Source organism: Notolepis coatsorum, assembly GCF_963971535.1.
Source record: "Notolepis coatsorum genome assembly, chromosome: 9".
Lineage (NCBI taxonomy): Eukaryota > Metazoa > Chordata > Actinopteri > Aulopiformes > Paralepididae > Notolepis > Notolepis coatsorum.
Window position 1 is genome coordinate 143857471 of NC_140173.1, and position 60948 is coordinate 143918418.

Consider the following 60948-nt stretch of genomic DNA (forward strand, 5'->3'; position numbering starts at 1 on the left):
TCTAAGCTCCCGCACAACTTACTTACTCTCTCTCCGGAGCGCAAGTTGCGCTGATCTGTTGTTGTCGCTCCTATCGGGATTGATTGAGGGTTTGTTTGTGTATGTGTGTAGGGAAGGGGTGGGGTGGTGTATGTGACAAGAGATTAGTGGGGGAGGGCACTGAGGTACAGTATAGTGTTGACTCCCCTCACTCCTTTTTGGAAAAACGCCCATACATACTATTACATAAAGATGTGTAAAACACTCTCTTTTTTATATTGTTATTGACTTTGGACATGTTCTATGTAAGACTTCAGGCTATGGCCCCAGCAGTGTTTTCAACAAATAACTATAAAGTATAGATATGCAGGCATCTGTTTGCAAAATAATAACTTTTATTTCAGTGTGTTCAAACCTCTGTAACTCTATGACAATTGCACTGTTTCTTTTCAAAAGAGGCCAGACTTGTACATCTGCTACAAATGGTTCCAGAATAGTGTCAAATTTACGTTCAGTATATGCATTTGACTGACGTTTTATGCAAAATGTGCAGGACTGTCAAGAGATTAAGTTGTAGCATGAGGACTAAACTGAGGGACCCAGAAACTCTCGCAAGAGTCAGAGTACGAGATTAGCAGATCATAATCCATGTACTCCTAGTCTCCTACCTTTCACCTAGACGAGTCTCAGGCAGGCCAACGTTTCTGACTTTGGGAGAGAATGGCTGTTCACATATTGACTTTATATTGATATTAAACCTTCCTTGGCTGATGGATACCATAACATTTTGGAATTCAGGGTGTTCCCCTTTAAGACCAAGACCATGGCTTCACCAAGCTATCCAGGTGATGCAACATTGCAATGTCATCGTTACAAAAACGGTTCCTTTTGTCGGGCAATCCACCTGCCAGAGGGAGGAGCGCGGGGAACAACGCTGAGTCATTACATCACATGTTCTCCACATGACCATGTCACAGTTCACCTGGTTCTTAGACTAGTCCCAGGCAGGCCAAAGACAAAACATGATCTATCTGCCATCTATTGAATGGAATTAGAACCATATAGTTGCTTCTGTATTACTGAGAAAATAGATAGACCTGTCTCCACAACCGGCTGAGTTGGTTGCCATTGTCAAGGCTTTTGTGTTCTGTTGTGTTGCTAGGCTGCACCCTACACTGACTGGCCTATACAAAGGTATAGGTGTGTAAATGTCTATATGACCTTTAACAAAGTGAAGATTACGACAGTAATGATGACATTGCAATGTTGCAATGCACAGGTGGGGTTGGGTGGGGCGGGGGAAACTGTACATTGGAGGTGGTTGGGTGGGTGGGGTGGTTGGGTAGGCGGGGTGGGGGGGGGGGTAACTGTACATTGGATTATCGACAAAACCTTACTTGGTCCCAAGAAGAGGGTCTCGTGTATTATTGGGTTAGGAGTCGGACATTTTACTGTACATTGGAGGGGGTTGGGTTACAGGGGCCAGTTTCGAATTGCAGTCTCCCGAAGGTGCTCTTTGAGAGTGGTTTTGAAAGTGGGTAGCGATTCACATTCCTTTACAGCTGTGGGTAGGGCGTTCCACATTGATGTGGCATAATTGCGAAAACGTGTTTAGTCCCTTGTTTGAGCCGAATCTGGGTTTAACATGATTTGTGGAGCTCCCTCTGGTGTTGTGATCGTGGTATTCACTGACCTTTGGGAAGTATTTTGACATGTACATGGGTACCTTAGTGGTGTACTGTAGTGTATCTTGTAGACCAGGCCCATTGCAAGTTGCTGTACTCTGTCGTCTACTCTAAGCCATCCTAGGTTGTCAAAGTGGGCAGGGGTGAGGTGGGTTCTAGGGGTAAGGTCAAGCAGTAGTCTGACCAGTTTGTTTTGGGATGTTTGTAATTTAGTTTTTAGCGCCTTTGAGGTGCTTTGGTACCATGAGGTGCAAGCATAGTCGTAGTACCCTTGAATGAGTGCTCCTGCCAGAGTCTTCAGTACTTGTGGACCCAGATCGATCAGCTTGTCAACCAGTCTGGTGGGGACTATGATGTGGAAAGCTGAACTATAGTCAAGGCAGACAAACTAGACAAATCTCATGTGGGTATAAAAAGTCTGTAGGTAGGTGGGTTGGATGGCGGGAGTGGGTGGTCTCTCCTATGGTGTTCTAAGCTGCTGAGCTTCGCCTAATTGTATGGATGTATATACAGTATATATATACACACACGTTTTTTCCTTTTCTTTTTATATTATTTATACTATACTGCTTTATTGATTAATTTAATTTGATTTAAATGTCTTGACATTATTGTTATTGAAGTACTGTCCTGTGATGTCTTGTGTATTATTATTATATTACTACTGTATTGTGTTGTGTCTTGTTACATGTGGAAATAAGAAAATAAAAAATGTGATCACAAAAAAAAAAAGTCTGTAGCTAGGTCTACAAAATGAGTCTCCCTTTCATTGTCTATGGAGCAGCTCCAGACTTTATACCCGATGACAGCAGGTTTGAGACTGACTTCTCTGCTTTCTGACTTTGGGAGAGAGTGCATGGCTGTTCACTCATGTTGACTTTATATTGATATTAAACTTTCCTTGGCCATGGATATCACATATCATTCGTTTTATTCGTACAGTATGGCTGCGTGTTCATCGAGCTATCCAAGTGATGTAACATTGCAATGTCATCGTTGCAAAAGGGTTCCCTTTGTTGGGACTTCTGAGACGCTTACTTATCATCTATCCACCCACCTGCCAGAGGGAGGGGCACGGGGAACAATGGCGAGTCGTCACATGACGAGCAAATTTTTACGTCAAATGTGTATACTCTCTTTTCTGGACTCTTTTTGTATCACAAACAGTACTGTATTTGCAAATCTGGTATGTCATAAATGTATAGATGTAGCAGTAGCCTACTGTCTATCTGTATGTCACGTATGTCATATGTCCTGATGAATTGAAAATGGGGGACCCTGATGTAAACAAGACGAAAGTCTTTCTCTGGTCTGCATCCCCTTAACAATTGTGTGTATTGAGCCGTACTGTATTGTACCCATTCTGCAATCTGTTAATAACGTTTTCAATCAATCAATCAATCAATCAATCAATCAATTCTCAAACCCACAGTTCAAGCTTCACTGTAATTTCCAACATGGCCACTCACATTGTATTTAATTTAATTGAATTTCAAACCTTTATTCATACTCAACTGAGGTTCCCCCCTCATTTACAGTTATGTTGAGTTTACATACAGAGATAATGGACGTTAATGTTGTTTTTAAGAGTACATTTGAATGTATATCAGCCATTGTAAACTGTCTCTGTGGGTTGTAGTTAATGCAAGAGAAATTGCAAGAAAAGTTTAGTGTGAGGCTGTGAACATCTATGTTGTCCCGGCTTTCGTACAGCACTACCTGTATCATGTCATGTATGTCATATATGATGAATTGAAAATGGGGGACCCATATGTAAACAACTAACAAGACGAAAGTCTTTATCTGGTCTGCATCCCCTTAACAATTATGTGTATTGAGCTGTACTGTATATTGTACCCATTCTGCAATATGTTAAATAAAGTTTTCATTCATTCATACTGTAGTGTTCATTATTCATAGGTCGCAGATGGGGCGTTTCGCACTCAACTCCCCCCCCCCCCCCCCCCCCCCCCCCCCCCCCGCGCGCTCACAAACGAACGCATCATGAACATGACGTGCTCCGCATGACAGCGTCACGTCACGTGTGTTCACACCAGACATTAATGTGTGACTATAAAGCTGGGAACGAGGTTACTGAGAGCATAGATATATCTATGAGAGAGCTAGCAGGGTCTCCTCGCGCAGTCGCACTGTAGCAGAGCTGGCAGCAGGGTCTCCTCGCGCAGTCGCACTGTGACAGAGCTGGCAGCAGGGTCTCCTCGCGCAGTCGCACTGTAGCAGAGCTGGCAGCAGGATCTCCTCGCGCAGTCGCACTGTAGCAGAGCTGGCAGCAGGGTCTCCTCGCGCAGTCGCACTGTAGCAGAGCTGGCAGCAGGGTCTCCTCGCGCCGCAGTCCACACTCGGTCGGTACCCGTGCTGGTGGTGACTGTCTACACACACCGCCGAACTCTCGGGAAAGAATTTGATAACAAACACCGAAGTATCGACTCACTTCGTTCCCCTAAAAGGATAAAGTAATTTCAACACGGGGAAATATAAGACACTTGCCTGGCTGTCTCTTGTTCTTTTTATGTATAAAGGTTTTTTTGTTTTAACTAGCTAACTTGGCTAAGCTAACGTCCAGGCCAAGCAAGCAAGTGCAACAATATAGCCCCAGCCAGCTAGTAAGAGACCGTCACCACGCCGCCGGGTCAGCCCGCACGTCGGTCCTCATCATGGGCTTGCTGTCACAAGGCTCCCCGCTGAGCTGGGAAGAGACCAAGCGGTACGCCGACCATGTGAGGAAACATGGCATCCTGCAGTTCCTCAACATCTATAATAAGGTGAAGGAGCGCCAGAAGGACGTGTTGAAATGGGGCGATGAGGTAAGGAATCATCATGGATTTTTTTTTCTTTCTTCAAATTATTATTACCATATTTCTTTTGTGTGTCACTGAGATAATATCCATGATGGACCGTGGTGGTGCTTGTGCAGGTGCATGATGCATGATGCAATGATGCATCAGTACTGTCTATCTGTATGTCATAAATGTCATATATTTCCTGATGAATTGAAAATGGGGGGACCCTGATGTAAACAAGACGAAAGTCTTTCTCTGGTCTGCATCCCCATAACAATTGTGTGTGTATTGAGCTGTACTGTACTACTGTACCCTATTCTGCAATCTGTTAATACAGTTTTCAATCAATCAATTCAATCATGATCACTATTTAAAAGGGCGTTATAACTACTACATCTGCACTTTTTTTGTGTGTAATCATCAGTGCAATTGATACTCCACGATTATTTCTATTTCATTCATTAGGTTGTGATGCTTTTTTATTAGTATTTTAAACATTTATTTTGTATTTTTTATTTTGTATACGAAGTGGCGTATGTCACATAAGTTTACTATCATCATCAGACTATCCAGCCATAAATCTGGTGGTTTAACACAAGAACTCTGCTGCTAACTCATTTACTTATCTGTTCATAGTTTTGCAAACCAAAATAGACTTGGGGATCACATGACAGTTTGATTCCGGAAGAGTTTTGCCTATGCTCTCTACTACGAGGACTTTATGAACAGCCAATGTACAGTTTCTTCCCCTTCGGATGTATATATTTTCTTATTTTGTATGATCTCTTTTTACTACACAGTTCTGTATGTCTTGTATGTATGTCATAAATGTCCTATTGAATTGAAAATGGGGGACCCCGATGTAAACAAGACTAAAGTATTTGTCTGGTCTGCATCCTCTTAGCAGTTGTTGTGTATTGAGCCGTACTGTATTGTACCCATTCTGCAATCTGTTAATAAAGTTTTCAATCAATCAATCTGGGTTTATCCAATTGTTACCGGTAATTCAATTGGATAAAGGTTTGATGATGATTTTTTTTTAAATTGAAATATGAGAGAGAAACCTAATCGCACCAAGAGCACAATTACTACAATTTCCATCATACATTTCAAGACCGGTCTTTAACACATTAACTGCCACGCTTCTATCCATCAATGTATGATCACTGCCACCAGTCTAAGCCTATGGAGATGTTCACCTTCTTTGCAGGGCTATAACTTTTTAAATTGTATTGCTAAATTGACATTACTATGGCCCATTCAACATCGATTATCTATCGTTCAGGATGTAGGAACGTTATACTTTTTCATTCATAGATTCATACGAAAATACCGTCTAGAATATAAATATGTTTTTATCGTTTTCTGCAGTAATTCCTAGAACGTGAGTTATAGGCATAAACGCATATATAGATTATCAACTGCCGTTTGTTGCCGATACACGTTATATTAAAAATTTCAACTGTACATGATCCTAAACGTTATGACTGATCATGCGCGGATGAACGGGGGGGGGGGGGGGTCGTTTATAATTCCGTGATCGTCATTAAATGCTTTATGTAGTATGGGTGATATATTGATCAGAGCAGTTTGCATGAATAATAATAAACACTCACGCTGAAAATGACGTCAGCGTCCTCTTACCGTTCGCCGATGAGACTGGAGGAAAAAGATCCCACTTATTTGACGGTGATCTCCTAGATCCATTTCCGGTTTGTACTTTGTATAATCATAATTAACGCCCAAATCATATCGATTATTGAGTTATGGCAGCGATCCATGTATACGATGTGTGTCTAGAGTCCCGCAACAATATGTGAGTGCCGGACGCATTTGCCCGGTGTACCGGCAGTATTGAAGCGTTGCAGAGTTGTGCAGGCTCCCATTGCATCAGACCAGGCTCCGTGAGGGCATTCTGAATACCATGGCGAAAAAATGAAATATGATCTCAATAACGTCGTACGCCGTGGAATGGCAGAATTAGCATGACCTTGAAACACGTTGTACGACGGTTTTGGCGCAGGATGTGTTAATGAAGATTGCATTGCTGGGAAGATAATGTTCCCAAATCGAAATTGTCCAAACAAGACAGAATACACAATATGCATTTCAAACTCATCATTTCCCGACTCAAGATTGTTATCCGACAATGTGTTTTTTGTGTTTTTGGACGTCAATGTTCATACCAGCGTCAGAGGTGTTGTGACAATGCTTATGGGTATTGTAGTAGATGTCATGGAAATGAGTAAACATTATGATATAAAACATTGACCTTTTATTGGTAAGGTTGAAATAGCCTAATGCCCTAATCTATCCCTCCATCAATGATCATGAACTTACATGATGTGCTTTGGCCGTGATCAGGGAACAAATGTAACCTTTTGGCATTGCCTGGAGTTGCCTTTTGGGCATGTAGCACACAGCATATGATTCTCTGTCAGATGTGTTTGGATATATGGAAATACTTCGCTTGGTTTAGGACAGGTGAGGCACAGCAAGCACCTAGGTAGAGCGAGGGCATGACTCAGAAACCCTCGGTTCGTGTTTGTGCATTTACAAACTGCCAACAACATGTCGCCCACTTTGCATAGCATTCATAGACTATTGATACGGAAGAAATATGCCGTTCTATGAGCGGAGACTGAGAGACTTCCTGCAGACAGAGTAGAGGTCATGTAATTATTACAAATGGTAACTAACTGACTCTTTGGACTGACAATACGCATTAAAGTATTGGGTATATTGCTGTGCATTGTTTATTGCTGCTGCCATGCTCTTTAAGATGCGTTCTAAAAATAAATGTCCCTAATTCAGAAAGTTTGCTCCTAATTTCTTTACACGCCAAGGTGGCAGAGTTAGAGTAGCCTCCATAATTTACCGGCCAAGGAGGGAATCTACGGGAATCACCAGTTTCATCACGATACGATACGATATTGATTCTTTGGACAATGATATGATATTTTCCGATATCATGTAGCCGGTGTGATCTTACTGCGTTGTGTATTTGTCGATTCGACCCCTGTTAAGGGATCGCCCTGAGTGGGAGTTGAACCCCGATCTCCCGCGTTGCGGGCGGCATCACAGACCACTGTACCAAGAGGTGAATTCACTTCTTGCTACTGGGTCTGGATGCCTCTGGGGAGTGAGTTTACTTGCAGTACCGCTTAACGTCCACAGCCACTTCACTTACTGTACCTCGTGACTGTGGATAGACTGTGGTACCTCCGTTACACTCACCCCCCTAAACTCACTCCACCCAGGGCATCCGGGTCTAGCGGCACCACATGTAGCCGGTGTGATCTTGTCTGCGTTGTGTTAAGTCGATTCAACCCCTGTTAAGGGATCGCCCTGAGTGGGAGTTGAACCCCGGACGCCCGCATCGCGGGCGGCATCACAGACCACTAAGCAAGAAGTGAATTCACTTCTTGCTACTGGGTCTGGATGCCTCTGGGGAGTGAGTTTACTTGCAGTACCGCTTAACGTCCACAGCCACTTCACTTACTGTACCTCGTGACTGTGGATAGACTGCGGTACCTCCGTTACAATCAGAAAGTTTGCCACGATACGATACGATTCGATTCAGGTGGGATCAGAGGAAACGCTACAGGCTGCACTTGAATGTACAGACTGGGGTGTGTTCCGAGATAACACGGATAACATTAACGACTACACGGAGACAGTGCTGGACTTGTTTGTACTTTGGTGGAAGAAACAATCCCCACTACCACAATTAGAGTTTACCAAAACCAAAAGCCCTGGGTAGACAAATCCGTCCGTGAGGCTCTGAAAGCGTGCACCTCAGCCTACAACGCCGGGCTTGTGGCAGGCAACATGAATGACCACAAGGTGGCGATATGCAACGTGAGGAGGGCAGTGAAAGAAGAAAAGAGGCGCTACAGGGATAAAATTGAACTCCAATATGAACAGGCTGACTCTAGAGCTATGTGGCAGGGCCTCAGAACGATGACAGATTACAAAGGCACCTCTCTCAAGCTGAACAGTGACATCTCCTTAGCAAATGATCTCAATACCTTCTATGCGAGGTTTGAGGCTGGGAATAACAACACCAGCCTACAATCCACTGCAATTGAGGGGGGGACACTGCTGATGGAGACTCAGTGTTCAGGGTAACAGAACATGAGGTGAGGAGGACCTTTAAGAAAGTAAATCTTTTAAGAGAGTGAAGGCAGCAGGACCGGACGGCATCCCCGGCCGCGTCCTAAAAGTCTGTGCCGACCAACTGGCCCCGGTATTCACTCACATATTTAACCTGTCCTTGGAACAGGCTGTCATCCCCACCTGTCTGAAGAAGTCCACTATTATCCCTGTACCCAAAAAATCCAAGCCTGCTTGCCTCAACGACTACCGCCCTGTAGCTCTCACTTCCATAGCCATGAAGTGCTTTGAGAAGCTAGTAAAGGGCTACATCTGCTCCTCCCTCCCCATCAACCTGGACCCCCTGCAATTTGCATACCGCTCCAACAGGTCCACGGAGGACGCCATAGCCCATGTGCTGCACACAGCAGCATCACACCTGGACCAGAGGCAGGGGAACTGTGAGAATGCTGTTCATCGACTACAGCTCAGCATTCACATAGTCCCCTCCAAACTCATAGCCAAGCTCCTCCTACACATTCTGTGCAATAGCACATACCACCAAAGTCACTGGCCCACTGTGTGCGTGTGTGTGTACTGTATCTGCGTGTGCAAAGGGGAATGGGACACAGACATTTGAACTATTAAGTGATTAATGCCTACTGTGGCAAAGTTGTAGCCAACAACTAGGCCTAATAAGAAAGGCAGTGACATTGAACAAAAAGGAGACACTCGCATTACCACCAGGGCCATCAGTAGAGGGGACTGTAAGGTGCCTTTTCGGTATACTACCTTTGCTAAAACTGTGTTCTCTGTTAAAGGTGGTAACTACTGGAATAGCCTACCAGTTGTGATTAGAGAGTGCCCCACATACTCCATGTTCAAGACCCATCTTAACAGTCACTTAACTTTAGCTTTTGCCCCTTTTATGCATACAATGCCTATGTATTGGCTAGTGTTGCTCTTCTAGAAAAATAATCCTTTCAGGGTTGCCTATTGAAATACTGTACACCTCCAGTACAGAAACATTGTTTATGAGTTTGCGTGTTCTGCCAATTACGTCACACCGCTTGCACCCACCTCTGCTGTTGATAACGCTAGCCAAGTTAGCGCATACACACATACACACACACACAGTGGGCCATTGACTTTGGTGTAGGGGTGTAACAATGCATCGATCCTAAGGGGAAAATTCAACTGCATCGATTTGAAAATGTTAGAATCGATTATCGCAATTTTAATGTGTACACAGTAGTGTTATGTTATTATCATGTCCGTTACAGCCAACACAACGACATACGCTACTGCATCAACGTTATGATTAACAAAGCAAGGCATTAGTTTTGTTGCATTAACGTTATATTACTATTGCTATCGATAAATCTAGGTGTTCTAAAATCTATTGCTATTGGTAAGACTAGAATAAGTTATTACATTAATTGAATGTTACTGTCCCGGGAAAGTCTCGCATATCGCAATGGCGGACTTTCAGGAAGTAAAAAGGCAAATGAGAGCTTCCGATTGGTCATTTCCTTTATTTCCCTTGAAACCAGTCATGTCACTCTACTGTGATTGGACCGTTGGCTTGAGTGCAATGTGGGACTTGTAGTTTTCTAACGATTTATCAGCAGAGGAAAAAAAAAGCACGACTGAGGCTGTAATCTTCACTCGCACTGCGAGCAATATGGTCGCACTGTAGAGCCCTGACACACACGCACGCACGCACGCACGCACGCAGAATAGGCACACTAGCCTTGCTCTAGTGACGCTCTAGAGACGCTACTGCTGTGTGCTGTTGATCCGAGCCGAGCGGACATATACGACACTCCATGGGATTTTCAAAATAAGAGTATCTCAATATGAATCGATCTTTTTACGTTGCATCGATCCTATTTGATCATTGATAATGATAATAGATCGATATATCGTCCCACCCCTAGAATCTACACACCATTTGACATTTACCGGGACCAGTTTCTAATTGCAGCCACCCGTAGGTGCTCTTTGAGAGCGGTTTTGAAGGAGGGTAGGGGATTCACATTCCTTTACGGCTGTGGGTAGGGCGTTCCACATTATTGTGGCATAGTTGCAAAACTAGTTTAACTTTAGCCCCTTGTTTGAGCCGAATCTGGGTTGAACATGATTTGTGGAACTCCCTCTGGTGTTATGGTCGTGGACTTCACTGACCTTTAGGAAGTATTTAAACAAGGTACATGGGTATCTTTGTGTGTGTGTGTGTATCTATGTCCACACTCTGGGATGAGGAAACCCCTCTCCGCAAGTACTGTAACAGCAACACTGGAGTTATACAACACTTGAACATGGCGAGCGGTGTCGGAGCAGCAGTTTGAGGACACACCACCTTCTTACAAATCTGTGGTGTGTGGGGTACTAGGGCTGCAACTAATGACTATTTTGGTAGTCGTCTAATCTGTCGATTATTTTTTCGATTAGTCGACTAATCGGAAAAGAATTATATTAAAAAAATTATATTATATATATATATATTTTTTTTTGCACTACCTATCTTTGTGAAAGTGGCTTCTCAGCTCTGGTCCAGCTGAAGACAGAGCAGAGGAACAGATTGGACATTGAGCATGACCTCAGAGTTGCTTTGTCTACCATCACCCCAGACTTTGAGACTCTTGTCAGGAGCAAACAACATCCCCAGTTAACCCATTAGTTCCCCCAAACTTACTGTCGGTCTGTTATGTTAAGCTAATAAGTCTTCAGCTGGACCAGAGCTGAGAAGCCACTTTCACAAAGATAGGTAGTGCAAAAAAAAAAAAAAAAAAATTATAATACATTTAAAAAAAAATTAACGACTAATCGACGCAACAATTCCTCGTTGACGATTTTTTTATAATCGACATCGTCGATTATGTCGACTAATCGTTGCAGCCCCCTTTTGGCGTTAGAATACAATGAAGGGGGAACAAAAATTACACCTGCGTAAATGGAAACGCTTACAATATGAGCGCACATTCTTTTTTCCTTTTATACTAGAGGTCCAGATGAACACTGTTCCCATGGCCACGTAAACCTGTGAGGTGTTTAGGCAAATGGACACAACATCGTCATTTATAGATCTGTTTTATATATATATAGACCAAGGCCTTGAAGAGGAGACCAGGACAGTGCTCAAATATTATAACTAGTCTGAAGTGACATTAGAACTCGTCTGAAGCTGATATTAGAACTGGTCTGAAGCTGATATTAGAACTGGTCTGAAGCTGATATTAGAACTGGTCTGAAGCTGATATTAGAACTGGTCTGAAGCTGATATTAGAACTGATCTGAAGCTGATATTAGAACTGGTCCGAAGCTGATATTAGAACTGGTCTGACCATTTTGGAAAATTTGAACGTCGGGAACAACGTGACCTTTCGATGAGCGTTGGAATTTCCCCGAACGACACTTCCCAAAAGCCTCTATGGGGTTTCAAGCACATTACTTCTGTATGAATCTTTTTAATATTTCTTATTATTCGGGGTAATAAACACAACACTTAACGTTATTGACATATATTGAAGCGCAGTTAGTTTATCTTCCCTATTTTTAGCATGTAGCAACAATTAGATTTGAAATTAGTTTCAAAACGGTTCCACCCTGATAAAAATAAAAAAGCTACTGTACATACAGTAGATTTCATTATCTGTTCTTATGCAGGCCTGGTGATACTAAATCCAAATTGAACTCAGGCATTTGAAATATAAGATTTGGCACAATCCATAAATGTGCGAATTGGCTATAATAAGGTAATTTATAAGCCTGCTATTCTATAATAATATTTCAAATAGCATTGGTCCGGATGGGAGAATTCAGTACTGTATCTACAAAACCTTCTGTTTAATCATCTTCCCTTTATTCATTTCCTTAGATTTGTTGTACACATGATCTCAAGAAGGTACTGAACGAGTGGCAGTTTTTCATGTCTGGTCATTATTAGGGATGGGTACAGAATTCGGTACTTTTGAGGCACCGAACCGAAACACGTCGGTACTACCGAGTATCGAATCAAGTGAGAAACCGAATTAAAAAAAAATAATAATAATTTTATTATTTTTTTTTAACTTTTCTTTTCATGTCAACGTTCACACGCACAATATATGCTTACCTAGGATTTGACTTGATTCAACAACAAAGCAGTCGGAGCAATGACGAGCCGAAAACTGTCAATTGTAGTTATTTGAAGTTTGGATTATTTTTTTTGCGACTGAGGTAGGTAAATAAAATTTCTTGAGACTAAAGTACCGAAAAAAGGTACAGTTGGGTACCGGTATCGATTCACAGGTACCGGTATCGGTTCAAATGTGAAAGGTACCCATCCCTAGTCATTATTAGCATGGTGTTATTCACTGTCAAAGATGCAAAGAAAAATCATAATTCATATTCTCCTTTGTTTCATCACAATTTAAGCAAGCCTAGTAATAGACACAATATTTCTGACACTGGGAATACATTCACTGAGGTCCATAGATGTCCCTAGTAGGGATGGGTATTTTTCACATTTGAACCGATACGGTACCGGTACCTGTGAATCGATACCGGTACCCAACGGTACCTTTTTTCGGTACTTTAGTCTCAAGAAATTTAATTTACCTACCTCAGTCGTGAAAAAAAAAAATCCAAACTTCAAATAACTACAATTTCGACAGTTTTCAGGCTTGCCATTGCTCCGACTGCTTTGTTGTTGAATCAAGTCTAATCCTAGGTAAGCATATATTGTGCGTGTGAATGTTGACATGAAAAGAAAAAAGGGGAAAAAAAAAGTAGTAGAAGTGGAGCAATATTCCATTTACTTAGGTATGTATTTTAGGCGGATTTTCAGAAAATAGTGCTCCGGGCTTAAGAGGTTAATAGAGCTGAAGGTATATATTTCTCTTAAACTAACTTAGCCTTTCGTTTTTGTCATCCGTTTCTGATGCATATGATATGACAGGAATAGTATATCAGAGGAGTCACATATTCAATTCATATTGCTGTGGATGATAATGCATTTTGCTTAGCTATTACCTAAGAAAGGAGACTGTTGCTAAGCAGCAGCAGCGGCACCAGGAGCAGCTGTAATGCTGTGTCACCTTGTTTGACTGGTGACCGGGAATATTATGTTTGCGAGAAGGTCGGCTGTCTTCTTCCTGGCCATGTGGATTATCTTGGGGCGTGAACACAGGGTTCCAGTTCTCATTCAACCTCCCAGAAAGTACTCCGGATACAATATGGAGAAATCCTGAGAAGTCACGCCTGCTGTGTTCAGTAAACACACGTTCCCTAAGCCTAATGCATGCAGAGAGACAAACTCCAAGGAAGATGTTAAATAAGCTAATTTTCCAAAATTTTGGAGTTTTCCTTTAAGTTGAATCAGGTGTGCTGGTGTGGTGGTGGAATTTAACAAATACATTGAACGGCTGGGGACGTGCTTCGAGGAGAGGATTGGGAAGCACTACACTAGTCTAGTCGATTTTGTGTTTTGAGCACAAAGTTCATCATAGATCTAGCCTCTTTATTTTGCTCTCAAAGTGCACCAGATTGATGCATTTAACTTTAAAATGTACAAAAAAAGGGTCGGAGGTTCACCCCCCATAGTCTCTGAAAATCCTGTGGGAAACACTGGCCCATCAACATAAAGTATGCATATGCTCAACCAGCACTAGACTTTATTATCAAAAAGGAAAAGTCACTGTTATTTAAAATAAATAAATCATGTGTACTAAATATATATTAACTTTTTAATTGCATGAAACATTATGAAGTATTCTCTTATGCCGCTTTTCACTGCATGGTACCTAATCGACTCAACACGCTTTTGCTTTTTGAGTGTCTTGGATGCCGTATGTGAAGTGACGTCACACAAGGAAGTAAATAGTCAACAGTAACACTGCGTTGAAAGGAGAAGCCCTGATGATATAATATTATAAACCAACAGCCAAAAAATGTGAAGTTATCTTTGAACCTCTGTTGTCAAGCCTCGTCAATATACCCCCCCCTTCCTTACTAATGGAACTGGTGTCGTGGAATCACTTCGCTGTGAGGGTTTCCACGGTTAGCTTGCGGCTAATGTAACGTTAGCCTGGCTTGCGAACAATACACACATGCCCCGAACCGTGGAGGTCGTACCGAATGGTGTACGGTTAGAATGCGAACCGAACTTCCACCCCTACCAAACACTATACAAAACTAAAATGATAAATGCAAAAATGAGGTAGAAGAGGTAGTGCAAATGTGTAAGAATAAATAGATAGATAAATAGAGGGGAAAAAATAAAAATAAATAGGGGGGGGAAAACATTAATTTGGAATAGTATTTCTAGCAAATGCTAGCCATTTCCGTCTAATGAAGACATGGGTATGGTTTTTGGATAAACAGAAAGGACTCTGCTAATGTGTAGATCCGTTGAGCTTCATGACCATGCGTCACCTTTAAACTGCATCATGATGATGTTCAGACGTGGATTTATCTTTTATCTTTTGAAGAAATGAAACTCGTCTGTCGGCTGAAAGTTGTGTAACCGGACTGTGCCTTGTGTGTGTGCCTGCCAGGCCAGAAGACCTCAGTGTGTTTCAGCTCAAGCTCAACACGCTTTGATTTCAAACGATGTGGAATGTTGTTGTTATAGATTAATCCCCCTTTCAGACGGGGGATTATGGGGTGCGTAGCGCAGTCAACGTCAAGGAAACATAATTGATGAATTGGAATGGATGTGACGGCATCCGAGTGTGAGCCTGGAAAATATAGGTTGCGCTACTACAGGCAACAAATTAACCGCACCGTGAAAATGTAAAAATTCCTACGAAATTAGGATTACGGGAGCAAAAAGGGTGGCGGGGGGGGGGGGGGGGGGGGGGCACGTAACGTACCGACATCGGTGGTATTAGTGGGGCGACAGTGGCTCAGGAGGAGGTAGTGCAGTAGTCAGTCTGGTCATTGGAAGGTTCCTCCCGGCAGCGAGTCGAAATGTCCTTTTGGCAAGACACTTAACCCCTGCCTAACTGCTCCTGATGAGCAGGGTGGCACCTTGCATGGTCGCCTCCGGCCGTCGGTGTGTGAGTGAATGGGTGAAAGCGAGGCAGAAGCTGTAAAGCGCTTTGGATGGTCCATTTATATTATACCATCATGAGCATTGTCACGTTAGAAGTGTTGGGGTTTCTCTTCTAAAACCAGGCCTCTGTTGCCATGTAATCAATCTCACCTGCTAGTTGATGTGTTTTCCAACCAACTGTCAAGTGGATGTCCTCAAGTTTATCAAGTTTCTTTATTAGTTGTCATACAGAAGTACAGAATACTTTTATACAAAATGCTTCTTTCTGTTACGCTCCAGACTGTGCTAGACAAAAATAGATAAGTATAAAATAAAATAAGTATAGCAGCAAGTATAAAATAGAAGTCACGTACGTAGGCACAAGTGTCCAGTATGTACATATGTACAATGTTCAATGCAGAGTAGAAGTAACTGAGTTACCATACAATATACTATACAATATACTATATAGTGCAAAGCAGAAATGGGATGAGCCGGTACAATTTAGGTACAATTTACAGTAAGGTGTAATGAGGTATGGGTTGTAGTGCAAATTCTTTACCAATAAATATAAAGTGTGTTTAGGCGTTCTAAAGTGTGTAAAGTGGGTGCTGCAGTGAGTTGTTTGTTTAAAGTGAGTGTGTGCGTGTGGATGTGTGTGCTGTGTGCATCTGATGGTTGTTGTATAGTGTTATTGTTCGTTGAGCATCCTGATGGCCTGGGGATAGAAGCTTCTTCTGAGTCTTTCTGTGCTACTGCTTGCCATGAGACTCCGGTATCGCTTGCCTGACCGCAGCAGTTCAAAGAGGCAGTTGTTTGGGTGGCTGGAGTCTTTGATAATTCTCTTAGCCTTACCCATGCACCTTGGCTATAGTCTTAACAAGTCTCGTCAGTCAGCAGTAACACGTTTCTCAGTTACAGTCCTTGTTGTGACTATATGTTGTTTTTGTTTCAGGTGGAGTATATGCTGGTCGAATGGGACGAGAAGAATGAAAAAGTTCGCCTTGTTCTGAATGGAGAAGACGTTTTGGACATTCTTCAAGGCAAAGGTGAAAATGTAAATCCCAAGTAAGTAAGTTTTGCACAAGTGATGTATGCGTCACAACGACGCTCACGCTAGGCATATGTCTGCTACAACAGAGCTGCTATTGGTACTACCAACTCTTTAGGGACATGGCTTATTTGCACATTTCCTCTACCACCACAGGTGGCTCGGGAGGTAAAGCAGTTGTCTGGTCATCTGGAGGTCCCCGATTCGATTCCTGCTCCTCCTGGGCAGCATGTCGATGTGTCCTTGAGCAATACACTTACTTTAACTCCTAACTGCTCCCATTGAGTAGGTTGGCACCTCGCATGGTTGCCTCCGCCATCGGTGTGTGAATGTCTGTGTGAATGGGTAAAATGTGAGGAACTAATTGTAAAATGCTTTGCAGTGCAACGCGGACGTCCCGGGTTCGACTCCCAGACCCGGAGACCTTTTGCCGCATCTTCCCCCCCATATCTTCTCCCAACCTTCCTCTCTGTTGAGCCTGTCCGAAATAAAGCAGTAAAATGCCAAAAAACAAATCTTAAAAAAAAAAAGATAAAATAATTGATCAATTAGATCTCAATTTACCTAATAAAAAGAAACGACAACAAAACTGAATAAAATATTAACACAAGAGCCAAAACTAGGACAAACAGGGATAGACATGAAGCAAATGCCAAACGATTTGCGTACACAATGCCACCACGGCTACAAAACAAGGAAGGAAGAGGCCTTGTGAGGCCCTGTGTCTATACACGCTTATTTATCTAACAAAGAGTTGTTTATTGTATGTCGGGTAACATTGTCTGCGATCTTAAATAGTTGAGAAAGAATCTCTATTCACGTTCTGTTGCAGTGAACCGCTTGCCCCATGGCGATGTTGCCAAGACTCCGGTGTGACTCTCACTCCCCGTCGAGCTGCTTAACAATGAGACAACTGATTGAGACAACAGCATAGCCCCAATATATAGCCAGATAACGCATGTAAGCTAGTTGCTTAAGGGGAAGTTACATTTCAACCCCAAAGCCAGGAAAGCTCAGGGCTGCATCTGGTTAGCCAGTCTATTCTGTAACAGCAGAGCTGTTGAGCATCCATTCATTGTCATGTTTGCCTCCCCGACGCCTGCATAGGACTATACCCGTCCTAAATAAATACTTTTGTCACTTTTTGTCTGTGACAAAAGTATTTATTTAGGGAGACGGGTATAGTCCTATGCAGGCGTGGGGGAGGAATGCCTCGGGTTATTAATAAGTGAAGTCATTCCTGTCATATGCTCTAGTGGTGGGAAAATGTGTGTGCTTGTTTAGTCTAAGGGCAAATATTAGACTATATTTTTAAATCATAGCCATGATGATTTACTTTATTATAATTTATAGATATTGCTGTGCATCAATGCCCTACAGCAAGTATAATAATAAAGTCTTGAACTAAACTTTATAGCCTAGGTTTCTGTTCCTCCCGTTTGTCTCGGGAGGATAGGATACCTGTAGAGACGGTGGCGGCTAATATGCTCTAGTTTCTTTCTTCGTCTAAATACTACAAAAGAAGGCAGAGTCTCTACAGAGAAGGCTATCCCATCTACAGTCAGAGAGGCTCCCTAAGATGCTTCTAAAGTCAGAGAGGCCGCTCCCTAAGATGCTTCTAACGTCAGAGAGGCTCCCTTCTAAAGTCAGAGAGGCTCCCTAAGATGCTTCTAAAGTCAGAGAGGCTCCCTAAGATGCTTCTAAAGTCAGAGAGGCTCCCTAAGATGCTTCTAAAGTCAGAGAAGCTCCCTAAGATGCTTCTAAAGTCAGAGAAGCTCCCTTCTAAAGTCAGAGAAGCTCCCTTCTAAAGTCAGAGAAGCTCCCTAAGATGCTTCTAAAGTCAGAGAAGCTCCCTTCTAAAGTCAGAGAAGCTCCCTAAGATGCTTCTAAAGTCAGAGAAGCTCCCTAAGATGCTTCTAAAGTCAGAGAGGCTCCCTAAGATCTCCTTTAAAAGATATCATCTTTATTGTGAAATGTAAAGTGGCCAGGGCTAACTTAAAAACAGATATAAGCTAAATCTCACCTTGACCAAATAAAGGATAAAAACAAAAAGTTGCAATTCGGGTGGAAAAACCATTAAATTGCTATCCTGGAATGCCGGTCATGTGCATTATTTGCATATTCAAATGTCCTCTTAACTGGCCTAGGAATTCTCTCCGCTGTGTGTGTGTGTGTGTGAGTGAATGTGTTTGTACAAGCCTGTGGAGTGTTATGCTTTGCGAGCTGCATATGACGTCGCAGCAAACTCCATGGAGCCGACCGAACCCGGGGGGGGGGGGGAAACGCTAGTAGCAGTGGGAATGGTGGAGCCGTTGCATTCCTCATTACTGCCCCTCTGTTGCACATACTGAAGAGCACGCCCCAGAGCACAAATGCGTTGCACTCGTTTTTCTGTTTTCTCTCTCTCTCTCCCTGTTGAGATAAAGGCTCACATGAGATAAAGGGAAACAAAACAATTGGCGGTGGGTTTGTTTAATCTAAAAGGTCATCGCGCTACAAAGTCCTGAAACTGGGGCCCTTTTCCTTAACGGTGCGGCGCCTTTTTAAAGGGGTAGTTCGCTCATTCTAAGAAGCCTAGGAAACATTTCAGGCTGCCTGAAAGGCACTTGCCCTGTTGCTTGTTAGATTGTTTGTAAATGGTAAATGGACTAGTGCTTTACAATTTTGTTCCTCACATTCACCCGTTCACTCACACATTCACACACAGCCGGTGGAGGCAACCATGCAAGGTGCCGACCTGCTCATCGGGAGCAGTTAGGGGTTAAGTGTCTTGCTCAAGGACACTTCGACACGCTGCCGGGAGGAGCTGTAATTTAACCTCTTAACCCCAAGGAATGTATTCCCAGTGTCAGAAATATTGTGTTACATGACCCAAAGCAGAAAGAGGCCACTGAGCTCATTTAGCACCTTCTTGAGATCAAGAAGACGTTAAAAAGGTAAGCAAATACAAAGGGCAGATCATTTACAGTTTTTTTTTGTAGATTCAGTACTGAATTTTGCCACCCGGACACATACAATATGAAATATGAATATTTTCCTAGACATTCACAGAAAGGTAAAGAAACAATATACGTTGTATTTTATGGCAATAACAATGAGGTTTGTTCGACCCGTGAGATATAAACACGATATTCCAGTCGATGCTTGTAATAAAAAAAAAAAATCTATCTATCACTATTTCATGAGTGCTTTCTGTTCTACCGTCTAAATCATCTCTTTTTTACAAGCTCATATTTAGCTCAAAAACGTGCTAAACAAACATTATAGTGAAAATATACACTTTGACTGCTGTTTTGATAGGGTTAGGGTCTTTACTCTTGGCTACATTTTATAAAGTAATTAGTGATCACAACATCACTTAATACGGACTGTATTGATCTATTTGTGCGACGTCAAATAAGTCTCGGCCCTTAAGGGGTTAACCGGGAACCTTCCGATTACCAGACGACCGTTCTACCTCCTGAGCCACTGTCACCCATTGTTTTGTATGTATGTTTTTTGAGATACTGGAAGCATAATTTGTTAGTAAGTCAGTGGAGTGTGAAGTGACGTTACATCCCACTTCCAAACAGTTTCCTAACTGAACACAACATAGTTTATACTTAAAAGTGTCTTCTCAGCCACATGTTTCATACACCACTGACCTACTGTATACTGGCATTGTTAGTAACGAGTAACAAGATGCTTCTAAAGTCAGAGAAGCTACCTAAGATGCTTCTAAAGTCAGAGAAGCTTCCTAAGGTGTCCCTTCTGAAGTCGGAAGCTTCCTAAGGTGTCCCTTCTGAAGTCAGAGAAGCTCCCTAAGATGCTTCTAAAGTCAGAGAAGCTTCCTAAGGTGTCCCATCTGAAGTCAGAATCTTCCTAAGGTGTCCCTTCTGAAGTCAGAGAAGCTCCCTAAGATGCTTCTAAAGTCAGAGAAGCTTCCTATGGTGTCCCTTCTGAAGTCAGAAGCTTCCTAAGGTGTCCCCTCTAAAGTCAGAGAAGCTTCCTAAGGTATCCCTTCTGAAGTCAGAAGCTTCCTAAGGTATCCCTTCTGAAGTCAGAAGCTTCCTAAGGTGTCCCTTCTGAAGTCAGAAGCTTCCTAAGGTGTCCCTTCTGAAGTCAGAAGCTTCCTAAAGTGTCTGTTCTAAAGTCAGAGAAGCTTCCTAAGGTGTCCCTTCTGAAGTCAGAAGCTTCCTATGGTGTCCCTTCTGAAGTCAGAGAAGCTTCCTAAGGTATCCCTTCTGAAGTCAGAAGCTTCCTATGGTGTCCCTTCTGAAGTCAGAGAAGCTTCCTAAGGTATCCCTTCTGAAGTCAGAAGCTTCCTATGGTGTCCCTTCTGAAGTCAGAAGCTTCCTAAGGTGTCCCCTCTAAAGTCAGAGAAGCTTCCTAAGGTGTCCCTTCTGAAGTCAGAAGCTTCATATGGTGTCCCTTCTGAAGTCAGAAGCTTCCTAAGGTGTCCCCTCTAAAGTCAGAGAAGCTTCCTAAGGTGTCCCCTCTAAAGTCAGAGAAGCTTCCTAAGGTCCGAAGTCAGAAGCGTCTTTACATGACATTATTAAACATTAGTTTTACATGACTGCTAAACATTAGTTTTACAAACTGTACCTTTGGCTGACGTTACAAGCTGAAGCTTGGTTTTAGAGCGCTGCTTTGGTTGTGTGCAGCCACCCCACCCTGTGGAGGCCAGAGTACGGCAGCTACATGATCGAGGGCACCCCGGGGCAGCCGTACGGCGGCACCATGTCGGAGTTCAACACGGTGGAGGACAACATGGGCAAGAGGCGGGCAGAAGCCTCATCCGTTCTCAACAAGAACGAAACCCTCCTCACCATTACCTCCTTCCCAAGGTACGTTTTCGACGCACGTGCACAGAACATGACAATGTTATTATTAAACCTTTTGTGGTGGCCATCTTAAAGGTACTATAGATAACATTCAGCCACTAGATGCCACACTAGAGCAACAGCATTTCATCAGGTACGTTCCACATGGGGGAAATGGGAAGTAGGGAGGGGATACATGCACACAATGTAAACAACATTAATTTTGGAACCCGCAAAACATTAAAAAAATATAAATTCCATAAAAAAAATAATACTTATGCCGCACCAAAAACTAAATGTATAGATGTAGATGTTATCTATAGCACCTTTAAGTGTGCAGGGTTTGCGGGGGCTTTGAGGGGTTCTTCAGGATAGTGACCAGCTTTGAGGGGTTCTCCAGGATAGTGACCAGCTTTGAGGGGTTCTCCAGGATAGTGACCAGCTTTGAGGGGTTCTCCAGGATAGTGACCAGCTTTGAGGGGTTCTTCAGGATAGTGACCAGCTTTGAGGGGTTCTCCAGGATAGTGACCAGCTTTGAGGGGTTCTTCAGGATAGTGACCAGCTTTGAGGGGTTCTCCAGGATAGTGACCAGCTTTGAGGGGTTCTCCAGGATAGTGACCAGCTTTGAGGGGTTCTCCAGGATAGTGACCAGCTTTGAGGGGTTCTCCAGGATAGCGACCAGCTTTGAGGGGTTCTCCAAGATAGTGACCAGAGGGTGAACAGGAAGGGTGACCGCACAGTGGCACCGGTGATGCCCTGCACTTCCTCAACAGCCATGCCTTGCTGCTTGAAGCAAGCTTGAGTCGTCCTTGCCTTCAGCAAACACTTCTCTCTGTACCCTTGTCATGCCGCAGGTTGTACGTGTTGCAATACAAAGGACACTACATAGCAGTTGACTTGATTCAGGGTTCTCTCCTTACTAGTCTGCAGGGCCACTGGGTCATGTTCTCTCCTTACCATTTACCAGTGGTCATGTTTCCCAATCAGCCGATCTATAATTAATCGCTTCACAACACGTGTGCCATGTAATACCATCAGTGGTATCCTTCCAGCACCACCTACTTACAAAATCCTGTAATTTAATCTGCAGAAGCACACAACAACAACCACAACAAAGATGTTGGTAACATTACTGTTTTGTTCTTTTATCATGGTTCAGGCTAGGATGCCCCGGTTTCACCAAACCAGAGTACCGGCCAACACCTGTGGAAAAGGGAGTGTCCAAGTCTTTGTTCTTCCCTGATGAAGCCATAAACCGACACCCCAGATTCAGGTAAGTCTTACTGTAGGTCTGACCACCGTAGTGAACTAGATCTGAGAATTATTTGATAAGCACGGATTTACCATTTACCATGAGCTCTGTATTTCATATATATTATTATTATTATTATTATTATTATTATTAATATTATTATATGCACTGCAGTACTGAAAGACTAGAAGCTTCATTTCACCATCTAAACCTAAGAATAATGTATTACACTTTTTGCAGGGCTTTTTATACATATTAACCCTTTCACTACCACACTAAAAAGGGTTAACATATTCACTACCACACTACATAAGTTAACCCTTTCACTACCACACTACAAAGGGCTAATGCATTCACTACCACACTGCAAAGGGTTAACACTTTCACTACCACACTACAGAAGGTTAACCCTTTCACTACCACACTACAAAGGGTTAGCACATTCACTACCACACTACAGAAGGTTAACCCTTTCACTACCACACTACACAGGGTTAGCACATTCACTACCACACTACATAAGGTTAACCCTTTCACTACCACACTACAAAGGGTTAACACATTCACTACCACACTACAGAAGTTAACCCTTTCACTACCATACTATAAAGGGTTAACGCATTCACTCAGATTCTAGGTTAAATTTGACTATAAGATTCTAACTATGAATGAGTTAAAGAGCATACAATTAATCACAGTTAACTATGGACAATAATGTGATTAATTCGCAATTAAATATTTTAATCGATTGACACATAAAAAATCATACACATAAAAACAATGCTCATTAACAATTCAACCGTTAAGAATATCCGGTTAATTTAAAACGACTGGCCAACTGCATATTCTTTCACATCCCTAGTGCTAGTAATTCTGGGAAAACACCGTAGACCCATGTTCCCTCCACAGGTGCACTTTGGTGATGGTGTGTTATGGTGGGTAATGATGACGGTGTGTTAACGTGTGTTTTTTTTTCTTTCTTTTTTGACTTTTCAGTAACCTGACCAGAAATATACGTCATCGACGAGGAGAGAAAGTAGTTATCAATGTGCCAAGTAAGCTGAATAAACAAACTCTAGATTAGATTACATTCATTAAGTTCAATCAATTGTTTCCTATTCACCTTCAGAAGTCAGGAAAACAGAGTGTGTATGCTTGGCCAGTATTATGTACATAGTGATGGCCGTGATTGCTTCGTTTACTCACATAATCCGCACAACAGTCATGAATCTCCTCAAAAGTGTGTTTTTTTTTAAACTGTTGTCATTTTTACTTGTTTAGCCAGAAGAGCTGCAACCAATTATAGAACCCAAAAACAGAACACACTAATAGCATGTATTCTAGGGATGCCCCGATCGATCGGCCAGCGATCGGTATCGGCCGATATTCAGTATAAATATGAGATTGGTGAATTCCGATAATGCTTTATTTTCGCCGATCGTGAAAACCGATCGATGACACGCGCGGAAAAACATGATCCAATTCTCAGCGGAGTTTTCACTCGCTGTCTCCTCTCACAGGCACAGCTGCTGCTGCTGCTGCTGCTGCAGTGCACGCCTTGCCCCCCCCCCCCCCCTCACAGACCCATGTCAACAAATGCTCCGGAGAGTCGAGTCGAGTGCAGCTCCTCTTTCAACATAACAAGCAGTGTTGTGCTAGTTACTGAAAAATAGTAACTTCATTTCAGAAAAACGAGTTTCAAAAGTAACTCTGTTACTTTACTAGTTACTTACACCCAAAAGTAATGTGTTACTGTGAAAAGTAACTATTTAGTTACTTAAAAAAAGAAAAAGATTGCTCCCAACAGATACTCAAAATCTGTTGATCAACTTGACAGTTTCCATTCACATCACTGAACTCTGCTAAGCAATGTGGTCTAGATACAAACACAAATCTGACACAAACACAAATGTTGTCCAGAGTCCCGACGTAATAAGAAATGCGCTGTGCCTAATTGTATCGCCGCTTAGGTTATATAGATATCTCAGGTTTTAATCGATATTTCTTTTATTAGCTATATCCATTCATTTTTCATCCATCCAGCCTGACGTAATCATTGGGAATGGGTCTGAGCTCGCAAAGGGCAAATACCGCCTAATGTCTCCCGGATGGTATTGCACATCATTGGAATCCCTCTGGCTGGGGCTGTGCATCGATCTAAGAAGTCCGGTCCAGGTTTTACTTCTCGGGCATGCAGTATCGTTATAACAGATGGACTGCGGACACTCGGAGCAGCGTGGATTATGTGTTTTGGACATATAACGTTGGATCAATAAACACGATCAATATTTGGAATGGCGATCAGGAATTGGATGAATCTTTTTGCACTACATCAGATGTGAGGTAAGGACTTTATGTTACGAATCTTGGGTTAATCCGATGTTTTTTTTTCACCGCCATCGGAGCGTGTGTGTGTGTGTGTGTGAGGTTCACGCCGACCAAAGTACGGAGAAGCGATTTTTCAGACCCCGCTTCTGTTCGCGCATGATGACACATAATATCGATAATCTAGCATTTATTTGAAAACGATTCATAAATCAAGCGACAAATGGCACGATTTCTAACTAAATACATTGAAGCTTGATTTGCTGGAGTTTATTGAGATGAGACAGAACGCCCTAGAAATATATTGATATTCATCACGGTATAAAATGGAAATGTATGAAAAAAGTATCTGTTTCGTGCATGTTGACTGGAAGCAACTCACTGACGATCAACGTGTTATTTAGATCTATTGCTATTATATTTGATATATTTTAAGCACTCGCAAGTAAGTCCTATCCTACATTGAATAAAGCACTGGCGCTGAAGGGCCAACAGCAGAGGGCGCTGTTGGCTGTACCCATTGTAAAAAACGAAAGAAACTGAGAGAGTGCTTTCAGCTGCAGGTACTACGCCCCACAACACGCTCCCGCAGGTCGTTAGGACAGCAGACGTTTTACTTAAATAATTATTATCATTTTTGTCATTATTTTATGTAGTTTTTATCATTTTATTTGTTATTCTTTAATGTCTTATTTTACGGTTATTTAATTGTTTCTTATTCTTTACTGTCTACTTTTGCTATTATTATAATTTTATTTGTCTATTTTATTTGTCTATTATTATTCTATTTGTAATTTCTTATTGTTTTGTGTTATTGTCTTACCGTTTGTCTTATTTTGCAATTTTTTTACTATCTTATCTAGTTGTTTTATTACCATTCTTTATCACTTTAACGCACTTTGAGCTGCAATCTGTATGAATGGTGCTATATAAATAAAGTTATTATTATATCGATAAACACTATTTTTTTTGTTTTGTTTAATTGACAGTCTTTAAAGACAAAAAGACCCCTTCTCCGTTTGTGGAGACGTTTCCAGAAGACGATGGGGAAGCGGCCCGAGCGGTGCTGCCTGACCACATCTACATGGACGCCATGGGCTTCGGGATGGGCAACTGCTGCCTACAGGTATGCTTCAAGTTTTTTGTTTTATTTGTCACATATAGGGTACATTATACTGAAATGCTTGGTCCTGTATGAGCCTCCTGAGATTGTGCTTCATACAGTAAAAGAGTAAAAGACCAAACACTATACAAAATAATATACAAAACTATAATGTACATAAATGAGGTAGAAGTGGTAGTGCAAAGACAGTATGCAAAAACAGACTGTTATGGTAAAATGGGAAATCCCCTCGTTGCTCTCATCTTCTACAAGTTACCAAAGACGTTTCAAAATATCTGTTGAAACGTGCTGTGGCTCCCTCCTCCCCCTCAACACGAGCTGAAACTACCGTTTGGGCTTGAGGGGGATACAAGACCAATACAAGACTAGATGAGAGCAACTCGGCATGTGGCACAATAATCATTTTATCTAGATTATTTCGTTTTCATGATTGTGGGGAGCCAAAATCATAATTGAAACTTGAGTAATCACCCAGCCCGCCCCTAATACATGCGTCTTTGATTAACATTAAATGTGAAAGCAATCAATTTACATGACTGAATTTGCGTATTCGCAGAACATGGCGAGAGCTATTTTACAGATGTATTGACTATATATAAACTGTCCTATTAGGCGAGAAAATCATTTCACTATTAGTTGACCAAGTCTTTCTTTAATGGGGTCAGCCCTGAGGGGACATCTCTAAATAGATCCACCGGTGTATTTTCAATGTTTTCAGCACCATAAAGCTAACTGTATTAGATGCTACAACAGTTCACACTCACCATTTGATCAAAGGATAAACTGGTCATGTCCTGGAAAGGCATTCTTGGAAAGTGTCGTAACCTTTGACGGTCGTTATATAATCCAGAATGTGTTCAGTTGATTGTGGTTGGCAGCCAGAGTTTATAATCTTAATAAGTAATTCTTAAATGCACTTCAACCCTTTCTTATTTGCAGGTGACATTCCAAGCTTGCAGCATTGATGAGGCGAGGTACCTTTATGACCAGCTAGCAACATTCTGCCCTATAGTGGTGAGTAGATACAGTAGGACAAGGGTGGGCCTCATTGTTGGAGGAAAAAGGTTTTTCGATTTAGACCCTTTATACACCCAACAGAATGACCCGGGTAGCAAGCTTCAAAAAGAAATTAAAATCTTGCATGTGAGCCAATAATGATAATGTTGGGAAATGCAATATGTTATGTTACCTTAGATTTTCAATAGATACATTTTTTTTTACTAATTAATCTCACAATTTTCTGTAATTAATCTAGATTAAAAATAGCATTTTTCTACTTAAGACCGAAGCTTGTAACAGATATTTACTTGAGTAAAATCATGGAATTAATGTAAAATCAACACAAAGAAAGTATATTTAGATTCAAAGACTATTTGAATACAGTTTCTCTCCTGTGAAATACAAATGTTCAGCAAAACCATCAACATTGACTCAGCTAGACCTCTTTCTTATATCCGCGGCACTAAACAGAAATAAAAACAACCCATGCCTGTGTTAAAGTGCAGATTGGCTTAGAGGACGATAATGTCTTGTATGAACTACCAGTCATATAAATCATATTAACAACAAAAATGTGTTCCATCTTCATGTCAGATGATTTTCAAAAAGGTGCACGAGTCGATGGAAAAAAAAGAACAAGCAAATATTACTGCTGAAAGTTCAGAACGTTGAAGATTTTTCACTCCATAGATTAATCTAGATTAATTTATTTTAATGTTTTATATAATTAAAATGTATCTCAAGTTAAAGCATTATCTTTGACAGCCCTAATTTTTATATATTTTTATATATTTAGATATTATTTGTTTTGTGTGTTAATGTTGTTGTGTTTCCTCGGTTTGTACGTCCTGCTATGTTTTAATTGTATTATGTTTTAATTGTATATGTTGTAGTGTTTTAATGTTGTCTCGGACCCCAGGAAGACTAGTGGACGTCTGGGCGTCAGCTAATGGGGATCCTTTGCTAATAAACAAATAATAAACCTCTATTGTCCGTCCGTATAAATGGGCCGTCCGCCGACTGCGACCTGGGTCGGCTTATTGTAAAAAGGGTCAAAGGTCGACCGGTGTTGACTGTGTATAGTGCACCTTGTGTGACATAACAAGGCAGAAAAGCCTGCACTTTAAAATAGCCTTGTGACTCTTTCCTTTGGTGTCGTAAATAAACTACACAAAATGAACAAAATTATGTCCTCATATCTGTGTATCCTTGCTTCCATGCTGAATATATTTACACCCAAATTGTGCCCTTAAGGTGGCTCTGTAGTTCATTGTAGGTCATTAAACAGGCTATTTAAATGACATCTAACTGAACAAAGGGCAAATGCCCACCTGTCCTCGCGGTTAATGATGAACAGGAATGCGCGAAAGAAGGTGCAATGACATGTGAAACTCCCTAGTTGCTGAAAAACAGGAAAGAGAAACAGGAGAGATGAAAACAATGGTGCACAGTGGCATGCACACACACAGATCTGAGACATACAGTAAGGGTTGCCTTTTAGAAATGTCACTTCCCCACGACCTACTGCACAAAATAGGCATACCCCTACTTAATAATAATAATAATAATAATAATAATAATAATAATAATAATAATAATAATAATAATAATAATAATAATAGATTCTATTTATAATGCGCTTTACAGTTTGCGGGGCAAATCTCAAAGCACTACAGTTAAAAGAACTTAAAAACTAGCGAGAATAAAGGAAAGAAAGAATATAAAAATAGGCAAGACTAAAACATAGAATAACATAGAGAAACGTAGAATAAATAAAACTGATAAAAGAAATTTGGTAAAAGAACATAAAATGTGTGGAGCTAAAAATTTGATTAAAAAGTCAACAGAAGGCTCTACTAAAAAGGTGAGTTTTGAGGCCTTTCTTAAAAGCATCCACAGTCAGTGGTGCTTTTTTTTTTTTTTGAGAGGAGTCTTTGGATCCTACATTTACATTTGGTCATTTAGCTGACACTTTTATCCAAAGCGACTTACAAGTTCTGTACGACAAAGTCAGCAGGAGGGGTACGACTCAGGCGGCTAAGGGCCAGCATAAAACAGTGTCGAACTTGAGTGCTACAGACTTGAGTGCATGTTAGCATAGTAGGTAATAATATAGGCAAGGTAGATTCCTTAGTAGCAGAGTGCACAAGTATTCTTAGTATTTCTAGTTCGCCTGAAGGCTCTCCTGGTGGTAATGGTTGACTCTCACTTGCACACACAGTCTCTGTTTGCATTTTGAGAGCCTGTTGATTTTCCAGACCAATCCAGTTTAGGAGGGAGCAGCACAGTGCATGTTGTGGTGCTAGGTTTTTGGATCACGGTGGCCATTAGGGGCCCACGTGGTAGGTAGGGTGTGTAGCGTCGGCATTGTCGATACCTAAGCTCACAAAGGGGCACGGGTCTGTTGAATGTGGCAATGCTGTTTGGGAGCCGTTATGGGGTCATTGATAGTGTGTGCAGGGTTCCCACTCGTCCTGGAAAACCTGGTAACTCGGAGTCTAGATTTCCAGTCATAAAAGAAAATGCTGTTTTAGCCCCTCGGATTGTCTATGTAAAGTGCATTTAATCAGTGTTTCCCCTACCATTGCCTTGGCGGGGAGGCCCGCCCCGCTAACGGGACCCCTGTGTATATATATATATATATATATTTTTTTTTTTATACTTTTTTTTTTTATTAAAGTTTGCTTTAATCACAGTAACGTTGGCAAGCTAGCTAAATTATACATAAATCGGTTTTCATATAAATCAATCAATTCACTAAGACTTTAAAACGGTGGTAGGGCACGGTCTATCTATGGAGACGCAGATAATAATACATCAGATTTATATAGCGCTTTTCCAAATGCTCAAAGACGCTTTAACAAAACAAAACAATACAATACATTACAGTTTTAGTAGAGAGAAATAAAAAGGTGAGAGGAAGGAGTTCATGGGTTGCAAGCGAGGGTAAAAAGGTGGGTTTTGAGGGCTCGTTTGAATGATGAAAGACGGATATGGTTGGGAAGGGCGTTCCAGAGGGTGGGGGCAGCTGCAGCGACTGCTTAGTTTGAAAATGTAGTTTGAAACTTGACTGTTGGTCCGATTATAGTAGCACCACCCAATTTGTGGCCCACGCTCCCTTTGTTTTGGCCACCATGGCATTTAACAAGCTCATGCGTATTCTCTTATTTTTAAAGTGCTGTAAAATCCTAACTGTAATGACTACAAAACGTATATTTTATGCAGCTAAAAAGTACATAATCTTGAGTTTTACGGCAATATACAACACGGTGCTACTTCCCAATTAAATAAGATTATGTCCGGCTATCAGTGATGGGTGTAGCAGTCGCCTGTAATGAACGTGAGACACTTCATTATGAACTCTGCATCAGTCAAAAGTAGGGGTGGGGGAAAAAATCGATACATAGTAGTATCGCGATACTTTGCGTGGCGATACTGTATCGATATTTAATTTGCATTGTTCATTTCAATACCTGTAATAGTACAGTAGTCCACACACACGCACACATGTGCATTCAGTTAAGTGGGAATATGACTGTAATACAAACAGTTCAGTTTGTCAGGTACATGCAACACAGATTACAGTGTTTACATCTGTCTGCTTGAGAAAATACCATGTTCTGCAATAAAAATGATTGAAGTGAGATGAACAGACTGACCTTTATTTTATTAGATAAAACATGTTGACAAAGTTTTAATTTGCAGTTGAAAAAAGGTAATAAATTAAATTTGATAAAAAATTTAATAATAATAATAATATTTTCGCAATACTCAGCGTATCGCGATATATTTTGTATCACGATACTATCGTATCGTGACGCAAGTATCGCGATAGTATCGTATCGTGAGGTCTCTGGCGATTCCCACCCCTAGTAAAAAGGAGGAATACAACTGGGGTTAAATGTGTCGATATACCGGCCTACCGGTAAATTATGGGACCATTTGTGAGCAAGTGCTGTCCTGGATTGTCAAGAAAAACTCCTGGAAATGTCCTGGAGAATGACTTCTCACAAGGAGTGGGAACCCTGTGTGTTCTGTACGTCCACAGTATAAGTTATATAAAAAGAAATCCTGATATTGTGTTTATTGACCTTTTGCTGTATTCACCTCACTAGCGTATTGTTTCACTGTCTGGAAGAACCCCCCCCTGTGCCCCTCCAGTTAGATCCTTCCTTCAGTGTCTACAATAGGTCAAGTTTATTTATATAGCACATTTAAAACCAACCGAAGTTGCACCAAAGTGCTTCACAGTACAAAGAAACAGACAAATTCAAACTACAATATAAAATGCACAAGTCAATACAATAAATACACTAAGTACCGTACTTTTCGGACTATAAGCCGCGGCTTTTCCCCCCATTTTTCGACCCTGCGGCTTATATAACGGCGGTGCGGCTTATATGTGACTCGACGTGACCAAACCCGAAAATGTAAAAATCAAAATATAGCTTTTTTGACTGCATTGAAATGTTATTTATCTGTTCCCTTATTTGCTAAACTTAATACAACTTGTAAATGAGTTAATTCTTGTTATTTGTCCGACAGTATTGTGTCCCAATGCTAATTACATATGGTAATTAAACATTAAAACACCTGCGGCTTATAGTCCAGTGCGGCTTATATATGTACACATCATTCAATTTAGCTGCTGCGGCTTATAGTCAGGTGCGGCTTATAGTGCGAAAAGTACGGTAAATGGTCACAGGACCAGGGGATGTATGGCTTAACGAGCCATGAAAGCCAATGAAAACAAGTGAGTTTTCAACTGCGACTTAAAAACCTCTAGGGTCTGGGCACAACCACTGCAAAAGCTCGGTCACCTTTAGTCTTTAGCCCAGACCTTGGTACCTCATTCGATGGACCTCTGTGCAATAACAAACAAAGGGCGCCGTTTCCCCACAAATCGGAGATCTGGGCTTTAAGATTAACGCATTTCATTACTGCACATTTTATTGATTATTTACATTGACATTTATTATGAATACATTATGAAACCGTGTGTTGTTTTGTTTGTTCCTTCCATGGTGACCAGATGGCTCTGAGCGCTGCATCTCCGTTCTACAGAGGCTACGTGTCGGACATCGACTGTCGCTGGGGAGTCATTTCAGCATCGGTGGACGACAGGACGCAGGAGGAGAGGGGCCTGAAGGTGAGCAGGTCCATCAGGAAGAACAGGCTCCCTAATTGTTTCAGCTTAACCAGCCTTACACTGCAGACGTTGTTTACAGTGGGTTACACTAATCTGTTCAAGTAGTTTTGAGTATTCTTACAGCAAACCCTAAAATGCTCTAACTTTCATTTACATTTTTTTTTTACCATCTAAAAGTTTTATTTTATTTTTTATAGAAAAGGTTCCCTGTTACCAGTATTTGACTGGTTCATTTCCCACCATGCTTACAACACGTATCGCCACCTGGTGGTTGGTCGAATATATATATATATATATTGTATATATATATATTGTATATATATATTGTATATATATATCTTCAAACCGCCACAAAGTGTGAGTATCTCACCAATGTTGGCTCTCATTAACCACTTATGCATCCGGCACATTTAGCATAAAACGCCTGTCGATTGCATACCCAAAGTAATTTGAGATTTATTCTTATACTTATAGCACCTGAGTCTGGTCTCTTTTGAAAGGAACCATTCAGAATTTTCTTCCACAACAGGAAGAACCACTCTGAGTGCTAATGTAATAGAGTTACAGAGGTTTGAACACACTGAAATAAAAGTTTTGTTTACTTACGTCTTTGTTTACTCGCAAACCGATGCCTGCAAAAGAGTTCCAGCTGAAAGGTTGGAGCTCGAAAACAGAACGGTTCCATAGCCTGAAGTCTTATCTAGTACAGGTCCAAAGTTGATAATAATCCCACGGAAAATTTGTGTTCTACACATATTTTTCTCATGTCTAGCGGTAATAATTCAGTGCACTTATCCAAAATGGCCGTGCAATACATTCTCACGGAGTGCGACGTGCAAGTGAATAATTCTCCTTTCTTGGTCTTCTTCTCTCCCTTTGTCCTAGTAATCATCCCCCATATAAGGTACTGTTAGCTCCAGAATTTTATTGGCTACAAAAACCGTCAATCATTTTCACCGTCAGAGGTGACTGGTCCGTTCAGGGCCAGGCGAAACCGGAAGTGGTCACTTGTCCGAAAACTGACGCTCATTGGTTGTTTGGTCTTGTAACCCAAGATTGGAAGCATGTAATAGGTTGAGTAGGGTGTCAAATCAAATTACGGCAATTTTAGCTTTCTAACAATGTTGGTTGATCGGCTTTAACACAGCCTGAAGCCGGCAGACGAGGGCAAATGTGACGCGATGACGTGCGCAACGTGCAGTAATACCTTCTGTCAATTTTCTATCCGTTCATTGACTGATCAATGTACTGTAGCTGCAGCCTTAGATCTTCCCCTTATTCTGAAATACATGCTCACACTGTCTCTTATATACACAAACGTACTGTTGCTGGTCTGGACTTGCTGCGTGGGCCCAGCATCAGACCGCAAAACATATACTTTAATTCAAATAAAATTGTTGCCGTTGACCGATGTGAGGAATATTTTAGCACAGCAAACATTAGGCTATATTCAGCGTGCGCCAGCCAACATTAGGCTGCTTGTCCCAGTAGTATGCGGGATTAGCTGCGGACAGACCAACACGCGTGACCAAAATCATAATGCTCGGCCCCCTGGCTTTTTCATTTAGACATAAAAAGAATAATAAATAATAAATACAGTGCAAGTCACATAAGTAGCCTATGTCATGGCTGAATCTCAGGTGAAAATAAACTAAAAGAAAAGGATTATCCTTTAAATTGTCCCTTTTTGATGAGTGCCTTTGTGAATGTCTTTATTTTTCAGCCTTTGAAAAACGACAAATACCGAATCTTCAAATCGCGATACGATTCAATCGACAGCTACCTGTCCTGCTGTGGTGAGAAGTACAACGACATCGACCTGACCATCGACGAGGAGATCAACAAACAGCTGCTGGCAGCAGGTACGGTACATTCTGTTCTGGAAACAACCGGAATAATGGTTTTCTTTGTACCTTTCATTTAATCTGATAAAGACTTGCAGACCATGAACGCCCCCGACAAGGCACTCGTACAGTAACATCGCAGTACAGCCGACGCACAATCAGTTCAGTTCAGAGTTTTTATTTGCCACATGGAATCGTACAATCAGAGTTTCTTCATTACACAATCATAAATATTATTCCATGGACAAAAGGAGCAGGAAGAAGAATAAATCTTATAGTTACCTGCCCCTTATTCCTAAATTAAACAAGTATTTACTTAATGGTCGGCGTACAACCTAATTTACACAAATAATAATTTATACCATTATACAAGAAACACACAATCCACAGTTAAACAAGAAACAATTTAATAATAATAATAATAATAATAATAATAATAATAATAATAATAATAATAATAATAATAATAATAATAATAATAAAGAATAAAAAAAAGATAGATACAAAAAATATATATCTCACTATTCAGATCACATTTGATTTTCATACTGACAAAATATATATTTTTCTTTTTTTAAATTTGAATTTATAAACACTATTACATCCCTTAAGCTCGCTATGGAGAGAATTCCACAACGTTAAACCAATAACTGAAGGACACATCTGTTTAAGTGTGGTACGTGCAAACTGATGTTTAAAATTGTATTTTCTCCTACTAAACTCACTTTCTAAATGAAAAAGATTTTGTAGTTTTTCTGGCAGTGTATTATTTCTTGCCCTAAACATAATTAACATTGTTTGAAACTTAACCATGTCTTCCAGTTTAATTATTCTAGATTTAATAAATAATGTATTTGTGTTCTCGATAACTCACTTTATGTGTGATTCTTACAGCCCTCTTCTGTAGTATATATAATGGTTTTATATTGGTCCCATAAGTATTCCCCCATACGGCAACACAATAACTGATATAAGGTGAGATGAGTGAAGGGGGGGCGGCCCGATACGAGCTACTGGAGCACCGCAGGGGTCAAGTGCCTCGCTCAGCCGTCGCTTCACTTCATCCAGATTATCCCCTGGCGAGATTCAAACCAGCATACACACCCTGCTGCCCCAGTTTATGTGAAAATAAAGACGGAAGAACGAGCTCAATTAATTGGATTAAAGGTTGAGGAATGTGGCGTGGGCGTGTTGTAAGAAATGACAGAACTATAATGCTACTGAAGATGTAGAAAGCAGAAATATCCGCGCAGCGTTGCTTTTTCAAATCCGGGGAGCCGACACCGCTATGTTCACCCAACACTCGACTAAATTAGATGTATGTTGTTTTGTTTCTTCCTTTAACTCATTCTGCGCCAGTCACGAGAAAAGTCGGGTTAACTCGCCCCACCCGTTCAGCGGCAATCACGAGAAAACTCTGGTTTTAATCGTTATTTCTTTTATTAGCTATATCCATTCATTTTTCATCCATCCAGCCTGATGTTATCATTGGGAATGGGTCTGAGCTCGCAAAAGGGCAAATACCGCCGCCTACGCCTTCCAGCCGGTATTGTACTCAATTAGAAATGGTGTAGTTTCTTTTCTGGGCCGATCTGAGCCGCGCGGGCGGGTTTAAATACTCCGGCAGGACTAGCGTTCACAACGAGCGCCCGCTACGAGGGCCATTTCATGTATGCACGAGGAGACATAATAATGATAATCTAGCGTTGATTTCAGGAAGATTCGATAATCGGGCGAAAAATGACAACGTGAATGATAAGTGTATTCCACTAAAACGCTATTATCGCGTCTTTCCTGGGATTACTAAGAATCACCCAACTATACTCGTATTCAAAACGGTATAAAATGGAAATGTACGGATGAAAAAACAACCTTTTGTGTTTGTGCATGTTGACTGAAGCAACTCACTGACAATCGACGGTGTATTAGACCCATAGCTATAATATAAGATATATTTTAAGCACTCGCAAATTTCGTGGTCTCCCCATTGTTAAAGCGATGACGTTCTAGCGCCCCCCTGGCGCTGAATGAGTTAATATTGGTCGTATACAGTGCCGTGGAGAGGTATTGGCACCCTAGGTAAATATGAACAACAACAAAAAGCGTGAAAGAATTCAATTCTTGTTAGGTGCCTAATTATAGATGAAATTCTTATGAACAAATATAGATGTTAGAATATAGATGTACAGTATATTCTGATCAATATTTACTTTTTAAAGTTCATCTAAAGTTGGGGAACTCTTTATGGTGTCATTCATGATATTATTTTGCCTTCTAACAAAGCAGAGACCAGTGCCTAAGTGATACATTTGAAAGGGACTTAATGGGATGTCAGGTGTACAGTAGACTCCATCAGAACATTCAAACACACTATTGGATATGTAGTTGATTTCTGAGTCTTATTCAAGTAGGTCATGCTGATAAACAAAACACATTTTTACAGCCTTTTTTGCATATTTACCTAGTGTGTGTGTGTGGGGGGGGGGGGGGGGGGGGGGTCAATGGCTATGTTCACATTACAGGCATAATACTCAATTACGTTTGTCTTTTTTTTACCATGACCGTTTACATTCATGTTCGTATGTGACTTATATCTGACATCAGAGTGAGCAGCCCTGTCCTGAAAGGCTGCACGTGCCCTGCACACTTTTACCACAAGTAGTGTAACACGTGTGTGGTCCCTCAAGTGTAAGCTGTTGAGGATAAGGGCGAGAAGCCTCCCATCGTTGTTGTCAAAGTCCTCCATTTAATAAATAAATAATAATGAGAGAGAGAGAGAGAGAGAGAGAGAGAGAGAGAGAGAGGAGAGAGAGAGAGAGAGAGAGAGAGAGAGAGAGAGAGAGAGAGAGAGAGGAGAGAGAGAGAGAGAGAGAGAGAGAGAGAGAGAGAGAGAGAGAGAGAGAGAGAGAGAGAGAGAGAGAGAGAGAGAGAGAGAGAGAGAGAGAGAGAGAGAGAGAGAGAGAGAGAGAGAGAGAGAGAGAGAGAGAGAGAGAGAGAGAGAGAGAGAGAGAGAGAGAGAGAGAGAGAGAGAGAGAGAGAGAGAGAGAGAGAGAGAGAGAGAGAGAGAGAGAGAGAGAAGAGAGAGAGAGAGAGAGAGAGAGAGACATGCGACAATGAGTAATGACTGCAGTGATCTGCGCAGTGAAGTGTAATGTAAAAAAAGAAAAAAAAAACATGAATTCAGTTCACACTGCAATTGCATGGCCAGGAATCCGATATGTAGCAGATCTTGGACCACATATGAAAGTATGTGTTCACACTGCTCGGGAAAAAAATCTGATTTGGGCCCTTTGCCCTGTAGTCTGAATGGCTACATGCCACCTTAATTCACCATTAATCAATATCGGTAGAAAGAAAGTCCATATCCATCGATCGATAGGGAGTTTGATGACGTTTGAATTATGTGCAAATATTTACCTTCATTGTAAACTTCAATTATAAACCCTTATAGTATGTTTGGAGTTAATTCCTCTTTTAATGCAGTCAGTCCGGTAATTGGATTGAGGGTGAATGGAACTCAGCCTGACTCTTAGTCTTGTCCAATATACACAGGTGAAGTAACCAGCTTTTGTTGTCCAACACATAGCCCACCTCTTCTTTAACCAGCTTTATACCATGGTCTGGGTGAATACTCTTTTCCGATTGGCCGGCAGGTGTGTGTTAAAACCCTTAATGCACATGCACATGCACGTTTGGCTCAAGTTTAATCACCGTTCTAAAATTCATCCATTACCCAACCTGGAAACGTAGCGACCTTAAAGAGCACAGCCGTCAAAGCTTTACTCTTTTATCAACTACAGCGAAGCAACAGCCGACTTTTATCGACTTGATAAACTATACGACCGGGAAGGAAAACCACACCAATGTGCAAGTGCAAAACTTTCACCATGTTGTTTTTATTTATTGTTGGCAAATGACCATGGTATAAGAGGAATAATCAACTTGTAGGTGTGTGCGTAAAAGGGTTTTAAGACACACTGTTGTGCATCGGCTGGTTTCTTGGCCTCCACGTCGTGCCTTAAGACTGTTTCACACACACCTGCTCGTTGATGATCCCTTACTTGTGTTGCTAGGCATCGACAAGCTGCTGGCTCAACACATAGCCCACCTCTTCATCCGGGACCCTCTCTCTCTCTTTGAGGAGAAGATTCACCTGGATGATGAGAACGAGTCGGACCACTTCGAGGTAAACCTTTCCAGCCTTCTTGTTTAACGTCTTGTGAAGAGGGCATGAAACTAAAGATAACTGACCGACGCCGGGGTTAGTCATTTTGTAGAATAGAAAGAGGACATATTAATAGAACACAGGTTGGCTGCCTGCCGAAGCGACCAGTGGAATTTGACGATACCCTGCCAGCTAAAACCAAAATGTGCCGGCTTTTAATGTCAGATTCTGTTTTGAGAAACGATTATGCCACTGACACGCCGATTTTCTACCACGCAAAATGTTCAATGGGATGTCCTGTCGCCTTTCTCAGAACCTTCAGTCGACCAACTGGCAGACGATGAGGTTCAAGCCGCCGCCTCCCAACTCTGACATCGGCTGGAGGGTGGAGTTCCGCCCCATGGAGGTAAACTTGCGACTGCACTATAGACCCGTTTGCCGTATAGGTCGGACTCGGTGTGCAAGCGCATCACCGGGGCAGAAAGGAACGTAATCCTGGTCAGAACAACGGGGCAGACTACAATATATTTGCATTTGTTAGCCATGGTACTAGCGATCTAAACAATCAATCCATGCCAAAGCTAGATGTAAAAGGTGAAAGACTCACACTTGCTGATTTGGCAAAACGGCATCCAGCCGTTTTCGTTTGAAACAACTTTTAGTCGGGGGAGTTGCCATGGTTTCTCCATAGAGCCCCGTCGTATTCTTTTAGCGCAGCAGCTCGCGCAGGTGTGGGGCAACTTAGTCACGTGACGCAGTTGGTATTGCTGATTGGCTCGAACACTATATGTTTGTATACAGCGAACAGGTCTATATATACTGGGATGAGATTTATTCCTGCCTTTTTTTTTTTTTTTTGCCATTGATTTCTATTTCATGGTTCCTGCACAGGTCTGTAAAGTATGGAAGAGTATGCAAAATTATTTTGAGCATTTCCAATTCTGTAAAAGTATGAAAAAACATGAACGATTGTGGCTGCAAGCAGCCTATACAAGGGTGTGACCCAAATCACTTACATTTATGTTATGACATAAATAATAAAATAAAATATAAAATAGTCATAAAATAATTGCCAAAGAAATGGACTCTATAATGTCTATAACTCTGACAATGTTAATGTGTGTCTTATTGTCTGATTTATTTTTATTTTTGTTATTATGTTTTATTATTGCCTATTGTAATCTCGGCATCATTGAAAATGAAGGCCCACCCTCAATGTCTTCCTGATAATTAAATAAAGGTTGAATGAATAGGAAGGTTGATAGGAAGCATAGGAATTAGGAAGGGTGATAGGAAGCATGTTAGAAACAGGTTCCAAGCATGAGGCTGGGCTTATTTCAATGGACAATGATGGGAATTAATGAATGCATAAATGTTTTAATGGTATATAGGTGCAGGTATAGGTATAGCAATGACAATAGGTTCACTATGGCATTTCCATACTGTAAACCGGTGCCAGAGAGCTGATTCCCTCTTGAGACTCTGAGCAGCAAACCTGTGTAGTATCGTCATCTTGTGTTCAAAAGGTGTAACTTCATACCGATTCTACTGTGTTTCAATGGACAATGATGGAAATTAATTCAAATAAAATGGCTTGCTGTCAACCTAATGTGTAATGTTTCATCCAACTCTAGTACTCTACCTTTAGTTGTCAAGATAGTCTGCTTCCTGGTGGAGATAATAATAATAAAGAAATACATGAATTATATACATAGCTGGGGCAAATAATGGAAATTCACTACCACACACCGCCTTGCTCTGAGACCTTGAGAGCGCCTGCATACTAGTGATGTTAAGATTCACAGATTCGCATCGGTGCACCGGCATAAACTTTCAAGATGCGAGTGCACCGGTGGAATAAGTGGCGCATCGGCTAGAATTCAGGTTGAACTCGCGATGCATCTGTTGTCAGCGTCTTTGCATCGGTCAAAACCGATTCATTCATATAATTTCCTCTCATCCACTTCTGGCAGCAGTGCACTGCACACAGCAGATAATATCTTTGCTTCGCTACTACAGAAGGCGAGAGCCGCGTCACAGTTATCAACAAACGGTGGAAGTCGAGGAGGAGACATGAATTGAATTGATCAACTGGCTAACGTTAGCCAGTTAGCCATTCAGCTAACGCTAAACTATCTAACTAACTAACGTGACTCTGCAACACCAGTTCCACTAGTGAGGAAATGGGGGGGGGGGGGGGGTATATTGACGACGCTTGACAACAGGTTCAAAGATAACTTCACATTTATTGGCAATTCGTTTCTTTATATCGCTTCCTCCAGGTCGCTTCCTCTCTCGCTCTCTCTCTACGTTCAATGATTTAAAGTGGCCAAACGTTACAATATAAATACTAACTGGATAGTTGATGATAAACATTTAATTTTATTATCTGAAATATTATAAAATCATTAAGTCTGCTATAAGCCATTATCCCTTTGTGTGTGATTATTATTGTCTCACAGTAGTGTGTATATATACATTGTGTGTGTGTGTTTTTAGCTAAAGTGGATATAAAACACAGTACTGTGCAAAAGTCTTAGGCGCCCAAGAGTTTTTATATAAATTGTCTTACAGTAGATTATTTTATTTTTAATAATAATATAAGCTGCATATAAGGAATACAACCAAATCCTCTGTCATACCATAAAATTGTATCATTATTTTGCATCGTGTTGAATCGCATCGTATCGCCCCGAATCGCATTACGTTGAATCAAATCGTAGCGAATCGTATCGTATCTCAACGGGGTGAATCGTAGCGCATCGCATCGCCCGGTGCTTCAAATGTATCGTTAATGTATCGTATCGTTGGCACCGTATCGAGATGTGCATCGCATCGGCCTCAGTGATGGAGATGCACATCCCTACTTACTGCATACACCACCAAATATTATATTAGCCTGGTGGGAAAACAAATGTGTATATAACAATAAGCAACAAATCTGCTTAGTCTAAAAAGTCTTTGAGTTGTTTCCATTTTTGATAATATTATTGTGATGGTAAAAACCTTTTGACTATGCAGGGTGTATATCTTGAAATGCATCGCTGCATATACTTGCATGGGGTCTGCAAATAGGAAAAAAACTGGTTGCATTTATTGGTGACCGGTGCGTGGAATAGGATCCCATTACATATCATACGGACGGAAAACAAGGACAGTTTAAAAAAGAAACTCAAAGGAGCCATAATCCGGAAGGAAATTAATATTTCATGTCATGCATGAGTGTAGCTGCAGCCATGTTATCCAAAACTTCTTCTGATTACTTTGTGTGTTTTTCTTTTTCCTTTTAAAGGTATGGTGAAATTTATGTTTTAGTAACATTGATGAGCATTCTAAAAGCAATTCTTAAAAAGATTCAATTTTAAAAACAATCTTAAATTGTATTTAACACTGTATTTTGTATTTTGTTTTGTTTTGTTTTTTTGTTTTCTATTTCTTTGCTTGCATGTAATTTTAGCCATCTTAATTGTTAGTTTCATTGTGTATTGTATGTTGAGTACTGACTTTTAATAATTCTGTTTTGCAATAATTGTTTTTGTATGTTTTTTTTGTGTGGACCCCAGGAAGACTAGCTGGTTGCCATGGCACCAGCTAATGGGGATCCGTAATAAAATCTAAATCTAAATCATTCCTCTCTCGTTCCAGGTGCAACTGACTGATTTTGAGAACTCTGCGTACGTGGTCTTCATCGTGCTGCTCACCAGAGTGATCCTGTCCTACAAGCTCGACTTCCTCATCCCCTTGTCAAAGGTACAGTCACTTATTTATAGGGATGTCCGATATTATCGGCCTACCGATATTGCCGGCCGATATTGGCATTAAAATGTGATATCGGAAAATATCTGTATCGTTTATTTTAATTTTTTTATTATTATTATATATTTTCTTACACATTTCTATAACCTTTATTTACCCAGGCAAGCAAGTAAGAACAAATTCTGATTTTATTTATTGTCAAAAGTATGCATAATGTTGTGTTAATTACACGACAAGAGATTTGTAATGTTAATTACCTGAAATTATTCCGTTTTTGGGGGGAACCCTGCATATATCGGTATCGGTTGATATCGGTATCGGAAATTAAGAGTTGGACAATATCGGTATCGGTAAAAAAGCCAATATCGAGCATCCCTACTTATTTAGTTTCCTTGCGGTTACATTTTTATTTGATTCTAATATGTATTTTTATTCATTGATTATTTGAATCATAATTGTAATGGAGTACACAAAGATATAACACAATATGGTATCGTTATCTCTGTCTCTTGTCCTCCTCTGTCCCTTCCTGTGAATATTAATGTTGGGCCACAGCGCTAAAGGTCTTTGAGTTCAAATACCAGTCAGTCTATGTTGTTGTTGTAGCAACAATGTAGGTTGTAGTAGCTCATGTAATTCACAAGGGGAAAGGTTTTGGGAGAGAAGCATCTTAAGTTATACCACATGTGAAAATGAAACTGATACCAGCTCACTTGTCTTATTCTCTTAATCTCTTTTACCCTCTCCTGTTGCTTATTCTTTTACATAGCTGTAGATACTATATCTGTACATATCCTACTCTTACTAGTTACGTTGCTGGACAGTATAACTACTACCCTACTGTCTTTACACCTGTATCACTGTACATATTATACTACAACCCTGTACATACATCTGATTGGCACTACACTTGACTCAAGTACTAGTCAGTAGTACTAATTTGTATATTTTGTACCCAGTTTAATCACCTGTGCATTCATGCATTGTATATTGCTGTTGCACTTTACTGTTACATTTTCACTCTGGTTGGATGCCAAACCTCTTTTCGTTGTACTGTACTTGTGCTGTGTAACGACAATAGATTTTAATCAAATTTAATCTTAAATTTTTACGAAGTCATGTGCTTTGTTACTGCAGGATGTTAAAGCGGTGACTTTGTACTGTAGGATGTTTATGATGACTTCCTGTCTGCAACACTCTGACCTACAGAACGCTTGTCTCGCCCTACAGGTTGATGAAAACATGAAGGTCGCACAGAAAAGGAATGCCGTTCAGGAGGGAATGTTTTACTTCCGAAAGGACATGTTCAAAGGTGGGGGAAAAATTCAACTTTAATTCATTTATTTCTAGTGTATTTCCAAAGTGTATTTGGAAGATGTTAGTCTTCCCCAGGACTTTCAAACAAGATGGTTCTGAGTCGCAACTAGGGGGAGGTCCGGAGGGGGGGGGGGCGCTGTGCCTCAACTAGGGGGAGGTCTGGAGGGGGGCTGTGCCTCAACTAGGGGGGAGGTCCGGAGGGGGGGGGGGCCCTGTCCGTGAAGCAAAATAAATTGCAATAAAGAAGTCATTTGCTGTAATTTCCTGCAACTTAAAAACATAATTTAAATAAAATAGCAAATACAAGGGTAAATTATTTATTAAATCCAAATAAGTTATTTATTTAAGTACAGTGTATATGTCTTGCACAATTGTTTAACGTTGAAAACACACGCATGCATGCACACACACACACGCACGCACACACACACACAGTGGAACAGAGGACTGGTCTCATGTATTAGACAATGATGCATCTGTTTCTAAGCTGGCCCCAAGCTTTCAAAAACAACACATGATGCTGGTGCTGCGCCCCTATATTTCACATTTCAGGTTTTTAGTAGCTAAGACCCGCCCCCCCCTTAAAGCTTTCCTTCCTGTACATGGAGTGGGTATACTGTCCCATCCTGTGAAATTCTCCATGAGAGTTTCTGGGTTTCTCAGATTAGGAATATATTAGCTCAGTGTTTCCCATATTATGTCAATTCAGCAGTTAGGTTTTGTCTGCCACAGATGGAAATGTCCCGTAACTGCTAAAAGACACACAAGAATTAAAGTAACCGTAATAATTAAAGGACCATATCAGTCTAATTTTTTCTTATCGCCATTACCAGAGTTTTTTTTCTTCTTTTTTTTGTCTGTTCCCCCCTCCTTCTTTTTCCGATTTTTCTCCCATCCCACTGTTAGTCGTTATGCCAATTCCCAACCCCCTTCCTGGTTGTTGCGCACTTTCCCCTACTGTTGGTCCGAGAGGCCGGAGACTGTCACATGCTTTCCTCCGACACATGTGCAGCCAGCCGGCAGCCAGCCTGGCCGCGCAGATTCTCACCGGGAGAGTGTAACGTGTGGAAGGTCACACTACCTCTCACCAGATCCTACCCTCGCTGTGCAGGCGCCCCGACCGAACTGTAGGGGTCGCTGTCCACAATGCCCAGGACCCACCCACGGCTCCCCTCCCCATAACTCAGCCAAACGAGTTAGTATAGCGATCAGCCCGAGCCAAGGCAATGCTGACTCTCCGGAAGTCGGCCATTACCAGAGGTTAAAGGTTAAAGGAACAACAGGTTAAAGGAACAACATTATGGGAAATGCGCTTACTGTCTTCTCTAGAGTCGGATAAGAAGATGGATACCAATTTCGTCTTTGTGTGTTCAGTGGAAAGATATCCAACTGCAAGCTAGCCTAGCTTAGCACAAATGAATGGAAGCGCATACGGATCAGCTAGCCTAGCTTAAAAATCCGTGAGAGGTGTTTTTGGCCAACAGCTAGGCTAGCCGATCCGTATCCGCTTCCATTAATTTGTGCTAAGCTAGCTTGCAGCCAGATAGCTTTCTACTGAACGCACAGAGGGGAAACTGGCATTTATCTTCTTGTCTTACTCTTGTTAAACCAATGTCTGTCTACCTTGTCCACCTCTAGGCTGCAACCCAGGGCTTGACGGCACCTCGGCTGCTCAGAACGGTTTGGAGATGGACAGCGGCGCCAGCGAGGAGTTCACGCTGATGAGCATCGACACCATCATCAACGGAAAGGTGCTTGACACACACTGCCAGACGCACACTGTAAATCAGTGTTGCACACATGGAGCTAAACTTAAAAATAAAGGCCCTGTGCGCACATTGACGGCCTGTTGCCTTGGTCTACAGATAAACAGAGAAATCATATTTTTCCTATATTTAAGTTTAATGCGATTACAGCACCAGGAATGACTGGATGAGAGATTCACTTTAAACATTCACTTTTAACTCTTTAATTGCCAGACCCGAGATATCTCGTGTTAACTCGCCATGCGTTGGCTGCCAGACCCGAGATATCTCGGGTTTTGGTAGTTTTTTCTTTTATTCTATATTTTTATTCATTATTCATCCACTGACCTCGGTGTCGCCATAGGAAAGGATTTTGAGATCGCCAAAGTGCAATACCGGCCGCATCCTGGCAGATGGCAGTGTCGCCCACCCTTTCAAACCTTATATCTAAAGCTGTGTTACACTCAAATGTCTCCGGGCGCTATATTTAGACGGAGCCGAGTAAGTCGCTTCATCCGACCACTTCGAAACACATCTGGCACACTCGATCCATAAGTTGTGCCAAATTATGTCCGGGGCCAGATGGACACCAGTGGAAATCGCGATCAGACAATTGGAATATTCTTTTGGAATACCGCCGACCACAGGTAAAGACTATCTGACATCAATTTCAGCTTGATCCAACAATGTTTTCATATCCATCCAGCTGTTCAACACGACACACATGATTTGGAAATAGTAGCGTGTCCAGGCAAGAAACGCCAGCGCTTATAGTAGAATTCACGTTGCGCCCTATAACTCGCTTCCCAGGAATTATCCCGGATCACTCTGAAATTATACTTATATTCCCCACATTTTTTTCTCTTTTTTGCATCTTGGACGGAAGAAAGTCACTGTCAAAAGACTATAGTATTGTCCCCATAGCTATAATATAGAATATAGATATAGCTCTCCAAACATAGTGACCCACAGTGAAAATATGTAATGGACACCTGTCACGTTAGATACAAGGCCAAGACTAATCCCTGGCGCTGAATGAGTTAAACACTTTTTAAAACATTACACCGTATTTTATCCATTTATTCTTACACATTTGCATTACCTCTTCCACCTCATTTTTGCATTTAGCATTTTGTACATTTTAGTTTTGTATTTTGTATAGTGTTTGGTCTTTTACTCATTTACTGTATGAAGCACAATCTCAGGAGGGTCATACAGAACCAAGTATTTCTCTATATGTGACAGATAAAACAAAACTTGAAACTTGACTATCCACAAACCACCATGGTAAGTCACATTGACTATTTTCGCTGCAAAGCTATTTGTGCCAGTGGAGAGCTAGCTTGTGTGTGTGTCAGGTTGAAGCATCACCTTTAAGATATTGAATTGTATTGTATTCTTTTCTTCACTTCTCGTTCTCTCATTGAAACCAATGGTTACCGCTAGCCACAAACTACTGAGCTAGCTTATGGCAAGCAGTTCCCATTCATTTAAAGAGGAACCCTGTTTTCTCTCTGTGAACTGAAGCCAATGGAGAATATTTCTTCTCTCACAACCTGACGAGTGCCATGTGAAGAAAAAGAAGTCTCAAATTCACAACGTCATTGAGACCTTTTTAAAACCCAAACTTTCTTTTAAACCACTAGGAGGGAGTTTTCCAAGGCCTCATCCCAATCCTTAACTGCTACCTGGAAAACATGGAGGTGGACGTCGACACAAGGTGCACCATTCTGAACTACTTGAAACTCATCAAGAAACGCGCCTCAGGTAAACTATCCACTGCACAAAGAACAGTAGATTCTGCAAACGATTCAGCACCATATTGATGTAACATAAGACTGTTCTGACAGAACAATATTGATGTAACATAAGACTGTTCTGACAGCACAATATTGATTTAACTATATATATAAATTAGAGGTGGGCATAGATTAATTTTTTTAATCTAGATTAATCCATCTGCAATCCTGGATTTAATCTAGATTAATCTAGATAAAAAAAAACCTGCCGAAGGCATTCAAAATATGTGTTCTACCCAAATAATGACCAGAAGTAAGTACTTACTTTTTCTTTCCTCCTTATGTTTCTCAGGCCAGGTGGCCCATTACACCATGAGCCCATCTCCCGTTTCCAAAATGCATTACAGACTGTTTGAAAAAGCTGTTTTGCTATGATAATTGGTAATGAAATATCAAAATAATGTTCAATAAGATGTACTTGTGTTTAATAAGTTGTTTTATTCAGAAGTTAACACAAATAAATAATATTACCAGTACAGTACAGTATCTAGCACTCTCAGGAGCAAAACAGAAAGAATAATTTCAAACTTGAACTATGTGACATGGCTTGAATCAACTGCTCCAGTGGAGTTGCTCAGTGGCCAATGGTGTCAACTGTGGTTGTACTGGGCAGCTCCCAGGTGTGAATGGAACTGTGTGAATGTGAAGCAGGGCGTTCCTGAAAAAGAGCATCTGTGCTCAGCGAACCTACCCTGGGTAAAAAAAACCTACCTCAGTTGTAAAAACAAAACAAAAAAAATCAAAACTTCCAATAATTTATTATCATTATTATTTATTCAGAACAATTTGTTAATATATATATAATATTGCAGCGAGCGTTGTCTGCATCTAGCTTTGTAAAGTGTAACAACACTTGCGACCGTTTTCGGCTTGCCATTGCCCCGACTGCTTTGTTGTTGAATCAAGTCAAATCCTAGGTAAGCGTGTATTGTGCGTGTGAACGTGGCACACTTCATAGGTTTCGTTTCCCGGTAAACGAAACGTTGACGTCATCTGACCTTTTTTACAGTACCGAAATGTGGCACCGGCGGATCTCACGTGAATCGGTACTCGGTAGTACCGACGTGATTCGGTCGGTACCCTTAAAAGTACCTGATTCGGTACCCATCCCTAGTCATCACACACAATACAATATCAGTGTTTCCCAGTAATTACCTAGACTGTGGGCGGCCCGGATTTTTTTTTTTTTTTTTTTTTTTTTTATAAATATAAAGTTTGCCAATAGGGATGTATCAGTAGTATTGGCAGTGGTAGTAGTCGTAATAGTAATCCAGTATATATACTGGTATATATATTTTTTTTCTAAAGAATAAACCAGTTCAACACAGGTAACCACTTTTGCTTCATTTCTTTGATGGCTCAAATGTATGCGACTGCAGTCTAGTCGATTTTGTGTTTTGAGCACAAAGTTCATCATAGATCTAGCCTCTTTATTTTGCTCTCAAAGTGCACCAGATTGATGCATTTAACTTTAAAATGTAAAAAAAAATAAAAGTGTAACTAAATAAAAATAACCCTCAAAATCACCTATACAAACCATTTTCTTGAAAAGCAAATGACTTATTCTTAAATGTATATCAGCATTGTTCCACAAGTTAACCCTAAACATTTAAATACAGGTTCACTATGGCATGTTGTGCACAGGTGCGAGCCCCCTGGTGTGCAAAAGGTGTAACTTTATAGTTAATATAATAGCTAACTACTATAGTTAATATTTCAATGGACAGTGATGAAAATGTATTCAAACTAAGGCTGTCAATCGATTAAAATATTTAATCTGATTAATCGCATGATTGTCCATAGATAACTCGCGATTAATCGCAAATTAATCGCATATTTTTTTATCTGTTCTAAATCTACCTTAAACAGATATTTTTTTTTAATACGTTTTAATACTCTTATCAACATGAGAGTCAACAAATGCTTGCTTTATGCAGCCATTTAACACAAAAGGATGACCCTCATGCATTGCAAATTTGCATCAAATTCAAAACGGTGATGCACAAAGTAACTTAAAAGAAAATAATAATTTAAAACAATGAATAAAGTGTGCATGAAATAATAGGGGAAAGAAAACGTTAGGAACTTGTTACATTCACCCACACAAGGGCTGATGACTCACCCCCGCCTCACCCTCTCTCACACACACACACACACGCACACACACACACACGCACACACACACACACACATTTTTAGTCAGAAACAAACATAGTATCAATAATACCCCGGAGTGAAGTCTAGTAAAAAAAAGAAAAAAGTATATAAAAATTATTTTTTATTTTTTATTTTTTTAACGTTAACTCATTGACCGCCACGCTCTTTTCCCATCTTTACTCAATGGCGCCAGCGTTATTAACCATTTTAGCGATGTTTGCAGACCCATCGTGTGTTCTGTATTATAGCTATGGAGACAATAGTATGGCTCATTTGACAGGCATTGTTCATAGTCCATCACTGACTAACCAGTTCATTTCTACATACTGTAGTTTGTGCACTATTACACGCTAAACATCGCCCCTTTCCAAAATAATCCAGTCTTTTTCATAGATCGCAAGATATGACGCATTATATGCAATATGCCCAAATAGTTCGGGTTGCTCGCCTGAAACCCCAAATACTTCCAAATCAAAGGTATATATACCATATATATTATGGTTCTTCACAAAATCATCAAGCATGTTTTATGTCCGGTAAAATACGACACTGATCGGTACAAAAACATGTTTCAGGTTCGGTAAAATAGACATAGAATAGACCTTACCGTAGCCAGAAGATACTCCAAAAAGAATAATCCCAGTGATCCCATCGCCATCGCGATCACTCGTGTATATGTGTATACTCGTGTATACAGGAAATAGGTTTGAGGCGATAAAATCTCAGAGCGATTGCTCTGTCCTCTTGAGGGGAAGGAGTTCTTACAGAACTCTGGCAGGATTCGATCGCCATTGCAATTTTTAACGTAGGCAGCGGTGCAAGGGAGACCCAGGGAGCTCCAGCCGAGTGTCTAGAACGGGGATCAAAGGAAAAATATCAACGGATCAAAACCTGAGAAATCTCGGGTATGGTGCTCAACCGCTGGCGGCGAAACCCGACTTTAATCGTGCGTTAAAGAAAATAGTGGCGTTAAAATAATTGTGCGTTAACACGTTAATAACGGTTAACTTTGAAAGGCTTTTTTAATAATATTTGAGGATTACGGTCCTTGGCCTGCCGTCAGCCTATGTGCAACGTTTCATCCAAATCGGCCCTGTAGTTTAGCTGCATGATCAGAAACGCAACCAAATGCATGATCTCTCCTGGTTACCGCCTGGTGGAGATAATGAAGCGGCATCATTGAAATCCATGATGTGCAGTTCTTCAAGGAGTGTGCGGTCCTTTTAGTGGGGCAGCTTAGCTCCAATTCTCAACAGAATTGTGCATTTTGTGATAAAAGCAACTAATTTGGTACACATGTCGCTTAAAAGATTTAGAAAAAATCTGGATATTGGGCCACTGCAAATTCGCCCCCTATTGGTCATGACATCAACGTTATGAAAAGACAGAGGAGAATGTTACCTTTCCAGTCCAAATAGAACCAGAGATATGCCATTTTACATGGAATGTCTAAAAATGTACCGGGAACTTTTTTTCAACATGCATTGGTGACATTCAATATGTAAAATGGCATATCTCTCGTTCTATTTGGACTAAAATAATAATATTGGTATCTCTGGAAAGGTAACATTCCCATCTGCCTTTCCACAGTGGCTGATATTTCTCTGAGACGCTCTCTGATTGGCCGACACCTGTTTCTACACTGGTTAAGCTTAGGCACTCTTTCGAAGTTGGTTAAGGTTAGAGTTTGTCTTAGAGCGTGACGGCAAGTTCTTTCGACGGTTAAGCTTAGGCACTCTTTCGAAGTTGGTTAAGGTTAGAGTTTGTCTTAGAGCATGGCGATAGAACGCCAGGTAGTTTGCAGGCTGTTCGACGTGGAAATGGGCAAAGACACAGCTCGTCACGGATTGGGCAAACATGTCAGTGGCCAATCAGAGAGCGTCAGTCAGTGGCCAATCAGAGAGTGTCTCCGAGAAATGCGGCTACGGAAAAAAATAACGCTGCACAGCCCCTGTAAAAGCGATCTAATAACGGTGATGCCTGCCATGGCCAGTAGGGGCGAATTTGCAGTGGCCCAATATCCAGATTTCTTCTAAATATAATAAGCTACATTATGTACCAAGTTTGACGCTTTTATCACAAAGTGCACAATTCCTCAGCTAAGCTGCCCCACTATTTCCTATATGTGTGAATCTCTAGAAGAACGTTGAATTCTTGATGATTGGATTTTTTTTTCACTGTATGACCAGCAGCACCTCCCACTCTGGATCTGCACAGGTGCTCTCTAATTAAGACTGACAGGTGCTCTCTAATTAAGACTGACAGGTGCTCTCTAATTAAGACTGACAGGTGCTCTCTAATTGGGACTGTGACAGGTGCTCTCTAATTAAGACTGACAGGTGCTCTCTAATTAAGACTGACAGGTGCTCTCTAATTAAGACTCACAGGTGCTCTCTAATTAAGACTGACAGGTGCTCTCTAATTGGGACTGTGACGGGTGCTCTCTAATTGGGACTGTGACAGGTGCTCTCTAATTGGGACTGACAGGTGCTCTCTAATTAAAACTGACGGGTGCTCTCTAATTAAGACTGACAGGTGCTCTTTAATTGAGACTGACAGGTGCTCTCTAATTAAGACTGACAGGTGCTCTCTAATTGGGACTGTGACAGGTGCTCTCTAATTGGGACTGTGACAGGTGCTCTCTAATTAAGACTGACAGGTGCTCTCTAATTAAGACTGACAGGTGCTCTCTAATTGCGACTGACAGGTGCTCTCTAATTGAGACTGACAGGTGCTCTCTAATTGAGACTGTGACAGGTGCTCTCTAATTGAGACTGACAGGTGCTCTCTAATTAAGACTCACAGGTGCTCTCTAATTGAGACTGACAGGTGCTCTAATTGGGACTGACAGGTGCTCTCTAATTGAGACTGACAGGTGCTCTCTAATTAAGACTCACAGGTGCTCTCTAATTGAGACTGACAGGTGCTCTCTAATTAAGACTCACAGGTGCTCTCTAATTGAGACTGACAGGTGCTCTCTAATTAAGACTGACAGGTGCTCTCTAATTGGGACTGTGACAGGTGCTCTCTAATTGAGACTGACCGGTGCTCTCTAATTGGGACTGACAGGTGCTCTCTAATTGAGACTGACAGGTGCTCTCTAATTAAGACTGACAGGTGCTCTCTAATTGGGACTGTGACAGGTGCTCTCTAATTGGGACTGACAGGTGCTCTCTAATTAAGACTGACAGGTGCTCTCTAATTGAGACTGACAGGTGCTCTCTAATTAAGACTGACAGGTGCTCTCTAATTGGGACTGACAGGTGCTCTCTAATTAAGACTGACAGGTGCTCTCTAATTGAGACTGACAGGTGCTCTCTAATTGGGACTGTGACAGGTGCTCTCTAATTAAGACTGACAGGTGCTCTCTAATTGAGACTGACAGGTGCTCTCTAATTGAGACTGACAGGTGCTCTCTAATTGAGACTGACAGGTGCTCTCTAATTGAGACTGACAGGTGCTCTCTAATTGGGACTGGCAGGTGCTCTCTAATTGAGACTGACAGGTGCTCTCTAATTAAGACTGACAGGTGCTCTCTAATTGGGACTGTGACAGGTGCTCTCTAATTGAGACTGACAGGTGCTCTCTAATTGAGACTGACAGGTGCTCTCTAATTGGGACTGTGACAGGTGCTCTCTAATTAAGACTGACAGGTGCTCTCTAATTGAGACTGACAGGTGCTCTCTAATTGAGACTGACAGGTGCTCTCTAATTGAGACTGACAGGTGCTCTCTAATTGAGACTGACAGGTGCTCTCTAATTGGGACTGGCAGGTGCTCTCTAATTGAGACTGACAGGTGCTCTCTAATTAAGACTGACAGGTGCTCTCTAATTGGGACTGTGACAGGTGCTCTCTAATTGGGACTGACAGGTGCTCTCTAATTAAGACTGACAGGTGCTCTCTAATTGAGACTGACAGGTGCTCTCTAATTAAGACTGACAGGTGCTCTCTAATTGGGACTGACAGGTGCTCTCTAATTAAGACTGACAGGTGCTCTCTAATTAAGACTGACAGGTGCTCTCTAATTGAGACTGACAGGTGCTCTCTAATTGGGACTGTGACAGGTGCTCTCTAATTAAGACTGACAGGTGCTCTCTAATTGAGACTGACAGGTGCTCTCTAATTAAGACTGACAGGTGCTCTCTAATTAAGACTGACAGGTGCTCTCTAATTAAGACTGACAGGTGCTCTCTAATTGGGACTGACAGGTGCTCTTTAATTAAGACTGACAGGTGCTCTCTAATTGAGACTGTGACAGGTGCTCTCTAATTGGGACTGTGACAGGTGCTCTCTAATTAAGACTGACAGGTGCTCTCTAATTGACTGTGACAGGTGCTCTCTAATTAAGACTGACAGGTGCTCTCTAATTGAGACTGACAGGTGCTCTCTAATTGAGACTGACAGGTGCTCTCTAATTGAGACTGACAGGTGCTCTCTAATTAAGACTGACAGGTGCTCTCTAATTGAGACTGTGACAGGTGCTCTCTAATTGGGACTGTGACAGGTGCTCTCTAATTAAGACTGACAGGTGCTCTCTAATTGAGACTGACAGGTGCTCTCTAATTAAGACTGACAGGTGCTCTCTAATTGAGACTGTGACAGGTGCTCTCTAATTGGGACTGTGACAGGTGCTCTCTAATTAAGACTGACAGGTGCTCTCTAATTGAGACTGACAGGTGCTCTCTAATTGAGACTGTGACAGGTGCTCTCTAATTGACTGTGACAGGTGCTCTCTAATTAAGACTGACAGGTGCTCTCTAATTGAGACTGACAGGTGCTCTCTAATTGAGACTGACAGGTGCTCTCTAATTGAGACTGACAGGTGCTCTCTAATTAAGACTGACAGGTGCTCTCTAATTGAGACTGTGACAGGTGCTCTCTAATTGGGACTGTGACAGGTGCTCTCTAATTAAGACTGACAGGTGCTCTCTAATTGAGACTGACAGGTGCTCTCTAATTAAGACTGACAGGTGCTCTCTAATTGAGACTGTGACAGGTGCTCTCTAATTGGGACTGTGACAGGTGCTCTCTAATTAAGACTGACAGGTGCTCTCTAATTGAGACTGTGACAGGTGCTCTCTAATTGGGACTGTGACAGGTGCTCTCTAATTAAGACTGACAGGTGCTCTCTAATTGAGACTGTGACAGGTGCTCTCTAATTGGGACTGTGACAGGTGCTCTCTAATTAAGACTGACAGGTGCTCTCTAATTGACTGTGACAGGTGCTCTCTAATTAAGACTGACAGGTGCTCTCTAATTGAGACTGACAGGTGCTCTCTAATTGAGACTGTGACAGGTGCTCTCTAATTAAGACTGACAGGTGCTCTCTAATTGACTGTGACAGGTGCTCTCTAATTGACTGTGACAGGTGCTCTCTAATTGGGACTGACAGGTGCTCTCTAATTGGGACTGTGACAGGTGCTCTCTAATTAAGACTCACAGGTGCTCTCTAATTAAGACTGACAGGTGCTCTCTAATTAAGACTGACAGGTGCTCTCTAATTGAGACTGACAGGTGCTCTCTAATTGAGACTGACAGGTGCTCTCTAATTGAGACTGTGACAGGTGCTCTCTAATTGGGACTGACAGGTGCTCTCTAATTGAGACTGACGGGTGCTCTCTAATTGGGACTGACAGGTGCTCTCTAATTGGGACTGACAGGTGCTCTCTAATTGAGACTGTGACAGGTGCTCTCTAATTAAGACTGACAGGTGCTCTCTAATTGGGACTGACAGGTGCTCTCTAATTAAGACTGACAGGTGCTCTCTAATTGAGACTAACAGGTGCTCTCTAATTAAGACTGACAGGTGCTCTCTAATTAAGACTGACAGGTGCTCTCTAATTGAGACTAACAGGTGCTCTCTAATTAAGACTGACAGGTGCTCTCTAATTGGGACTGTGACAGGTGCTCTCTAATTAAGACTGACAGGTGCTCTCTAATTAAGACTGACAGGTGCTCTCTAATTAAGACTGACAGGTGTTCTCTAATTGAGACTAACAGGTGCTCTCTAATTAAGACTGACAGGTGCTCTCTAATTAAGACTGACAGGTGCTCTCTAATTGAGACTAACAGGTGCTCTCTAATTAAGACTGACAGGTGCTCTCTAATTGGGACTGTGACAGGTGCTCTCTAATTGAGACTGACAGGTGCTCTCTAATTGAGACTGTGACAGGTGCTCTCTAATTGGGACTGTGACAGGTGCTCTCTAATTAAGACTGACAGGTGCTCTCTAATTAAGACTCACAGGTGCTCTCTAATTGGGACTGACAGGTGCTCTCTAATTAAGACTGACAGGTGCTCTCTAATTAAGACTGACGTGTGCTCTCTAATTAAGACTCACAGGTGCTCTCTAATTAAGACTGACAGGTGCTCTCTAATTGGGACTGACAGGTGCTCTCTAATTAAGACTGACAGGTGCTCTCTAATTAAGACTGACAGGTGCTCTCTAATTAAGACTGACAGGTGCTCTCTAATTAAGACTAACAGGTGCTCTCTAATTAAGACTGACGGGTGCTCTCTAATTAAAACTGACGGGTGCTCTCTAATTAAGACTGACAGGTGCTCTCTAATTGGGACTGTGACAGGTGCTCTCTAATTAAGACTGACAGGTGCTCTCTAATTGGGACTGTGACAGGTGCTCTCTAATTAAGACTGACAGGTGCTCTCTAATTGAGACTGACAGGTGCTCTCTAATTGGGACTGGCAGGTGCTCTCTAATTGAGACTGACAGGTGCTCTCTAATTAAGACTGACAGGTGCTCTCTAATTGGGACTGTGACAGGTGCTCTCTAATTGAGACTGACAGGTGCTCTCTAATTGAGACTGACAGGTGCTCTCTAATTGGGACTGTGACAGGTGCTCTCTAATTAAGACTGACAGGTGCTCTCTAATTGAGACTGACAGGTGCTCTCTAATTGAGACTGACGGGTGCTCTCTAATTGAGACTGACAGGTGCTCTCTAATTGAGACTGACAGGTGCTCTCTAATTGGGACTGGCAGGTGCTCTCTAATTTAGACTGACAGGTGCTCTCTAATTAAGACTGACAGGTGCTCTCTAATTGGGACTGTGACAGGTGCTCTCTAATTGGGACTGACAGGTGCTCTCTAATTAAGACTGACAGGTGCTCTCTAATTGAGACTGACAGGTGCTCTCTAATTAAGACTGACAGGTGCTCTCTAATTGGGACTGACAGGTGCTCTCTAATTAAGACTGACAGGTGCTCTCTAATTAAGACTGACAGGTGCTCTCTAATTGAGACTGACAGGTGCTCTCTAATTGGGACTGTGACAGGTGCTCTCTAATTAAGACTGACAGGTGCTCTCTAATTGAGACTGACAGGTGCTCTCTAATTAAGACTGACAGGTGCTCTCTAATTAAGACTGACATGTGCTCTCTAATTAAGACTGACAGGTGCTCTCTAATTGGGACTGACAGGTGCTCTTTAATTAAGACTGACAGGTGCTCTCTAATTGAGACTGACAGGTGCTCTCTAATTAAGACTGACAGGTGCTCTCTAATTGAGACTGTGACAGGTGCTCTCTAATTGGGACTGTGACAGGTGCTCTCTAATTAAGACTGACAGGTGCTCTCTAATTGACTGTGACAGGTGCTCTCTAATTAAGACTGACAGGTGCTCTCTAATTGAGACTGACAGGTGCTCTCTAATTGAGACTGACAGGTGCTCTCTAATTGAGACTGACAGGTGCTCTCTAATTAAGACTGACAGGTGCTCTCTAATTGAGACTGTGACAGGTGCTCTCTAATTGGGACTGTGACAGGTGCTCTCTAATTAAGACTGACAGGTGCTCTCTAATTGAGACTGACAGGTGCTCTCTAATTAAGACTGACAGGTGCTCTCTAATTGAGACTGTGACAGGTGCTCTCTAATTGGGACTGTGACAGGTGCTCTCTAATTAAGACTGACAGGTGCTCTCTAATTGAGACTGTGACAGGTGCTCTCTAATTGGGACTGTGACAGGTGCTCTCTAATTAAGACTGACAGGTGCTCTCTAATTGAGACTGTGACAGGTGCTCTCTAATTGGGACTGTGACAGGTGCTCTCTAATTAAGACTGACAGGTGCTCTCTAATTGACTGACAGGTGCTCTCTAATTAAGACTGACAGGTGCTCTCTAATTGAGACTGACAGGTGCTCTCTAATTGAGACTGTGACAGGTGCTCTCTAATTAAGACTGACAGGTGCTCTCTAATTGACTGTGACAGGTGCTCTCTAATTGACTGTGACAGGTGCTCTCTAATTGGGACTGACAGGTGCTCTCTAATTGGGACTGTGACAGGTGCTCTCTAATTAAGACTCACAGGTGCTCTCTAATTAAGACTGACAGGTGCTCTCTAATTAAGACTGACAGGTGCTCTCTAATTGAGACTGACAGGTGCTCTCTAATTGAGACTGTGACAGGTGCTCTCTAATTGGGACTGACAGGTGCTCTCTAATTGAGACTGACGGGTGCTCTCTAATTGGGACTGACAGGTGCTCTCTAATTGGGACTGACAGGTGCTCTCTAATTGAGACTGTGACAGGTGCTCTCTAATTAAGACTGACAGGTGCTCTCTAATTGGGACTGACAGGTGCTCTCTAATTAAGACTGACAGGTGCTCTCTAATTGAGACTAACAGGTGCTCTCTAATTAAGACTGACAGGTGCTCTCTAATTAAGACTGACAGGTGCTCTCTAATTGAGACTAACAGGTGCTCTCTAATTAAGACTGACAGGTGCTCTCTAATTGGGACTGTGACAGGTGCTCTCTAATTAAGACTGACAGGTGCTCTCTAATTAAGACTGACAGGTGCTCTCTAATTAAGACTGACAGGTGCTCTCTAATTAAGACTGACAGGTGTTCTCTAATTGAGACTAACAGGTGCTCTCTAATTAAGACTGACAGGTGCTCTCTAATTAAGACTGACAGGTGCTCTCTAATTGAGACTAACAGGTGCTCTCTAATTAAGACTGACAGGTGCTCTCTAATTGGGACTGTGACAGGTGCTCTCTAATTGAGACTGACAGGTGCTCTCTAATTGAGACTGTGACAGGTGCTCTCTAATTGGGACTGTGACAGGTGCTCTCTAATTAAGACTGACAGGTGCTCTCTAATTAAGACTCACAGGTGCTCTCTAATTGGGACTGACAGGTGCTCTCTAATTAAGACTGACAGGTGCTCTCTAATTAAGACTGACGTGTGCTCTCTAATTAAGACTCACAGGTGCTCTCTAATTAAGACTGACAGGTGCTCTCTAATTGGGACTGACAGGTGCTCTCTAATTAAGACTGACAGGTGCTCTCTAATTAAGACTGACAGGTGCTCTCTAATTAAGACTGACAGGTGCTCTCTAATTAAGACTAACAGGTGCTCTCTAATTAAGACTGACGGGTGCTCTCTAATTAAAACTGACGGGTGCTCTCTAATTAAGACTGACAGGTGCTCTCTAATTGGGACTGTGACAGGTGCTCTCTAATTAAGACTGACAGGTGCTCTCTAATTGGGACTGTGACAGGTGCTCTCTAATTAAGACTGACAGGTGCTCTCTAATTAAGACTGACAGGTGCTCTCTAATTAAGACTCACAGGTGCTCTCTAATTAAGACTGACAGGTGCTCTCTAATTGAGACTGACAGGTGCTCTCTAATTGAGACTGACAGGTGCTCTCTAATTGGGACTGACAGGTGCTCTCTAATTAAGACTGACAGGTGCTCTCTAATTAAGACTGACAGGTGCTCTCTAATTAAGACTGACAGGTGCTCTCTAATTAAGACTGACAGGTGCTCTCTAATTAAGACTGACAGGTGCTCTCTAATTGAGACTGTGACAGGTGCTCTCTAATTAAGACTGACAGGTGCTCTCTAATTAAGACTGACAGGTGCTCTCTAATTAAGACTGACAGGTGCTCTCTAATTAAGACTGACAGGTGCTCTCTAATTGGGACTGTGACAGGTGCTCTCTAATTAAGACTGACAGGTGCTCTCTAATTAAGACTGACAGGTGCTCTCTAATTGAGACTGACAGGTGCTCTCTAATTGAGACTGTGACAGGTGCTCTCTAATTAAGACTGACAGGTGCTCTCTAATTAAGACTGACAGGTGCTCTCTAATTGAGACTGACAGGTGCTCTCTAATTAAGACGGACAGGTGCTCTCTAATTGGGACTGTGACAGGTGCTCTCTAATTAAGACTGACAGGTGCTCTCTAATTAAGACTGACAGGTGCTCTCTAATTAAGACTGACAGGTGCTCTCTAATTAAGACTGACAGGTGCTCTCTAATTGAGACTGACAGGTGCTCTCTAATTAAGACTGACAGGTGCTCTCTAATTGAGACTGACAGGTGCTCTCTAATTGAGACTGTGACATCACCCATGTTTTAGATTGTAATAAAACATAATAGAATGTTTTTAACCCAGATGTCGTGCCTCATCCTCCTCATACCTTACTGTACATGGAAAACGCATAATTAGGGGGGTGACAGTGGCTCAGGATGTAGAGCACTCGTCTGGTAATAAGAAGGTTCCTGGTTCGATTCCAGCTTCTTCCGGCAGGCAGCGTGTTAAAGTGCCTTGAGCAAGACACTTAACCCCTAACTGGCTCTCAAGGTTGGCACCTTGCATGGCTCTGCCGTCGGTGTGTGAATGTCTGAGTGAATGTGAGGCATAATTGTGTTGTGAGGGTAATTGATTCGTTTTTTTCCCTGGTTCTGAAACAGGTGAGTTGATGACCATGGCTAAGTGGATGAGGGAGTTTGTGGCGGAGCACCCCGAGTATAAACAAGACAGCGTCATCACCGACCAGATGAACTACGACCTGCTGCGGAGGTGCGACCGCATCGCCAAAGGAGAGGAGCGATGCCCGGAACTCATCGGAGAACCCGTCAACCGATTCAAATGAGCTCCCGAACGTCGGGAAACGACGCGTGTTGTTAACTATGTAATACATGTTGGCATGTAAAGAAAGACCAAATAATAAGTGGCTGGACATAAAAAGGTGTCCAAAAATAAGTTTAAAAGAAAAAGAAAAGAAAATTAAGAATTTTAAGAGATTACAGAGAAGCATGCGTGCATCATGACGGGACACGTCTGCATCAAAGCTGTACATACTGTATCAGATTTTTATGATCACAAAGTTATTTTAATAGGGTGAAGACATGCAAAAACGTGTGTAATAATAGCGAATCGGAAGTGTATATATTTTTCCCTCTGTCAAAGGTAAAGTTGAGCCAATCTGTGTGAGAATGTAAATGTAGCTGTACAATAGTTTGCGTTTAATCTCTGTAAATACTGTTCTTCCCACTACAAAACATTAACATGGTTATTTTCGTTGCGATGTGAACGACGGTGTGTCTGTGTTTTAAAGATTTCTGTTTGTTTGTTTTTGTTTTTGCATTTAAGAGGTTTGATTTGCTGTGTGTAGTAGGAACTTGAACGTAGTAATTCCATTGAAGTGCAGGGGAGGCTGAAATGTTTGGAATGCTATGCTGCTTCAAATAAATCTGTGTACAGCATTGGATTAGGCTCTTCTGTATGTTATAGTCTTGTCATTATACTGAACCACAACACATGAGGCTACTTAAAACATAATGGATTATAATTAGGGATGTCCGATATTATCGGCCGATATCGGCATTAAAATGTGATATCGGAAAATATGGTTTAAATTTTAAAAAAGAATTATACATTTTATAACCTTTATTTACCCAGACAAGCAAGTAAGAACAAATTCTGATTTTATTTATTGTCAAAAGTATGCATAATGTTGTGTTAATTCCACAACAAGAGATATGTAATGTTAATTACCTGAAATTATTCGGTTTTTGGGGGGAAACCCTGCATATATCGGTATCGGTTGATATCGGTATCGGAAATTAAGAGTTGGACAATATC

General features: G+C 41.5%; 1 protein-coding gene across 2 annotated transcripts; it reads left to right on the forward strand.

Moving 5' to 3' along the window:
• Positions 1-3983: 3983 nt before the first annotated feature.
• On the forward strand, positions 3984-60540 carry gclc (glutamate-cysteine ligase, catalytic subunit). 2 transcript variants are annotated; one of them, XM_084321296.1, is made up of 16 exons: positions 3984-4489; positions 16534-16646; positions 21273-21455; positions 22591-22704; positions 23680-23738; positions 25998-26134; positions 27071-27145; positions 32163-32279; positions 34003-34141; positions 38197-38309; positions 38602-38694; positions 41934-42038; positions 43275-43356; positions 45000-45112; positions 46753-46873; positions 59775-60540. In XM_084321296.1, the coding sequence occupies exons 1-16, from the start codon at positions 4340-4342 to the stop codon at positions 59954-59956; spliced, it is 1896 nt and encodes a 631-aa protein (XP_084177422.1). In that variant the 5' UTR covers positions 3984-4339; the 3' UTR covers positions 59957-60540. The 2 variants fall into 2 exon arrangements, with proteins under 2 accessions (XP_084177422.1, XP_084177423.1); XM_084321297.1 differs by lacking the exon at positions 3984-4489 and having other exon boundaries at positions 16532-16646; positions 21233-21455.
• The last annotated feature ends 408 nt before the right edge of the window (positions 60541-60948 follow it).

What these genes read in the sequence shown, in the direction of transcription:
- gclc (XM_084321296.1), top strand. Translation starts at nt 4,340, where the DNA reads ATGGGCTTGCTGTCACAAGGCTCCCCGCTGAGCTGGGAAGAGACCAAG. An exon ending in ACCATTACCTCCTTCCCAAG is followed by an intron (nt 21,456 to 22,590) that starts GTACGTTTTCGA and finishes ATCATGGTTCAG; the next exon opens with GCTAGGATGCCCCGGTTTCA. An exon ending in CCGAAAGGACATGTTCAAAG is followed by an intron (nt 43,357 to 44,999) that starts GTGGGGGAAAAA and finishes GTCCACCTCTAG; the next exon opens with GCTGCAACCCAGGGCTTGAC.